Below are 72,089 nucleotides of genomic sequence, written 5' to 3' on the forward strand. Positions count from 1 at the left end.
GAGTAACATCAACCTCATTAAGTTGAAAACATTGTACATAAAACAGCGCTACCGTGCTGCTCTTTTTACAGTTGTATAAACTCATAGAAGAACGTTCTCTCTCTCCATTAAACTCCACTTTAACATTGAGGGGCGGTTCTTTACAAGGTGCATCCAATCCCCTTGATCCAATTCAAAGTAGGACCAATCATATGCTTCAATGTGCCACGGTTCACAGTGCTGTGGCGAGACAGGACAATAATAGAGGTTCCGTGCGTGATGTTGAATTGCGGTCGCAGATGCTCCGATTTTCCAAAAGGATTTGGAGCTTAGAAAAATAAAAGCTGTACTTTCCAATGCGTGAGATATAAGAGGTGTGGCATGTGAGCGTGAGAAGAGGGTCACGTGCATGTGTCTCACGGCCAATGCATGAGAGTTGGCAGCTCTGAACACACAACACCAGTGTAAACTCACGTAAACTCGTACATCGCCTTGGTCCGTACAATTGCCCTTATTTTAGCGCCCCAAAAACGTAATACTTCCAGATCAAACTGTAATGTCAAGCAAAACGAATGCGTGATAGTGAGAAGGAGAGATGTTGTGTGGGAAAATTGCTTTTTTCCCCCACTCGATCTGTCCAACTTATCACCTTATCGCCTCTAAAATGTAAATAAAACACTATAAAGAGTTTATATAATGTGTCATTACATACCTATTTGAAGGTCTGTGTCGAATTTGAATCGGGTTTTTGGGGCGGTGCTAAAGTGAACTTAGAAGTAAACAGCGGCTTTGAGAATGATGATCGCATACAATGATGACGGAAAAAATGACTAGGTATCCCCCTTTACCCCCGTCACTATCTACTACTTGTTTTTAAAGGATGAGAGAAGTGCTACACCTGGTGGAGAGAGACTAAGATAGAAATAGTTGCTTTATGCGTGCTGTACGTTACGACATGACACATCGAGATGTAACGGAGGGTCCGTTTTTTAAACTTTCCTCCAATACTATAGAGCCATTACCATGTCGATCAACGCTGAAATAGAAACCTAGTTCACACCCCCTGATTTTGACGTCAACACAGTCGCTACAGTCCCATGAGTTTTCTTTGTAGCCTCGTTTGAATGTTGCGGTTGTGCCCATTTGTACGGAATGGGGTGAGTTTACATTACTATACAGCATGAGATTTTAAAAATACATTCCCCAGCTGATATCCCCATATAGCAGTTGAATGGCATTGAGACGCTACAGATTTTAAATGACCAGTCCTCATGACTGGAGATGCACTCGTCAGTAAAGCATTAGCTAGCTATAGCCTACCATTAGCTAGCTACCTATAGACTACCTGAAACTAGCTAGACATAGCCTACCATTAGCTAGCTAGCTATAGCCTACTATTAAGGAAAAAAGTATTAAAATGTATACACTCACTACTGTAAGTCACTCTGGATAAGAGCATCAGCTAAATTATTAAAACTAGCTAGCTATAGCCTACCATTAGGAAGCTAGCTATAGCCTACCATTAGGAAGCTAGCATAACTGGGTCTGAGTCGCACTTAAAAGGAACATGGTTAGAACCAATACTGACTGAAGCCCCAAATGAGCAAGCCATGCAGCCTTCACAGCTGGCTGAATGGCTGACTATAGCCTGGCTGGATTCTCTTCCTCTTGAGACTCTTGTACTAATAAGATGGTGTTAACGTCCCTTTTTCTTTTTTCTTCTATGAACGATTGGTTCCGCCTAATGTCTGAGCTGTGGTGATAAAACCCCACAGTGCCGTTATTGTAATATGTAACATATAGGGGAGGATGAGAGGAGCCATAAGGTGGTGCAAAGGGCAGACACAGTAAGATGAAGCAGCATCATGTTTTACTTGGGATAAATTCACCATCCTGATAGATTCAGGCAGTCGGCAATGTATCGGTCGCACCAATGGCTGTGTCCGACAAGTACTTAGTTCTCTCCCTTGACCTGGGCATGTTTCGGAGAGCAGGAGAGTCAGACATCTCACATAATAACAACTTATAATGGAGCCCAAGTGTCAAATAAAAACATCCTTTGCATTCATAAAATGAAGGCGGTGGGTGGACATGGCAAGGAAGGGGGCGGGTCGGGCTTCATGACAAAGTTAGCCTTCATGAGTCGCTGGCCTGAGGTGGCACTGTCTTAGCCTCTCGTAAATCTGGCTGTCCCAGACTGAGATGGGGAAAGAAGGAAAAGGGGCCACAGCATCACTGTACTTAGGAGACATTCATTTAAGGTTAATGGTTGGGGTTATTCATCGATGGATGCATAGATTACCAAAAGGTTGCATGGTCACCTGTGTACATCCAAAACTGGGACTCCTGAGAATTAATTAAAAAAACACACACACACACACACACACACACACACACACACACACACACACACACACACACACACACACACACACACACACACACACAGGATGCATCTCGTCAGAATGGGTGACCTTGCATGATTTACCTCAGTTTCACAAATGTTCTCTGATATCAGCAGTCTCTCAAACATCAGTGTTTGACCATCTAAACAGTCCCACAGCAAAGGCCTAAAGAGATCCATACACCTACAGTATAACGGGGGGGGGGGGTTATCTGACACGTCAGGGTGTTACCACTTGAACACGGCTCTGAACATCATACAAATACTAGTATAAACATATGGGTGAGTGTGCCACAGTCATTCCATATTCATGTGACCTTGACACCCTCTAACTCACGTGTCAAACTCGTTCCAAGGTTTCTGCTCCACCCTTGATTAAGGTCATTAATTAGTAAGGAACTCCCCTCACCTGGTTGTCTGGGTCTTAATTGAAAGGAAACACCAAAAACCCGCAGACACGCTGCCCTCCGTGGAATGACTGACACCGCAGCTCTATCTAGTCTCGATTTTCCTGGCTCTCCTTCCCAGGGATCTCCCTGTCGGTGGGAGTTAATTCATTGGGAGTTAGTTCATTGGGAGTTAGTTCATTGGGAGTTAGTTCATCGGGAGTTAATTCATTGGGAGTTAATTCATTGGGAGTTAGTTCATCGGGAGTTAGTTCATTCAGCAGTGAGGCCCTGGCCAGTTTAAAGCCCCTATGTAGTCATTTTAATTGTATTTTTTAATCATCCCTGTATGTCTTATAAATCACTGTGTTTATTTCATTAAAATTACATGTATTTCCCTGAGCCTCCTTTTGACATTGAAATATTCAGTCTGATCACGTTTGACTGCACTGTCCCTTTAAGGTTCTGCCACTCACCACTCACCTAGGAGGTTAAATAATGAGATGTCCCAAAAAGAGGAGCAAGGAGAAGCGAGAGCATCCCTGGGGCTTTCTTGTTATCCAATCACACTTAAGCATGATGATGTCCATTAGAGTAGCCCCGTGGTTTGCTGACTTCAGCAGAAGACGGCCAGGAGGGAGAGGAGCTGAACCTCAGAGATACCCTTGGGCGGCTCAAACAGGAGACAGTGGAGATGACACACTGCTGCTTCTGCACCGCAGGCACGTTCTGCTCAGCCCACTACATTGGAACCTATGTAGAATATGTTAAAGAGACTCATTAGTCAGATAGTGTGTGCACAGTACAGTGGTCTACCGGGTGATCAGACACATGCATCAACCCCTACAGGAACATTAGCATAACGAATAAGCCCCGGTTCAAATAGCTTCACTGTAAGCACTTCACTGGAGTACTGCACTTAAAGCACCTCCAAACCTCCCTTAGGCCATATCTTATCCTGTGAGAATGACATATCTGAGAGCACGTATCCACTTTTGTCTGATTGCTTGTATTGTATTTTGTTGCCGATCCGCGGGGGCTGCGAGCGATTGGGCCACATCGTAATTACAGAGAGGACGTTGTCGTGAGATGGCACTGCAGCAAAGCATCATAGGCAGCATTAGGATGCTTCTCCACCGAAGGCGGGGTAAAGTTATTAATGTTGTCTCCGGCCCGTGGCAGAGTTAATTCCACTAATACAGCTGAGTGGTAGCAGAGTGATCCAGCCTCGGTCACATTACTGATGATCAGACGACACATTCAGGAGGGAGTGACCGCAGCCACCAACAGCAAGACGACACGGTCCTTTCTGGGATGGTTGTGTGACTGAGTGAGCAATAAAGGACCTGCCCTCTCGCCAAAGCTGAGCATAGCACAGTCCTGAATGTGCAAGACAGAGGCAGCATTGAGTGCCAACAGTCGCGCATGTGTAAATCCACACGGTAGGAGGATGGCCTTTAAAAATGTGGGTCAGAGACCCCCCACCCCCACCACAGCTGAAACAAAATCCTAGGGGAAACACTGGATGTCATCTGTATAGGAGAACCAGGCTGCAAGCACATGGATCATAACTGGTATGTATCTGTTGCTGTATTGTTTTGTGTGGTACGTCACCCTCGTCTATGTCTGTCTAGCGGCAGTACGCCTTACACTGTGGTTTTACTGTGGGAGCCCCAACGCGAATACCCCTGTTTTCATGTGATAGGTACTAGTGTACTGAACGCTATACTGCACAGGACCTCTCTGGCCTAAAATAGATGGTTTCCCTCTGAGAAACAAAGAGAGAAAACAGTGCAAATTCCATTTACCAGAAGTAGAGTTCTGCTTCGGCGAGACAGGAATTGAATCACACATTTTCTGCACCGCCACCCCGCTACATACACTTCCTCCGACTCTCCCCCTCTCCCTCCCTCTCTCTCTCTCTCTCTCTCCTCCATTTCCAGGAGAGATCTATGTCTCCAGATTCCCACTAAGACCATGGCTGGTGCTCCCCCTCTATTCCGAGTCTCTGACGGCCAGACATCGATGATCACACCATCACGACAGGATGTTGCTAAGGTACCAGGCTAAACACCAAGCTGATAGGTTAAGCTCTTAGCCAATATTTATGCCCCACTTTTTCTTTATGGTGTCTGGGGCCTTGCCAAATAATCGCTGTTTGAACTCTTCCTGAGCCGATCACCGCCATGACAGAGCAGAGTCGATCCCAGAGGAGAGGAATGGAGGGCTGTGAACATTACCATTAACACGAGCAGTAGAGGAGACCTCACCTGCCAACCAATGACCCTGGTAAGCCAATGTCTGCGTGTATAGACACATAAAAGCAGGAACGCTCCTGTTTATGTCTGTTCATGTGAATTGACCTATCAAATACACACTCTGTCACTACACCAATCAGCAGGCATGTTCAAAGGGCAGCCATGGGCAGTCAAACAAACAATGTCAAGCTAATAGGGGCCACTGGGGGACAGAGCACTTCAGCGACTGACTTCTCATGTCATAACATGTGTCAACCCGCCATGTGCCTTTTAAAAAGGACAGCATATGTATTTTGATTGTGTACATTACCAGTCAAAAGTTTGGACACACCTACTCATTCAAGGGTTTTTCTTTATTTTAACTATTTTCTACATTGTAGAATAATAGTGAAGACATCAAAACTATGAATTAACACATATGGAATCATGTAGTGACCAAAAAAAGTGTTAAACAAATTCAAATATATTTTTTATTTGATGAGATTCTTCCAAGTAGCCACCCTTTGCCTTGATGACAGCTTTGCACACTCTTGGCATTCTCTCAACCAGCTTCATAAGGAATACTTTTCCAACAGTCTTGAAGGAGTTCCCACATATGCTGAGCACTTGTTGGTTGCTTTTCCTTCACTCTGTGGTCCAACTCATCCCAAACCATCTCAATTGGGTTGAGGTCGGGTGATTGTGGAGGCCAGGTCATCTGATGCAGCACTCCATCACTCTCCTTGGTCAAATACATACCCCTTACACAGCCTGGGGTGTGTTTGGGGTCATTGTCCTGTTGAAAAACAAATAATAGTCCCACTAAGTCTAAAACAGATGGGATGGCGTATCGCTGCAGAATGCTGTGGTAGCCATGCTGGTAAAGTGTGCCTTGAATTCTGAATAAATCACAGACCGTGTCACCAGCAAAGCACCCCCACAACATCATACCTCCTCCATGCTTCACGGTGGGAACCACACATGCAGAGATAATCCGTTCACCTACTCTGTGTCTCACAAAGACACGGCATTTGGAACCAAAAATCTCAAATTTGGACTCAGACTACAGGACAGATTCCTACATGTTCATTGCTCATGTTTCTTGACCCAAGCAAGTCTCTTATTATTATTGGTGTCCTTTAGTAGTGGTTTCTTTGCAGCAATTCAACAACAATGGCCTGATTCATGCAATCTCCTCTGAACAGTTGATGTTGAGATGTGTCACTTTTATTTGGGCTGCAATCTGAGGTGCAGTTATCTCTAATGAACTTATCCTCTGCAGCAGAGGTAACGCTGAGTCTTCCTTTACTATGGCAATCCTCATGAGAGCCAGTTTCATCATAGCGCTTGATGGTTCTTGCAACTGCACCAATTTGTAAGTCGCTCTGGATAAGAGCGTCTGCTAAATGACTTAAATGTAAATGTAAATGTAATAAACTTTCAGTTCATTCAATTTTCGGGATTGACTGACCTTCATGTCTTAAAGTAATGATAGACTGTCATTTCTCTTTACTTATTTGAGGTGTTCTTGCCGTAATATGGACTTAGCGGTATTTGGTAAAAGACCATCTTCTGTATACCACCCGTACCTTGTCACAACACAACTGATTGGCTTAAACGCATTAAGAAGGACAGAAATTCCACAAATGAACTTTTAACATGCACACCTGTTAATTGAAATGCATTCCAGGTGACTACCTCATGAAGCTGGTTGAGAGAATGCCAAGAGTGTGCAAAGCTGTCATCAAGGTAAAGGGTGGCTACTTTGAATAATCTCAAATATAAAATACATTTTGATTTGTTTAACACTTTTTTGGTTACTACATGATTTATGTGTGTTATTTCCTAGTTTTGATGTCTTCACTATTATTCTGCAACGTAGAAAATAGTCAAAAATAAACAAAAACCCTGGAATGAGTAGGCGTGTCCAAACTTTTGACTGGTACTATATATGTGTGTGGTGTGTGTGTGTGTGTGTGTGTGTGTCTGAGGCAAATGGATGGGGTCCCTAAATAGCTTCAGTGATGAATGACAATAAAGGAATTCTCTGGTGACTGTCGAGACAATCAGAGAGAGAAGGAGGGAAAGAGCAAGAGTGTGAGTGTGTGTGTGCGTGCGTGTGCGTGTGTAATTTATGTGTGTTTGAGTGCTTGCAACCCCCCGTTTCACCAAGCCACTTTGTCACTGCAGGTTTGATGGATTGGACTGGACGTTCCCCACCTCTCTCGGTCAACTGTCACAGTGGGCCCACTAAAGACTGCCATAATGTGATGTTTCTCCCACTGTTCGACTGGCTGCAGTTTGCCCTGGGAAATGATCCAGGACAGATGAGAAATGTCTGTCTCTTCAGATGACAACCCCTGTGGGATTAGGATTGTCGACCACAGTCCACCGTGACAGATGCCGACTTCAGATCGTGGCTGTTTAGCTTTTTTTTGCGACCGCTTTGAATTCTCCTCTGATCGCTGGATGATTTCCCGTAAGCATTGTCTGGTTCACCGAACTGTTTCGTTCCCCCAACACATGCCGACTCCACAAAACGTACCCTCTAGATGGACAACTATGAAACAAACGTGAAGTGAGATGCTTTTCCCTTGAAAAATGTACTGTATAGATACTCCCTAAAATACCAAAAACACTGTCCGAAATTGCAATGGATGAGTTCAGACTATGCTGCCCGCATCTTATCTGATTTATATGGACTGTGGAGATTGTTTGCTCTCGTTTTACAGTTACAAATGATATTACACCAACAGGATCTATATTTTATATTCTGTTGGCCGGTGACAAGATTGTCAGCCTGTGCCAAAGCTAAACCCAGTAGGTCAGAGGAGACTGTAGTATCTTAAAAATGGTCACATATACCAGAAAGGTGCAGTGAAAGGTGTTGTTTTACAGGGTCACCCATTGTAGTACTGTGACCCTGGAGCAAATTAAGATTAAAGTGCCTTGCTCAAGGGGACAGTAACAGATTTTTTATTTTGTCAGCATGGGTATTCACGCCAGCAACCTTCAGTCACTGGCCCAACGCTCTAACCGCTAGGCTACCTACCACCCTGATATCTTATACAAAAACTCCAAAGGCAATTTGGAAAAAGAATATGCTAACATCTCAGATAACTGTGGTGTTCACTACATTACCAGGTTCATGGGTGAAATATAGTTCCTTCGGAAAGTATTCAGACCCATTGACTTTTGTTACATGACAGCCTTGTTCTAAAATGGATGAAATAAATACATCTCAGTAATCTGGGGTGGCAGGTAGCCTCGTGGTTAGAGCGTTGGACTATTAACCGAACACAAACACCTCAGATTATGTCAAATATGGTCTAAACTACAACATATGTGAAAATAAATAAATCAGTCTCCACGCGTTTTTAGATAATTGATGTGAAGGTTAAAAATGGAGACATTTTTGGACAAATTGTTTTATGAAGAAATTCTAAAATACTTTGACAACCGTGTTTGTAAGCTTTTAAAACATATCAAACTCAACCGTTTATCTCTTCCAGCGATGAATACATGAATGTCTCATGGTAGGGGTATGCAAAAATGGGTCAACTTTGAGCACCTCTATCTACTAAATATGTTAGCAAAATGTTACTTTCTGACCACTTCCACCACGGGCAAATATCTCTGGAAAGTTCCGTTCAAATCAAAAGGAGTGCAGTCAAAAAGTGATTGACATCAGACTACCCTATAGAATGGCAGCGTATTACTTGAAATGTGCCTATTATCTTGCATAACTAACCCCCTTTAGAGTCACATTTCGAACGGCAAATCATAGTATGTACATTTGGAAGTGAATAATATGGAGTTATAAAAGGGCACATACTTTTATAATTAATGTGATATGATTGTGCTTTACCTCCAACATAGCAATCAGCTTCATATTTGACCAGTTCAGAATAAAAGCATGGAGAGGAGCCACTTCAATCTGCAGTGTCCTGCCAACCTGTGTGATCTACTGTGAAAAAAACTAATATGCCCGTCCCTCCGCCGGCATCACGACAAGGTTGGTTTGAACCGCCGCGACGGGAAAGGTGAGGCTGACATTTCAACAAGAGCCATGGCTTGTCGGAGAAATACTTCATCCCAAATTTGCATATCAGAGCTGACAGGGAGCTCGGCTCAGATTATTGGCACAGCAGCAAGCAGTCTGCAGCAAGGGGCAGTTAATTGATCCAGTCGCAGATTTATGTGAAATATGTCCATATAAGCAGCATGTATTGGGCTTGGACACATCTCCAATTTTAGGGTTCAATCCCTGGTCGTGTTCGTGGAAAACTAAGAGGGAAAAGAAGATGTGACCGGAGATATAGGCACGGTGACATTTCAATCACTACAGATTTAGAACCACTGTCAGGATTCATATAAAAAAATGCCCAGCGAAAGAGAACATTCACCCCCCCCCGCTCACAGACTAATTCACGACAGGTAAAATATGTGCTTTCCATTTATATCCTCACACACTGCTGAGAACAAATCATAGCCCAGACTTTTTTTTTCCTTTTCGCAAACACTTGGTAACTGATTCGCAGGTCTGAGGCAAACAGCGTTGTGGTCTAATTCTTTTTCAGAGCTTTCTGGGAAAAAGGTTACTCTATAGATAAATGTACTATCTCCACCACTGCACAGTGAAGACAAAAGAGTGTGCTTCAAATAGTTTTCTGTGAAGAGGGATAAACATCAACAGAGAGAAAATAAACTTCAGTCCTTTTTATCGATTACTAGGCTCCAATCATTGAGGTATTTCCAGTGGGTGGTGGTCCATACCGGGTCTATTTATCCATCATGTCACAGCTGCCCATCTTAGAAATTAGAGGTTGCACAGAGAGAGAGAGAGAGAGAGAGAGAGAGAGAGAGAACGAGAGAAAAAGAGAGAGCGGGAGAGCGAGAGAGAGAGAGCGGGAGAGCGAGAAAGAGAGAGCGAGAGAGCGAGAGAAGGAGAAAAGGAGAACGAGAGAGAGAGAGAGAGAGAGAGAGGGTTGTAATTATAGGGACCTGTCAGCAACAGGTTAATCCCGGTAAACACAGTCATCTATCTACCCAACACTTTCCTCACTGCAACCAGTCTATAGCAGAGTGGATAACCCACCAGCAGATTTAAGTGGTCCCAGTCTCCGCACTCAAAGCTTGGCTTGAGGTCCGTACTGTTTATATGTTTGTGGTATCGATGAAGGTCATTGATTGGGGAAAGGGGATACATTTTTATGATGGGAAATTATAATACACACCATAATTACATACACATGCACACAAACACATGTATTCATTATCTTTCGCTGGTTAAACGTTTGTGGTTAGCATGTTTCAGTAATGATTAACATGGTTAAATAGCTGTTCATCCCTGCTCGATTTGGCTTTTAGTATATTTGGCATTTTTATACATATCTGTATTTCTACTGAAGAAAGCAATAATTAATCAACACACTACTGTAAATAAATGGACACTACCGGTCATAAAACTCTCCGTAAATCAATGGTGAGAAATGCTCAGTCTGAAGCCATTCGGCTATGGGTTTCACAGCCCTATATCACCTTAAAAACAGGTTTATTTACAACCTATGGGGTATAAGATGTTGAGAATAGCGGCAAAGGAGAGTCTGAAATTAATTAAATACCCTAACCCTAAACTATGTTCAATGTCAGCAGCAATTTCCAGTCAGAAATGCTCAGTCTGAAGCCATTCGGCTACACGTTTCACAACCCTATAATAATGATACAAGTAATGTCACCTTGAAGAGAGTTTATTTACAACCTCTGGGGTATAACATGTAGGGAAAAGTGGTATAGGAAAGTCTGACATATAACCCCTAACTTGAGATCTGTCTTCGCCAATGAGAACCAAGAGGGGCCTAGTTTCGTACTTCATGACTGGGAAAGGCCTCGATTCTAGGCCGTAGAAAATCCTACATCCATGTCATTAGATCTGAACAGGACGGCTCAACAGTGATTCATATTAGTGGATTGCATCCCAAAAAAGGACAGTTGTGTTGTGCTGCGTAACACACTTACATTATGTGTCTATCATTATGATGTGAATCATTGTCAGGTTATTAGACATATAAACTTCAGTAACAAAAGAACACCATGGCTACAATAACACTCTAAAACAGGTGGTTTGTAATTGCGTAGAACGTGTTTGTTTTGGGTCCCCACTGGTAAATGAACAGACGGCCACAGAGGATTTTGTTCTGAATAACTGGTCAGGGCACAGCACTTTCCATTCAGCTTCAGGCAACTTTGACGTGAGGCTTGATCCCACCTGTGAAGACCACTTCTATCCATCACGCCCATTGTTGCTTATCCATTGTTCACTAGATACATCTACTTCATTACACCCAACGCAAATGTTGAAGAAAAAAAAAAACAGAACGCTTCCCACCACTAGAGCACATAACTAGACGTGAGCTGGACATGGATTCCCAACGGGGCCACCAATGTAGAGGAAGAAAGTGAATGCTGCAACAGGGACTCTTACCAGGGTTCATACGTGGCAAAGTGAGCTCCAGCAGCCGTTGTTGTCATGAAAGCCTATGTAGTCCTCTGGGCAGAGGCAGTAGGCCTACAATGTTGGCACATGCCTTGTTACAATAGCCTAAGTATATAACATGATTGTCACGACTGTAAATAATCATCATGAAAACAGCCTTGGAAGTGCCATAAGTGCAAGCTAACGTGATTCATTATTTTGCATGAACCTGTTTAACTGCATTGACATGGCTTAATTGATCATAGTCCAGACTCGTTATTGTTGCAAATACCATGCAGTTGCACCAGGGGAATGTAAACCAAACAGTTGTTTTTTGCAGGTCTTCCGTTTCCTCACATGTATTGATGAATTAATTTCCCGTAATGAAAATGTATCCCCATTCCCCAATCAAATACATTCATCGATACCACCAAAAAAAGACAAGTATAGCTTTTTACTCCAATCTGGCAACCCTCATAAAATCCAACATAGCACCAGTATCCCAAAGTATAAGCGAAAAAAAACAAGCATAGAAAACAGCATTAGCATGAATACAAATTTGTAAAAAGGCTACTATTACTATTATAAGTATTTCTGTGACAACCTGGTTGATTAACAATATTGAGTTGTTAAAACGTTTGTTTTTGTATATAAATAAATGTGGGACATAAAAAAATGTGTAGAACACCATTGCCCAAAATGCATTGCTCCAATAACTTTCAACAGATTGTCCCCCGAAAAATATTTTTCTATTAACTTATTATGGCTGGGGGCAGTATTGAGTAGCTTGGATGAATAAGGTGCCCAGAGGTGCCCAGAGTAAACTGCCTGCTACTCAGTCCCAGAAGCTAAGATATGCATATTATTCATATATTTGGATAGAAAACACTGAAGTTTCTAAAACTGTTTGAATGATGTCTGAGTATAGCAGAACTCATATGGCAGGCAAAAACCTGAGAAAAAATCCAACCCGGAAGTGGGAAATCTGAGGTTTGTAGTTTTTCAACTCTTGGCCTATCGAATACACAGTGGGATATTCCTGAGCAAGCTCTGTACTGGTGGTGCCCCGATCCCGCAGCTGAATCCACTTTAGGAGACGGCCCTGGCGCTTGCTGGACTTTCTTGGGCGCCCTGAAGCCTTCTTCACAACAATTGAACCGCTCTCCTTGAAGTTCTTCATGATCCGATAAATGGTTGATTTAGGTGCAATCTTACTGGAAGCAATATCCTTGCCTGTGAAGCCCTTTTTGTGCAAAGCAATGATGATGGCACGTGTTTCCTTGCAGGTAACCGTGATTGACAGGGGAAGAACAATGATTCCAAGCACCACCCTCCTTTTGAAGCTTCCAGTCTGTTATTTGAACTCAATCAGCATGACAGAGTGATCTCCAGCCTTGTCCTCATCAACACTCACACCTGTGTTAACAAGTGAATCACTGACATGATGTCAGCTGGTCCTTTTTTGGCAGGGCTGAAATGCAGTGGAAATGTTTTTGGGGGATTCAGTTCAATTGCATGGCAAATAGGGACTTTGAAATTAATTGCAATTCATCTGATCACTCTTCTCAACATTCTGGAGTATATGCAAATTGCCATCATACAAACTGAGGCCGCAGAATTTGTGAAAAATAATATTTGTGTCATTCTCAAAACTTTTGGCCACGACTGTACACAGGTAGCTTGGTGACGTCTGGGCAATTTACACACACACACACTGAACAACACACAGGCGTCTGAAGCAGGGGAGCTGGGAGGCTGGGATTGCATGGAAACGACTCCCTTATTCACATCACGGCAAAATTGGCTCCACTCTTGTCTTTGAACGATAAAATATTGTCACAATAGTTACTGCGATTTAAATGCAATTTGATGTTCCAAACATTCACTACCGGTCAAAAGTTTTAGAACACGTACTCATTCAAGGGTTTTTCTTTATTTTCTACATTGTAGAATAATAGTGAAGACATCAAAACTATTAAATAAAACATATGGAATCATGTAGCAACCAAAAAAATGGGTAAACAAATCAAAATGTATTTTAAATTTGAGATTCTTCAAAGTAGCCACCCTTTGCCTTGATGACAGCTTTGCACACTCTTGGCAGTACCTGCCCCAGTCCAGGACATTCAGAGACGTGTCCTGAAACCACTCCTGAGCTGTATTGGCTGTGTGCTTAGGGTCGTTGTCCTGTTGGAAGGTGAACAGTCGCACCAGTCTGAGGTCTTGAGTGCTCTGGAGCAGGTTTTCATCAAGGATCTCTCTGTACTTTGCTCCATTCATTTTTCCCCTCGATCCTGACTAGTCTCCCGGTCCCTGCTACTGAAAAACATCTCCACAGCATGATGCTGCCACCACCATGCTTCACTGTTGGGATGGTGCCAGGTTTCCTCCAGACATGATGCGTGCCATTCAGGCCAAAGAGTTCAATCTTGGTTTCATCAGACCAGAGAATCTTGATTCTCATGGTCTGCGAGTCCTTTGTGTGCCTTTTGGCAAACTCCAAGCAGGCTGTCATGTGTCTTTTACTGAGGAGTGGCTTCCGTCTGGCCACTCTACCATAAAGGCCTGATTGGTGGCGTGCTGCAGAGATGGTTGTCCTTCCGGAAGGTTCTCCCATCTCCACACAGGAACTTTGGAGCTCATCGAGTTCTTGGTCACCTCCCTGACCAAGACCCTTCTCCCCCAATTGCTGAGTTTGGCCAGGCGGCCAGCTCTAGGAAGAGTCTTGGTGGTTCCAAACTTCTTCCAATTAATAATGATGGGGGTCACTGTGTTCTTGGGGACCTTGAATGCTGTAAAAATGTTTTGGTAACCTTCCCCAGATTTGCGCCTCGACACAATCCTGTCTTGGAGCTCTACGGACAATTCTTTCGACCTCATGGCTTGGTTTTTGCTCTGACATGCACTGTCAACTGTGGGACCTTATATAGACAGGTATGTGCCTGTCCAAATCATGTCCAATATATTGAATTTACCACAGGTGTACTCCAATCAAGTTGTAGAAACAACTCAAGGATGATCAATGGAAACAGGATGCACATGTGAATGTATTCCGTTTTAAAACTGTCCTCTCACTGTCAACTTTGTTTCTTTTCAGCAAACTTAACATGTGTAAATATTTGTATGAACATAACAAGATTCAACAACTGAGACATAAACTGAACAAGTTCTACAGACATGGAATAATGTGTCCCTGAACAAAGGGGAGGTCAAGATCAAAAGCTGGTGTGGCCACCAGCTCAGTCCGATGATGCTGTGACACACCGTCCCAGACCATGACGGACCCTCCACCTCCAAATCGATCCCGCTCCAGAGTACAGGCCTCGGTGTAACGCTCATTCTTTTGACGATAAACGTGAATCCGACCATCATCCTTGGTGAGAAAAAAAAACGACTCGTCAGTGAAGAGCACTTTTTTGCCAGTCTTGTCTGGTCCAGCAAGGGTGGGTTTGTGCCCATAGGCAACGTTGTTACCGGTGATGTCTGGTGAGGACCTGCCTTACAACAGGCCTACAAGCCCTCAGTATAGCCTCTCTCAGCCTATTGCTGATAGTCTGAGCACTGATGGAGGGATTGTGCGTTCCTGATGTAACTCGGGCAGTTGTTGCCATCCTGTACCTGTCCCACAGGTGTGATGTTCGGATATACCGATCCTGTGCAGGTGTTGTTACACATGGTCTGCCACTGCAAGGACGATCAGCTGTCCGTCCTGTCTCCCTGTAGTGCTGTCTTAGGCGTCTCCCAGTACGGACATTGCAATTTATTGCCCTGGCCACATCTGCAGTCCTAATGCCTCCTTGCAGCATGACTAAGGCACGTTCACGCAGATGAGCAGAGACCCTGGGCATTTTTCTTTTGGTGTTTTTCAGAGTCAGTAGAAAGGCCTCTTTAGTGTCCTAAGTTTTCATAACTATGACCTTAATTGCCTACCGTCTGTAAGCTGATAGTGCCTTAATGACCGTTCTACAGGTGCATGTTCACTAATTGTTTATGGTGCATTGAACAAGCATGGGGAACAGTGTGTAAACCCTTTACAATGAAGATCTGTGAAGTTATTTGGATTTTTACAAATGATCTTTGAAAGACAGGGTCCTGAAAAAGGGACGTTTCCTTTTTTGCTGAGTTTATAAATTAGCAAAAAAAATCTAAAACCTGTTTTCTCTTTTTCATTAGGGTGTATTGTGTATAGATTGGTGATGGTACATTTTTTAAAATCAATTTTAGAATAAGGCTGTAACGTAACAAAATGTGGTAAAAGGAAAGGGGTCTGAATACTTTCCGAAAGCAATATATTGAGTTTGCTCTAACTTCCTCATAATTCCTTGTATTGCTGCAGGCCCGGTGCCTTTTTAATGAGCCCAGCTGTATTCATCAACATATTTGCATGGGATGCTGAGTCCATTAGTTAGTCTGTTAGATTTCCACTGCATATTATTACCGGCAGGGATTTGCCTGCCAGAGGCCCACCATCACCACACCACTCCAGCTACGGCTACAGATAGATGTGTCGATGAGCTGCCAGACTGCATAAGGAATCTCCTCGGCGTGCGTGCCTGTGTACATGCGTGCATGTAAGCCTGTGACAGTTCTCAAGCCAAGATGAATTGCATCAACACCAGGGTAAAAAGAATAACCTGGTCATTCTGGGTCATTAATGTAAGCAAGCCTTTGAAAGGAAACACATGAAGCATTTCCCAATGCCAGGTCAAATAGGGTGATATTCCTGTGTTGGAGCTTTGTAGCTGTGTTGTTGTATACAGAATGCGTAGAGCCATGTTACTGGGTGGTTGCTTACATATCCAGGCCTCATTAATGTTGCAACAGCAGAGTTACCCCCCCAGGCGTGGTGAGAAACTTCCGGCTCCTTCTATCGATCTGAGAAGATCCTGCTAACTAAGTCAATGAGGCTCACAGTGGGGAGGGGTTAAGCCATGTCACATGCCCTCCATACACACACAGGCACTGTGCATATGCATGGATGTGCGCACACACACACACGTATGCCATCACACACACACACACACACACACATTCTGATACTGTATCATCAAGTCACTTCACTCCTACCTACAAATTACCTCAACCAACCTGTACCCCCGCACACTGATTCGGTACCGGTACCCCCTGTATATAGCCTCGTTATTGTTATTTTATTGTGTTACTTTTTCTTATTATTTTTTACTTTAGTTTATTTGGTAAATATTTTCTTCACTCTTCTTGAACCGCACTGTTGGATAAGGTCTTGTAAGTAAGCATTTCAAGGTAAGGTCTACACTTGTTGTATTTGGCGCGTGTGACAAATCAAGTTTGATTTGATTTGATCAAGCTGAGCCAGGAAGGCCAAACACTGCTGGCCCCGACCGTGAACGCCTCACCTGTGCTCATCACAGAGGTCCACCACAAATAGCGATGGCCACAGCACAGTATCAAACCACAAAGATGGAGGACACACAAACAAATGATTCTGGATCATGGGAAACAACAGCTGTGGTGTTTAGTTAGATGAGTAGATGGATGAGTTATGCAGTTAGGCTAGTTATCCATAGTCTCCTTTCACATCCTACTGTATAATACTAGCCAATAGTAGAATACTGTGGAATACTAGCCTAAAGGGTACAGGGCCAGTATTTATAAAGCATCTCAGAGCAGGATTGTTGATTGAGGGCACTCAAACTCTACTCTGGACCTCGAAGCGAGATCCACCGCGTTCTCATTGTTCCCCTCTAATCAGGGATCTGATTTCTTCCTGGGACACCAGGTGGGTGCAATTAATAGAACAGAAAACCAGCAGGTTCCAGACCACGTAGGGTAGGGGTGTCAAACTCAGATGTGAGGGAGCAGGACTCACGCCTGACATCACCCAACCACAGATGGACAGGGCAGAGGGAGGGAGGGGAAGGGAGGGAGGGGAAGGGAGGGAGGAGGAATGTCTCCCCCGACAAATATCCCCACCCGATAGCAGGCCAGCCGACACCAAAGGCTTGCACTCGTTCAAGTGGGCCTAGTCGATAGGGTGACGTTACGGAGTAATGCACTAATGAAGGCATCCAGGGGTAGAATGGAGAGTTGGACAAAGCACAGTGTACTATACAGACAGTGTAATAAGATTTCCTGTGGTGGTGTTAAAGAATTCACTGTGCATCCAGAATGGCACTTTTGACCATAGCCCTATACACTGAGTGTACCAAACATTAGGAACACCTGCTCTTTCCATGACAGACTGGACCAGGTGAATCCAGTTGAAGCTATGATTCCTTCTTGATGTCACCTGTTAAATCCAGTTCAATCAGTGTAGATGAAGATCAGGAGACAGGTTTAAGAAGCATTTTTAAACATTGAGACATAGATTGTGTATGTCTGCCATTCAGAGGGTGAATGGGCAAGACAAAAGATTTAAGTGCCTTTGAACAGGGTATGGTAGTAGGTGCCAGGTGTACCTGTTTGAGTGTGTCAAGAACTGCAACGCTGCTGGGGTTTTCAAGCGCATCAGGTTCTCCATGTTTATCAAGAATAGTCCACCACCCGGAAGGACATCCAGCCAACTTGACACAACTGTGGGAAGCATTGGAGTCAACATGAGCCAGCATCCCTGTCGAACGCCTTCGAGACCTTGTAGAGTCCATGCTATGAAGAAATGGAGGCTTTTCTGAGGGCAAAATGGGGTGGAACTCAATATTAGGAAGGTGTTCCTAATGTTTTTTACACTTAGTGTAAAGGTAATAGATGGCCATTTGGGACCCAATCTGTGCTAATTCAGGACACTGGCAGAACTGCTCGTGTCATGGTAGGTCCTTGGAAGGAGGCAACAAAGAAAGCTGCTGCACTAATCAATCTTGGACTAGAGGCTATCTCACTCAGATAATGTAGCCATCTAAGTGATGAAATAACCTTTAAGCACTCGCCGTTTTCTGCCAGATTAAGTCTGTGCGCTCACTACCTTACATTAATTCAAGGAGAATTTGAACCCTCAACAACAAAATTACACACGCAAGGAACATCGATCCAAATCACCTCTGCCTTTGCCTAAGTGGGAAGAAGACTGAGTTGTGTCTGTGAGGGGCTCATAAATTCTCTTCCCTTAAAGGTTTTGTATAAGAATCTAGGAAAGGAAAATAATATGCTAATTTTCCCCAGACTCCAAAGAGAGATCTATCTAGGTTGTAATGTAAATGTTGTTATGTGTATACACATACTTATCCCACCCCCCCTGCATCTGTGCAAGTGGCCAAGGGTCATGAAAAATGGCTGTTTCGCATCCGCCCACACAAGCAGCTTTCACTCTCAGTGTGTATGCATGAGGACAGAATAGGAGAGCGGGAATTGTGATGAGGAAGTAGTGCGGTAGAAGAGCAGGAGATGGAGATCAGGACCACAGAGCTGTAACGGTTCAGCCCAAGTTAAGAGCAGGAGATGGAGATCAGGACCACAGAGCTGTAACGGTTCAGCCCAAGTTAAGAGCAGGAGATGCAGGAGAAGAAGAGGAAGGTGAAAGAGGAGAGACCGATGAACCACAGGGAGAGGAAGATAAAGGACGAGAGTGAGTGAGCGTGCGAGAGAGAGAGACAGAGAGAGAAACTACAGAGAAGGAGTAGGTGGTGGGTTTTTTTTTCTCCAGGAGAAGAGCAAGAAATAGAAATCACCGCCATCATGTACAGAACAGTGAATAATACGGGGGGGGACTGCTTATCAAGAGGGTTAAATTGACAGAGAAGACGGTCAATCACTCACTTACTGTACAAAGCCAGTGACGGCCGTACAAGCCTAGCGTAATAAACTGTGTTGACTGACACAGCCAAGTAGCGAGTAGCCATTCACAGGATGTCAAGGCCATTAAGCGACAGGGCAACCGTCTTTTAATACGGCACAGGCATATTTCACTTTTACTGGACATCTAACGCGTGCCGCAGAAATACAGCCTGTCCCTCTTTGTTCCCTCCATTCCCTTCCCCGTACCTCCATCCACCCTCTCCGTCTAATGAATCTGTCTGAGCATGCTTGTCTAAGGCTCGCCACACTTCAATCAGTAGCATGCTGGAGCGCATTGCAGCAGCCGCCCAGGTAAATGCAGGAGCACCCAGGGGAGAACGAGACCCAGCCTAAACAAACCTGTCATATGCAAATGAGATCTGCCAACACGGGAGAAGACGCATTATAGGAGACTACAGTACAGACTGACTGGCCAATATCTGTACAGCCCACAGGCATGGAGGACGGAAGGAGGATTCCCCAGACTCCTCATCATAATTACGACCCTCTGGATTGGACTAGTGCTACATAATGGATTGCTTTGGAATATGTTGGGTTGGGTGTGAGATGTGTCGCCGTACTGAAATTCTTATTGTTATGGCTATTGTTGTCACACTTCCAAGTTTTTGTTGCGGTTATTGTCTGTTATAGCAGGTTTCTGTTATGTTTAGGGATGAGCACGCTCATTTGAATATTTGAATATCCGAACGAACGTTAGTATTCGAATACTTAATAGAGTATTTATTTTTGAGGAAAATAAATCAATCATCGGCCTATTTTAATTAAAAGGCTTTGTCTCAATTAAATACAATGACCTGTGTGACATTTCTACACACAAGGATATACCATGACATTTGAAATTCTTAATTTAATAAAAACAAACTTTTGAATGTACTTTTTACTTGCGTGTGCTCCTAAAAAAGACCTACCGAATAGCCTACACAGGTTTCACGCATGTAGCTTGTTGTTGTTGGCACTATAGTCTGAGGCTCCATGTGTAGCAATGTGAAGTGGGAGATCTTAAATCAATGCAAACTGGAATTAAAATCACGGAAGTAATTTAACCAAATGAGAAGGAGTAGGCGACAATGAGCAACCAACAGGTACAGTAGGTTTAATCTGAATAGAGTTGTTCTAGGCAAGGACGGAGAGCGCAGGAAAATAGACGTAGCTAGCCTAGCCTAGCTACTCAGCTGGCTAGCCAACGTCTGGCTGTCTTAGCTTGCTTCTTTACATCTATTTGATGCAGTAAAAAACAGGCGCTGCCAGGTGGATGATAGATAACCTATGGCATTTACACATTTGTCTAACTAGAGCGAGTCTCTTTCTCCCATTGTCCAATGTCCCAGTGTCCAAGTTTAAACAACGTACCAAATAAACACGTTTTTTTTGACTATCCGGATAAAATTTCATAAATATTATTTGAATCGTGAACTTATTACTTATGCCCATCCCTAGATATGTTTATTGTTGTTTAACTATAGCTTTGGATCAATATGTAGTTAGGGTTTTATAAAAAAAAATATATATATCATGTTTTTACAGAGATAGCGGACACTAATGGTGCCATTCGTGTGAGTACAGAGTGAGCGTTGATGGGCATGTCATAGTGATTCTTCTGCCCTCACGTATACAGTATATTCACACTGTGGACCGTATATCTCACGGCACTAAGAGTGCAGACGACACGCAGGGCGTGGAAAGCCACAGGCAAATGTAATGTTTATGCATCTTCATCCATCGTTAGAGGTTGTTTGGCCATGCTTGAGAGGTAATGGACGTGCCAACAAAACACAGTGAAGTAGATGACTTTATCCTCCGGGCTCACACAGGGATTTCCTACAGAAACCATTTACAGTACTTATAGGGAAGTAAATAGAGCTGACTGGCATGGCTAAGGGAAATGGAGAGTATGGAAGTGTTTCAAATGGCACCCTATTCCCTACATAGTATACAACTTTAGACCAGGTCCCGTATGACTCTGGTCAAAGTAGTACACTACATAGGGAATAGGGCGCAGTTTGTGACAGATCCCAAACCCTCCATGACACTGAACTCCGCTCTAAAACTACAACCCTCCTTGTTCATCTTCAGGCACTGTATGATGACACTGTATAACATTTACCGTTTTTCTGCTCTGTCCCCTTGTAGTGCCTGAGCTATCCTACTCACAGTACAGTATGCTGTCCATTGGCACTCAACGCCTCTCTAGAACACAATCCTCCCTGTCCTTCATTACATACATATCTATGCAATACCTTCATCCCTCCTCTGAGATGAAAAAGAGAGAGAGAGAGAGAGAGAGAGAGAGAGAGAGAGAGAGAGAGAGAGAGAGAGAGAGAGAGAGAGAGAGAGAGAGAGAGAGAGAGAGAGAGAGAGAGAGAGAGAGAGCATAGTGCCAGGTTTGTAGCGTGGTTTGAATATCTTCAGTGCTACAAAGCAGGTTGCAGATTCGAAAGGCTTACATGTGATTACAGTCCCTTGGATCACTGAGACAGACTAGAGGACAGAACTCATCCGTCATCCAGTCACACTAGAGGGGATCATATACACATCCTATAGAATTATGGCTCCGGAGATGTTCAAAACACAAACACCGGTAAACACACACACACACACACACACACACACACACAACGTGTACAACGCTCTCACGATAATAATTTCACTGTTTTACACCTTTTGTATCCTGTGCATGTGGCAAATAAACATTGAAACCTATATGCACACACACCAGCCCACACACACAGGCCCACACACACACACACGTCTACAGGGGGGGGGGGGGCGGAAGAGAATGACATAAGGAATAATGGATAAACAGATGTGGAGAGGTACACAGTAGTACACATAGAACACCAGGCATTTTAACATCTGTAATGACAATCTACAGCCATGTGGTAGTAATAAACAACTTCTGGCTTTACGTCATGCTACATAAACCCTACTGACTAATGAGCAGGGGAGCGAGGAGATGATAGATGTACATGCACTGTGGTGTCTGTATGACAGCAGTGACGCAGATTTAGTGGGAATAGGAAAGCAGTTGGTGAAGATAATTAAGAAAACAGACGGTTAAAGGAGCTTTTTGATTAAATCATAAACATATGAGTGGAGTGAGCCCACCTGAACATCAAACAAACCCCATGATGATGGACGATCCCTGTGATCTCTCTCTCCCTCTCTCTCTCCTCGCTTACCTTTTGAGAAAAGGTCGAATGTAATTGAGGGGGTGAGGAGAGGAAATGTGGAAGCAAATATGCACTTTCTGTATATGAAAGTACACTACTTCTCCACAAGCACATCATCGGGCAAATTAAGTTTACAGAGGAGGAATCCCCCCCAAAAAACATGTGTAAAGTGGTTAAAAATAATTTAGCTAGTTGTGCTGAAAATGTTAAAGATAAAAGATGAAGTAGTGTCTATATGCTTTTCTCTGAGAAAACCACAGCTGACTCAACCGGGGTGGGGCGGATTTTGGCAAAGGATACTCAGATGATCCATTTAAGTATCCTCTGTCTAAGGAGGCAATCGACAAGAAGAGCAAACTCCTCCCTTCAACTATTGACACATTTTATACTCTCCTACGCATACCACTTATCGGTTTCCGGGTGACAGAGGAGACGACGGCCTTTGCCGTTTCCCTGTGTCACTCTCCCTCGCTCACTCTTCCCACCATCGCTCTCTCCTCCTCTCTTTCCTCTGATTGTTCGTCCACAGCGTAGCTACGCTAACAGCCGGCTAATGAGACAGTGAGGGAGAACAACGGGTGTTGTTGTTGAGTACAGTCAAGGCACCAGGCTGGCTAAGAACCAGACCAAGGAGAGGCTGTGAATCAGTGGCCCAAACAGGCAAGACAAAGGCACCGGGGCCCATCCCTTCACCTTTAAGATAACCCAATTACGCCCATATAAGTTTACCTCACATAGTCTCACAGGGACCCAACATTGGAGCGAGGAACAACAACATTTGTTTTTGTCTCCAACAGGGACAATTAGTTCCGCTTGTTGGCTTGAGATGGAGAGATGGTTTCCGGTGAGATGGAGAGAGGGGAGAGGGGGAAAGTGAGGGGACACATCTGCGATTCAGCCACTGCCCATAGCGATTCCCTCCCCACTGCGTTGGGACAGAGGCGAGGGACCCGAAAACAGAGGCACGCAACCAAAACTATTGAAACAGAGCTAATACCACAGGGCAATGGAAGAAAAAAAAACATGACAAAAAAAACAGAGTGAGTCAGATAGCGAAGTGAGGGCTAACGGGGAAGGGGGTTCATATTAGAGTAAAACAATATGTCAATCAGGGGTAACATTTGAATGTTTAACACCCTCAAAGACGTTGACCGTATAAGATATCACAAGAAAGACACTTCTGAGTAAACAATCTCATCCACTATGCCAAGAATTGGCATAATTATACACAAACTCCAAATCACCTGGGTAAGGAGCTGATCGTGGACTACAGGATAAGGAGGGCCGAGCACGGCCCCATGCACAACGACAGGGGTGTAGTTTGAGCAGGTCGAGAGCTTCAAGTTCCTTTGTGTCCACATCACCAACAAACTAACACGGTCCAAACACACCAAGCCAGTTGGGAAGAGGGGTTTTTCTTTAATGGAAGCTTCTCTAATGTCAAACATGTACAGTATGGTGTACCGCGGGGCAGCTCTCTAGGCCCTCTACTCTTTTCTATTGTTATCAATAACCTGCCACTGACATTAAACAAAGCACGTGTGTCCATGTATGCTGATGATTCAACCATATACGCATCAGCAACCAAAGCTAATGAAGTCACTGAAACCCTTAACAAAGAGTTTGTCTGTTTTGGAATGGGTGGTCAGTAATAAACTGGTCCTAAACATCTGTAAATCTAAGAGCATTGTATTTGATACAGATCATTCCCTAAATGCTAGACCTCAGCTGAATCTGATAATGAATGGTGTGGCTGTTGAAGAAGTTGAGGAGACTACGTGATTTGGTGTCACCTTGGATCGTAAACTGTCATGGTCAAAACATATAGATTCAATGGTTGTAAAGATGGGGAGAGGTCTGTCCGTAATAAAGAGATGCTCTGCTTGTTTGACACTACACTCCACAAAGTAAGTCCTGCCGGCTCTAGTTTTGTCTTATCTTGAATATTGTCAAAGAAAAGTACAGTATTATTCAGAGCCATGAGTGCATGGAACTCCCTTCCATCTTACATAGCGAACAGCAAACCTGGTTTAGAAAAACAAATAAAGCAATGCCTCTCCCCCATGTGAACTACTTGTTATGTGTATGTACTGACATGTATGTGTAACTGATAGATGCACACACACACACTACATGTTTTTAAATGTACAGTACCAGTCCAAAGTTTGTACACACCTACTCATTCAAGGGTTTTTCTTTATTTTTTATCATTTTCTACATTGTACAATAATAGTGAAGACATCAAACCTATGAAATAACACATATGGAAACATGTCATACCCCAAAAAGTGTTTACAAATATTTGAGATTCTTCAAAGTAGCCACCCTTTTGCCTTGATGACAGATTTGCACACTCTTGGCATTCTCTCAACCAGCTTCATGAGGTAATGTAATGCATTTCAATTAACAGGAGTGCCTTGTTAAAATAACATTTATGGAATTTCTTTCCTTCTTAATGCGTTTGAGCCAATCAGTTGTGTAAAAGACCAAGTCAGTATTATGGCAAGAACATGACAGTCCATACGGACAATTTGAACATTTCTGTAAGTGTAATCACAAAAACCATCAGGGGCTATAATGAAACTGGCTCTCGCCACAGGAAAGGAAGTCCCAGAGTTACCTCTGCTGCAGATGATAAGTTCATTAGAGTTAACTGCATCTCAGATTCCAGCCCAAATAAATGCTTCACAGAGTTCAAGTAACAGACACATCTCAACATCAACAGTTCAGAGAAGACTGCGTGAATCAGGCCTTCATGGTCAAATTGCTGCAAAGAAACCACTACAAAAGGACACCAATAATAAGAAGAGACTTACTTGGGCCAAGAAACACGAGCAATGGACATCAGACTGGTGGAAATCTGTCCTTTGGTCTGATGAGTCCAAATTTGACATTTTTGTTTCCAACCCACCGTGTCTTTGTGAGATGCAGAATAGGTGAACGGATGATCTCTGCATGTGTGGTTCCCACCGTGAAGCATGGAGGAGGAGGTGTGATAGTGTGGGGTGTTGGGCTGGTGGCACACTTAACCAGCATGGCTAGCACAGCATTCTGCAGCAATATGCCATGCCATCTAAATTTGTTTTCAACAGGACAATGACCCAACACACCTCCAGGCTGTGTAAGGGCTATTTTACCAAGAAGGAGAGTGATGGCGTGCTGCATCAGATGACCTGGCCTCCACAATCCCCCGACTTTAACCCAATTGAGATGGTTTGGGATGAGTTGGACTGCAGAGTGAAGGAAAAGCAGCCAACAAGTGCTCAGCATATGTGGGAACTCCTTCAAGACTGTTGGAAAAGCATTCCAGGTGATTCAGGTTGAGAGAATGCCTCGAGTGTGCAAAGCTGTCATCAAGGCAAAGAGTGGCTACTTTAAAGAATCTTAAATCTAAAATATAATTTGATTTGTTTAACACTTTTTTAGTTACGACAGTTTTGATGTCTACACTATTATTCCATAATGTAGAAAAAAGTAAAAAAATAAAGATAAACCCTTGAATGAATGCATGTCCAAACGTTTGACTGGTACTGTATTTCAATTGTCTTTTTTATCTCTAATGTCTTTTTTGTTGTATGTCGGAACCCAGTAAGACTAGCTGTCGCCATTGGGTAGCCTAGTGGTTAGAGCATTGGACTAGTAACCGAAAGGTTGCAAGTTCAAATCCCTGAGCTGACCAGGTACAAAATCTGTTGTTCTGCCCTTGAACAGGCAGTTAACCCACTGTTCCTAGGCCGTCATTGAAAATAAGAATTTGTTCTTAACTGACTTGCCTAGTAAAATAAAGGTAAAATAAAATAAAAAAATTGGAGTCGGCTAATGGAGATACTAATAAATCAAATTCTATACTAGGCAATTACCTCGACTAACCTGTACCCCCGCACATTGACTCTGTACCCCCTGTGTATAGCCTTGTTATTGTTATTTTATTGTGTTAATAATAAAACATGTTTTTACTTTAGTTTATTTAGCAAATGTTTGTATTACTCTGCATTGTTGGTAAGTAAGCATTTCACGGTAAGGTCTACCTACACCTGTTGTATTCGGCGCATGTGACAAATACCATTTTATTTGATTTGAATAGCAATTCACATTTAGAAAACAAAAACACCACCTCTCCCCTCCGTCTCCCCCCCCTTTCTACCTCCTTCTGCATCTTCGGCATCCCAGCTCCAGGGGGAGCGGGAGCGCGTTTCCCTTCCTCCCGCCAGCCATTGTGCTGAACGAGGCATACCCCTGTCTCTTTGATTATTCCAGCTTTTCGAATCATTGGGAAATCAGGATCCCGCTGGGAAGATAATTGGCAGTAAATTAGATGATTTGCCATTCCAATGGAGCAACCGACCAAATTCTTCCAAAACCACTGATTACTCCCAATCAGGGCAATCTCAGGACTATTCCTATAATTTAAAGATGTGCCAGCCACATTCACACCACAGACAAAAAAAATAAAACAGCTAACTCTGGAAGTGCAACACAGTTTGTTAGCAAGCCAATTACTTCCTAGCAGAGATCTCTTTACTCGTGTTGGTTAGGGATCACAACAGTTCTGTTCAGTGTGGTTTTGAAGTGTTCTTTCGCTAAAAACAGTGCATTGGAAAACTTCAAAAGCATCACAGCTGACGAGATGCAGGCAAGATCAGCGTGTCTCTGAGCTGTCACGGGTCTTCTGGTTGAAAAGCACACGTTGCATCCCACACAGTGCGTACTGCTGGGGTGTGTGGGGGTGTGTGTGGGGGGAGCATGAGAAAAGCATGCATGAAATGTGGCACATCAAATGTTCTTGAATGTGAGGAAAGGATGAAATCTAACCACATAGCCCACTGTGAGTGGATGCAAGTTATATGGAGGATGCTTATAAGGCATTTTAAAGTTCAATAACTTCAGTATAGATAAGTGTGTGTGTGTGTGTGTGTGTGTGTGTGTGTGTGTGTGTGTGTGTGTGTGTGTGAGTGTGAGTGTGAGTGTGAGTGTGAGAGAGATGGGTGCTTCTAACAACCTTACAACCAAATGCCTGTGGCTGTGTATAATATGTCCTAGTCACAGCGTCCATGTTGTCATAGTGTATTGGGGTTAATCCTGATGGCTAGATGGGAGACAAGAGGCCTTACCTGGCTTTTCTCATTCTCTCTGACCTTCTGTCACCCTCTGCCACAGCATCATGGCCACCTATTTAATTTGCTTACACTACGCTAAGTTCCTACTGTAGTACTCATGCAGCTTCTGCAGAGTTGTGACGGCCATTGGAGCGACGATCTCTGGAATCTGGAATGTTACACAATAGAGGACTCTATTGTATGCACGCATGACTTGTAAGTCACCGCGTATAAAAGCAGTGTTTCCCCTAGGATTTTTTTCAGCAGTGGTGGCAAGGACATGCTGTTCCCATAGACATCCAGTCATTGAGCCAACGCTATCCACTTACAACCGCGTCTGGGCAAAAATATATTCAGTGCCTTGCAAAAGTATTCAGACCTCTTGGATTTCTTTACATTTTGTTGTGCTACAGTAGGATTAAAATATCCACACAAAATTCTCAAATGTCAAAGTGGAATCATTTTTATTTTTTTTATTTAAAAAAATCACAACTAAAGTAGTTGTTGCATAAGTATTCAGACCCTTTTTTTAAGCAAGCCAAAATTAGATCAAGAGTAAAATGTGGCTTAACGAATTGCAAAATATGTTACATGAGCTCACTGTGTGAAATAATAACGATTTGACATGATTTTTTAATGACTAAACCTTCCTCTGTACCCTATACATACAACATCTGTAAGGTCCCAGGGTCAATTATGGAATTTCAAGCACAGATTCAACTACAAAGGCCAAGGCGCTTTGTGAAAGACTCATAAAGAATGTAGATGGGTAACAATTAACAAATCAGACATTGAATATCTCTTTAAGCATGGTCAAGTTAATAATTATGCTGTGGATGATGTATTAAACCAGCCAGACACATCAAAGATACAATCATCCCCCTGAACAGAGCTGCAGGACAGGAATGAGACTGCTCAGGGACGTTACCATGAGGCCAGTGGTGATTTTAAAACAGCTACAGAGTTCAATGGATCTGATGGGAGAAAACTGAGGATGAATGAACAACATTGTAATGACTCAACAATTAATGACCTAAATGACAGAGTGAAAAGAAGAATAAAAATATGTATAGTGTATGCCACAGTGCACTAAAGTAATACTGAAAAAAAAAAAACTCTAATAATAATACACTTTTTGACCTAAATGCAAAGCTTTATGTTTGGGGCAAATCCAACGCAACACATCACTGAGTAACTGCCTCCTTATTTTCAAGCATAGTGGTTGCAGCATCATGGTATGGGTATGCTTGACATTGGCAAATACTGGGGAGTGTTCAGAATAAAAAGAAATGGGGTGGAGCTAAGCACAGGCAAAATCATATAGGAGAAACGTGCTCGAGTCTGCTTAAGACTGTGAGAGGAATTCACCCTCCAGCAGGACAATAACCTACAACACAAGGCCAAATCTACACTGGAGTTGCTTACCAAGAAGAGAGTGACCAAGTGAATGTTTTTTTTTTTTTTTACTTAAAACCTGCTTGAAAATCTAGGGCAAGACTTGAAAATGGCTGTTTAGCCATGATTCCCAACATCTTGACAGAGCTTGAAGAATTTAAAAAAATGAATAAATTAGCAAATAACACACAATTCAGGTGTGCAAAGCTCATATAAACACAAAGGGGTTTCTAAATGTATTGGCTCTGGGAGCTGCAACAACTATATTTTAGTTATAAAAAAAGTATTAATCAAAACAACAACAAAAATGATTCTTACACTTTCACATTAGAGTATTTTGTGTAGATTGTTGACAAAAAAATGGCAACTAAATCAATTGTTATCCCACTTTGTAACACAATGGGCCACCACTGCTAAATTAATAAGGGGAAAACTGTTAAAAGTATCTGCTAAATGGCAAATATTATTATATTATGGTGAAACACTGGATACCACCCTTAACAACTCATTTCATTAGCGCCCAATATAGAATTGAGGACCACTACACTCTTAGAAAAGATGCCATCTAGAACCTAAAATGGTTCTTTGGCTGTCCCCATAGGATAACCCTTTAAATAACTATTTTTGTTTCAGGTAGAACTCTTTTGGATTTCATGTAGAACCAAACTTAAAAGGATTCTACATGGAACCAAAAAGGGTAATCCTATGGGAACAGCCGAAGAACTCTTTTGGACCCCTTTTCTCTAAGAGTGTGGGGGATGCAATCAAAGACAGGACTTGTGGACAGTGAGATGTATTAGGATCATAAAAATGCTCATTACAACTCTTTCAAGTCCCACCAGCCATATTTGAGCCCACTATAAAGTGTGGCAACACTCCTCGTAGAAGTACAGTACAACAGAGCCTTGCTAATTAGAGACTGAGTCTGAAGGAAGAACCTTTCTCTACTTAAGACAAAGGAATGAAATGGTCACTCAGTTGCTTGTTATCTCACTTCTCTTTGCATTATAAGAGATAATAACTGGGCACCGAGGCTCCATTTTGGATCTAAAGAGACTGGGAGGCTGTAATAGTCCCAGACTACCGCTGGAAATTAAAATAACTTCCTGATTGGGGGGAGTCAATGTTTAGTGGTGAAAGAAATATAATCAAATAGTGGTCACAATGAAACATGAGGCAAGAGGGGAAATGGGTTAAAATGGTTTCGGTCCAACCGGGGTGATCAATTTCACTTTCCCAAAAAAATAAGACAGTCAGGGAGCCTTGAAACCTCTTCAGTTATCATCTAATAATGCCCATTTATTTTGTCTTTAAAAACAACTTGAATTTCTCCTTCACTGATCGAGGTGAAATAAATCCTACCTTCTTCACGGCAACAACAAGATTATAGCCCAAATGCAATTGAACAGATCGAGGTATTAATTCCACACCTCTGTACATTTGTGAAAAACAAAAAGGTGTTATAGTTAAGCTCAATGGATTTACAAAGGCAGACCTGCCCCTCTCTTAATGGCTGCCATTCTAGGCTATTTGAATATAATGAGTGTTCTTCTATAGGGGCTGCACAGCAGGGGTATCTGCAATCATTTGTTATTAGTTTTTGTATTCAATTACTTCACAATGAGTTCATCATAATCTCAGGTGGCTGACTCAGACTGGGAAAGTCAAATCATCCACTGACTGACAATCCAATAAGTGTCTCCTCATAACCTCAACAAGAACATTCTCTTTCCTATACTCCCCTGCTTAATGTATACCAGTGGCGGCTGGTGGGAGGAGCTATGGGAGGACGGGCTCATTGTAATGGCTGGAGTGGAATTCATAGAATGGAGTCAAACATGTGGTTTCCATATGTTTGAGGTGATTGATACAGTTCCATTATTCCATTCCAGCCAATACAATGAGCCCGTCCTCCTATAGCTGCTCACTGCTCGTTGTTTGTCTGTATTGTTATTAGAATTGTTTTTAATAACCTGCCTAGGGACTGCGGTTGAAAATTAGCCGGCTGGCTAAAAACTGTCACTTTTACTGAAATGTTGATTAATGTGCACTGTCCCTGTAAAAATAAACTCAAAACCAGCTGCTTCTGACGTAAACAACCTTTACAAACTCTGCTTCATTCCACTCTTCGACACACCATTATAGCATCTCTCCCTCTCTTCCTCCCTCACTCCCTCTCTCAAGCCCTGCCAGTCTAAAACACACAGATTGTAAAACACGCTGAGCAGAATTGACGCAACAGGTGGAAACCACACTGATCCATCACAGCAGGAACCGTTGCCATGTCAACCGCCCATAGACCCAGAATAAAGCAACCGGGGTGTGTGTGTAGAGCGAGAAGGGTTGTATTGGAGTTTGTGGATATACATCAGAATTAATTATGCTGTACATGAATAATAAGAATTAGTGAGACCAGGGTGCATCATTCCACTTACTTTTTGTGGACAAATATTTGCCTTAGCGTTCTAAGGGTAAATGGGAACAAAACGTCCCATTCAAGATTCATTTTCTTGATATGAAAATGGATCTTCTTTGATATCATTTGACTCTTGCAAGAGCAGCACAATTTAGGAGTCATTACCATATAAGCATTATATAGGCATTACCGTATGAGGTAGTGATTCAACTCACACTTTCAAAAAACAAATGAGAGCAAATCCTGTGGCTGTGACCTGTAAAGAAACCGATAATGGCAACTCATTACAGCACAAGAAACCAACCACAACGGACTTCAGAAGATGACTTAAGTGGAAGGCATACTGTTTTCTTACGGCTCTTTATTCTATCTCTGTGTTATTTCTGTTCTTTAACCGCGTTCTTCAAACTGCATCCGAGCAGGACAGAAGGAAGTTTAACAGAGTGAAAGGGGAGTTCTCTTCTTTCTTTATTGGGCATTTGAGCAGTTATAAGGCTATGTCTGGACATGAATCAGTTAAATGCCAAATGGCACCCTATCCCTATATAGCGCCCTACATTTGGGACGCACATTTATTTTTGCATGATGTGTTGCCTAGAATCAGTCTTCCTCCTTATACACTCCATTCTCTCTTTCCCCAGGTCACCCGCCTACTCTCAGACAATGAGTCCTCGGGCCCTACCTTGTCCTGTTGACTTATTCATGAAGATGTTTAATAATTTGTCGGTTTATATCACAATGCAAGCATTTTCTCCTCTTTTGGCTTTTTCACCAGAGGTATGCAACAACATAGATAATAGAGCATTGACACCAATGTCACCACAGGTTTTCACCTGGCTATTCCAACACTGTGCATTCATGAACACCCAGCTGTCTAAGCAACTTTCTGGGGATATCTTCAGAGAGACACCACATTTTTTTACAACCTTCGCCTGTCCCTAAGAGTTAAACTATCAAGCGGTACAATTCCCTACTCTGAACCCCCCTCCCCAGTCGAGCTTTAGCCAGGCTAGCTTTGCTACCAGCACTTCCCATGCTAAGCTAAAAGAATCACAGACAAATTAACAAATAACGGACATGAAAAGCGCTATTGGAAAAGTCTGGTGATGTTACAGATTCCTTCCATTCAGCCGCAAGAGCGTTAGTGATGTCGGGCACTGATGTTGGGCGATTAGGCCTGGCTCGCAGTCGGCGTTCCAATTCATCCCAAACGTGTTTGATGGGGTTGAATCAGGGCTATGTGCAGGTCAGTCAAGTTCTTCCACACCGATCTCGACAAACCATTTCTGTATGGACCTCGCTTTGTGTAGGGGGGGCATTGTCATGCTGAAACAGGAAAGGTCCTTCCACAAACTGTTGTCACAAAGTTGAAAGCACAGAATCATCATTGTATGCTGTAGCATTAAGATTTCCCTTCACTGGAAGTAAGGGGCCTAACCCGAACCATGAAAAACAGCACCCGACCATTATTCCTCCTCCACCAAACGTTACAGTTGGCACTAGGCATTGGGGCCGGTAGCGTTCTCCAGGCATCCGCCAAACCCAGAATTTGTCTGTCGTGATTCATCACTCTAGTGCAGGCTTGGGCAACTCCAGTCTTCGGGGGCCTGATTGGTGTCACACTTTTGCCCCAACCCCAGCTAATACGGCTGACTCCAATAATCAACTCGTCATGATGCATTAAAAATGCAATTAGTTTAAATCAGCTGTGTTTGCTGGGGATGGAGAATTGTGTGACTCCAATCAGGACCCCCGAGGACTGGAGTTCCCAAGCCTGCTGTAGAGAATGCATTTACTGCTCCAGAGTCCAACGGCAGTGAGCTTTACACCACTCCAGCAGACGCTTGGCATTGTGCGTGGTGATCTTAGGCTTGTGTGCGGCTACTCTCCCGTGAAAACCCATTTCATTAGCTCTCGACGAACAGTTCTTGTGCTGACGTTGCTAGATGCGGTTTGGAACTCGGTAGTGAGTGTTGCAGACGTTTTCTACGCGCTTCCAGCTGCAGCACTCGCTTGTCTGGCCTACCACTTCGCGACTGAGCCATTTTTGCTCCTAGACGTTATCAATTCAAAATAACAGCACTGCGGGGCAGTTGACGGGGCAGCTCTAGCAGGGCAGAAGTTTTACGAGCTGACTTGTTGGAAAGGTGGCATCTTATGACGGTGCCACGTTGAAAGTCATTCTACTGCCAACGTTTGTCTATGGAGATTGCATGGTTGTGTGCTCGACTTTATACACCTGCCAGCAACGGGTGTGGCTGAAATAGCTGAATCCGCTCGTTTGAAGGTGGTGTCCACATACTTTTACATATTTGTTCACGACCAATCATTTTCTTTTCTTTAATCTATCATACCACCATCAAAGTCCGTCTTTAAGCCTCTGAGGTACACAGTATAATACTCCATCCATATAGGTTATATCCTGACGAGGTCGGCTATATTTGAATACCTTTCAAACAAGCCACCTTGGCAGTATGAATAGTCCCCCCAGAGGCAGTGAGGGGAAATTGGCATTATATCAGTCAGTGGGTGATCCTATGGACTCACCCTACTAACATCCACCCTGCGTACAGTGCTATAGATACTTGATGAGAGTTACACGGGCTAATCTTTTACAGTCACTCCCTTCATCTTCATAATTGATGTATTTTCTTGTAATGGGTTAGGTAGGTAGGTAGGTAGGTAGGTAGGTAGGTAGGTAGGTAGGTAGGTAGGTAGCAGCGGATACTGCTGAGGGGAGGGCGGATCATAATAATGGCTGGAACAGCGCTAATGGAATAGGTTCAAACCCATAGAAACCATGTGTTGGATACCACTCCAGTCATTCCGCTCCAGTCATTACCGCGAGCCCGTCCTCCCCAATTAAGGTACCACCAACCTCCTGTGGTAGCTAGGTTGGTAGGTCGGTAGGCGTGTGAAGTGCGGTGGTAGTGTAAGTGCGACGATTCTCTCATGGCTCAATAAGAGGCATGGGAGACAGCCGTAATAGCTACCCTCTGATGTAATGAGACAATCTCGCCTTAATTGCACAGTTTAATAGTTGAGCCATGTACTTGCTAATTTGAGGCATTTGTCTGCTAAACAGTAGTCATTTTTAGATGATATTTCCCGTGCCGTAATCACTCCAACTTGTTGTTGTGAAACTGTTTTTCCCCCAAGGTTTGTTCACATTCTCTCTTAACAATGCAAATGGCTTCTTGAGATAATTACAGGTCATTGCATCTCTGTTTGTTTCTTTCTTTCTGCGTGCGTCTCTCTCTGCCTCTCTTTCTATCATCTCCCTCGGTAGTACACGGTTCTCCCGAAGGCACAACGGTGACTCACTCTGATTGAATATTGTCATATTATATTGCAGCAGCGAGGTGTATTTGACTGAGCAAAAAGTCTGACATGTCAAATGAGGGATGCGATTGCAGAGCGTGGCGTTCCAGTACATCACCATGGAGGGTGCTGCTGCTGTTCTCCCTCCGTGGCCCTGCAGAGGGAAAGCTGCCACAAAGACAGTCACTAATAACTAAGACCAGGAGTTTTTAATTTACCATGTGACATGACCAGGATAAACTCTAGGCCTTAGTTAGTTAGGCTATAACTACATCTACAGGAAGAGACGGGATATCTTTCCTCTCAATCCAAATCTCTTTATCACTGCGAGTCAAACGAACCAGAACCCAATAGAGATAGGGAAAATAATATCATAAAAAGAGCCAGAAAACATTTCCATTGGGCAGAGTTTAAAGCCCCAGAATGTATCTGTGATCTGTACTGAGATGGATTGCAGAGATCAGAGATTGTAATGGCATTTGCCAGAATGCTCTTTCTCCCTTTGAAAACGAGCCAGAATGAAATCACTGCAACCTTGGAAACTCTTTGAAACTCATTAGCCACTTAAACTGCCAGGCCAAATTTGGCAGATTTATGTGGGGCTTGGATCCGGAAAATGATCCTGCTTAAAGACACGCTCTCGAATTTCGGTATAATTTCATCCAGTAGTTTTGAAAGTGGTGCTCACGAGCCAAAAGTGGTCCCAGTTTATTGTGTACTACAATTTCCTAGTGTGTACTGTCATCCATTTTGCGTGGTACAGTATGTTAAAAACATTGCAATTTTTATGATATCATACATATTTGCCAATTTGTTTGATATGCTACGACTCCAATTGTTGCAATATGTTACGAATTTGTGGTGCTTAAGATCTTGGACATCTTTAAGATCGCAATGCTCATCGTTGATGAACTCAGGGCCTGGTGCAAAAGGCGGTCCCATGAAAAAGGCCCAACCAAGACTAAACCCCACCAAGACTTGAGTATAAGCCTATTTACTGATTGGCTTCATTGACCTCAATAATGTCAATTGGTGAGTTGATAATGTCAAAGGTTATAGAAAAGCCGTAGGCCACATAAGCTGTGGGAAAGGTCAACTTGTGGAGGCCATACACTGCAACTGTCTACATCCACATATTATCCTTCTCTGACCTACCCTCTGGATAACATGAAAACAGTCTAACCAGTCTAACCTGCTAGGGCGAGTAAAATGGTCAGAATGAGGTGTTCTCTCATTTGTGTCTGAAAGTAGATAGCAAGCTAGCCAACGTTAGCCAGTTAGCATAGGTTGTGAGGTCAGAACGCTCGGATCAGCCCTGGGATGCGTTCATAAATGGAGAGCAAGAGAGCGCTCAGAGTGTGCTCTGGGCGCTCGTAAATTCAGAGCGCTGTCAGATTGTTCATTCGGAAATTCAGAGCGTTTTAATACCGAACCGTTCAGAGTGCACACTGAACGCTCTGGTCGAGGAGTAGGGTTGATCCGACTCACAACGGCACTCAAGCACCCAAGCTAACTGCCTAAAGTTAGCTAGCTGGCTAGCTACTTCCAGACGTAAACGAGAGAACACCTCACTCTGACCATTTCTCACCCTAGCAGAGCTGGTTAGGCTGCTTTCATATTATCCAGAGCGTTGGTGACTGTTACTCTGCTGCTGGAAACAATTTAATTTGGCCTTTCTTGCTGACGTTTACTGACACCAGCCGTATTCAATGGGTGTTGAGCGTTCGTAAATCCATCAGTTATTCTGCACTTTAGCACAGTCAGACAAGAGTGCTCTGAAATCAGAGAAGATAGCCAGGGGGAATTTACAAACGCACCCCTATTCCTCGGCCAGTGTGTCCAGTGTGCGCTCTGAATTTACAAACAGACAATCGGACAATGCTCTGATTTGACAAAACGCCCCAGAGTGCACTCTGATCACACACTGGCACTCCAGATTGATTTACGAATTCAATCTGGAGAATTGAAGAATCAGAAGAATACTCAGGGATGTCATCATGATTCATTTCATCTCCACCATCGGAGTCGTTTACATTCATTGGGTCTTCTTGCCATGGTAAATGACGCACGCTCTCACTGTGTACCCCAAATAGGCCAGAGTAGATTGATTAGATGTTGAGATTAGAATATATCAACACAATAGAATGGCCTGCCCTTTTCTTCATTCACAATTGGTGACATAATTACGCATTGTTCTCTTCCCCTCGCTCATCAACTCATCCATTCTCCCCCATCATACTTTAGCCTACTTCATTTATATAATCTCTTATTATAGGCATTGTGTGAAATTAGTTTTGGTATAGTTTAGGTTCCAGTGTAGACTGCTGAGGGGAGGACGGACCATAATAATGGCTGGAACGGTACAAATGGAATGATTTCAAACACATGGTTTCCATGGTTTGATGTGTTTAATTCCATTCCACTAATTCCGCTCCAGCCATAACCACGAGCCCGTTCTCCCCAATTAAGATGCCACCAAGCTCCTGTGTTACGTTCCTTTTCAAGGCAAATATCAGGGTGATTTTCAACTGGGCACGGCATCTTCAACTTGCCCATTAACGCAAACCCTGGGATTTTGGCTGTGCTGTAAGCTCTTAGATTCCATATTCATACATATAAATGCAAGGCATAGAGTATATTTATGTCCCAGTATTAGGTGACAGGCTAATCTATGGTATGGCTTAAGATCTTAACAGTGCACCCACTTGATCAGTTACGAGCAATGAAGGAAAAATATGGGTACATTACACAGGCGTGTTTACATGGGTAAGTGTGATTTTTTAACTGTAACAGTGACTTTTGCAATTCTCCCTACCAGCTATGATGGACATTACCATCTACAGCAGTTGATGTAAATACAGTCGTATTGCCACTAGTCTCCAGTGGTTAAAACGAACCAGCGAGAGCTGCCGTAACACATATATATTATACTACCTGACCCATCAATCATCCCTCACTGCTTCCTTCCGACAGTTAGCGCTGCTTCCGTGTTCCCTTTCATTGCTGGTGGCCGGATAGTAGTTATGTTCCACAGCCACTAGAAATATCGAATAAAACATGTTATTAAGAGTCTTGTTTTAGATGCTGAATTAACGAGGGTCGATTTGGAGGGCTTAATTATGGAATCTGTGAGAATAAGGCAGGACAGTAAAAAAAGGCTGCTCTGACTCCACTTGTCCAATTACAGCAGGGGGGTTATAGGCGCTACTATTGAGTGGTGGTAATGTATCTCTGTTAAATTGATTTGGATATACTGCGAGAATATTTGTGCTCGCTGGAAGGAAAAAATAATAACACTGCAAATCTCCCCTGAAGAATCAGATCAGCTACCTTAAGTGCTGAGATACTTTCCTAACATGGCCTATGCTGTATCCATGTAACATAGGCACCCTGGCAAGAGTGAGCTCCAGTTATCCTCTACAGTCACCTTGACATTTCCACTCTCTGCTCTACTCAGTGGCTAAGAGTAGAGCAGAGCAGCGAGGGTGCCTTGGTGAAGTGCACTCAATAAGAGGCATTTCCCCTCTCGGAGAGTGGTGGCCCATGGCCAGGTCCACAGCCTCCCCTGGCTCCTAAATCAATGTTGCTCCCCCGACTCCATGCTTCAAAAACCATCTCCTCCCACGGTCCCTCCGCAGTCACTGCCCCACTCAGAACAAACACCTAGGGATGGCGCAGAGCTGTGTGGTGGCCAGTATGACAGCTCCACCCACCAGACCACTACTAGCTACATGGAGCTGAAAGGAAAAAAAACTCAAGATACATTGGCTCAGTTCCATTTTCTAATTTTAGAGTATTTTTGGGAAGCCGCCTCTTCCCTGCTTAATACACTTGACCATCCTCCCATAAGAAGTGGCAAGTTACTCCTACGAGTCTGACTCAACTCCTTAACAGGAAGCGCAATAGCACTGAATGGCAAATATCAGATCATCTCTGCTGTACTAAAACATGAGAGATTGCCAACGGTTGACAGCGTGTGCTATATAATGGCGTAGTCGGCAGGATCCAATAGACATGCAGTCAGTGGGTGCCTATCATGTAAGCAGATCAGTACAGAGAAAGAGAGACTGAGGGAGCGAGTCAGAGAGACGAGTTAAGTGAATAAACAAAGCGTGTCGGCAGGCACATTCGTGGGACAGAGGATGGTCATTTGTCCGCGTAGTGGGAGCCATTCCTCACACCGGAGCTCCCCCTCATTTGATTCCCAGGTGTCCTGAAGTTGCCTTTTTCTTAAGCAACACAGAAACATGCACACAACCATCCTCAAACTGCAGGCCTCCACTACTCTGAGCCCGAGCTGCTTGCCAGGCAGCCAGAATACATTTTAAATCAGTGTTTGCATCAGATGCCGGGATGAGTCCGGAAAAGTCCGCAAATTAATTATCCAGGACTGATTCATTTTAAAGCGCGGCACACAGCTAATGGGTGATGCTGCAGAGACAACCACGGCTGTTTATCTTGTGGAGATAAAACTGGGCTTGCACTTTTGGATGTTTATCCACGCTCCAGCTATGCATCTTCTTTCTAAATAGCACCAGTCTGGGAGAATAAGTCAGGGCGGCAACATGATTAATTCTGCCCAATTGTCATAAAATGGTGTCTTTCAGGCCAGCACTGACTGAAGCAGGCTCAGGGTTGGAGCTGGCTGCCAGCTGGGTATGAGTGATTCTCAGCTCTCTGTAGAATCACCACAGAAGAGAGAGCGGGGGAGAGGGCGGGAGGAGGAGAGAAGGAGATCAATCTCATCACTCTGGGTTCCTGGTGTCACACCATCTCTGGTCCTATTTGAGAAGTTGCACAGGGGTGACGGCACATCGAAGGTGTGCGAGTCTCTACCTTCTCATGGAACATAAGAGTAGGCTTGAGTCTTCTGTGCTCTAGTCTTACCATTCTTTTCCATTGCATTGTACTCATCCATTGCACTCCAGCAGACTATGTCACCACCAGGAAACAGGGGAATGTTCTCAATAAACACTCATCTTATCTGCATGGCCACTAAAAAAGGTCATATCAATTAAACGCTTTTCACCGTCAGCACAATGGTGCACTTAAAGCCTGGAGAGAAAAGGTTTTCTGTTTAGTTTTCTAGTGAGATCAATATTGATGCGGTAATCATGGAATTCAACCAGAGAATGCTGCTCCTCTGACAATGAGGAGACAAAAAGCGTTGATTTGTTTTAGACGCAGGACATTGGGGATTGTCTGTGTCAAGAAAGGACAGTGGAAATCTCTCAACGAAATAAAACAATCAGTCATTCAGCGGAGGACGCCAGGGTAAAATGATTGTTTTTTACACTAATGCAGTGGTAATGGAGCTGCTGGTCATGATTAAAAAAATGGTAATTAGCCTAATTTGCTTGGCTTTTAAAAAGCCATTTAAGAATTTGTACAGATGAGAAGAAAAAGTTCAAATCAAAAAGTCTAATCAAATCTTATTGGTCACATACACGTATTTAGCTGATGTTATTGTGGGTGTAGCGAAATGCTTGTGTTTCTAGCTCCAACAGTTCAGTAGTATCAAAAAAGATCTAAGTATCTTCACAACTATACACACAAATCTAAAAGTAAAAGAATAGAATTAAGAAATATCTAAATAGTCGATGTCATATATATATATATATATATATATATATATATATATATTATTTTACCCCCATTTTCGTGGTATCCAAAATCATCGCTAAACTCCCGTACGGGCTCGGGAGAGACGAAGGTCGTGCGTCCTCCAAAACACAACCCAACCAACCTTCTTAACACAGCGCGTATCCAACCCGGAATTCAGCTGCACCAATGTGTCAGAGGAAACACCATGCACCTGGCAACCTGGTTAGCGTTTGCCCTGGTTACCTGGTTAGCCTGGCCTGCCACAGACAAGGATAACCCTACCGGCCAAACCCTCCCTAACCCGGACGACGCTAGGCCAATTGTGCGTCACCCCACGGACCATGGCTGGCTGCGACAGGGTCTGGGCGCGAACCCAGAGTCTCTGGTGGCACACTGCGATGCAGTGCCCTAGACCACTGCGCCACCCGGGAGGCCCTGTGAGCAATGTCATATTTATATATTTCTTAATTCCATTATTTTACTTTTAGAGTTGGATATATTGTTGTAAATCGTTTTGAGATACTCCTGCACTGTTAGCAAATATCCAATAATGACACTTCAGTGTCAGAGTCAATAAAGAAATCCTACCATTATAAAAACTATTCTTTGAGTGGAGATGCTGAGTGTGAGCTTCCAATTCCAATCGTTTTTGCTGAAGCATTTTATAGCTAATGAAAAAGGTAATTTGACAGAAACTTTCAGACATGGTTCTTGATGTTTGAGAACAATAGTTTTATATAGAATCAAATCAAAGGCTTACTGTAAAATAATTGCTTGTTCCAAAGATGAAAAACGACTCCCTAAACGCACAATCTCCATTATTAATGAGCTCCCACTGTCATAAGAAACACTAATGCTTTGTCTTGTATGTGATGCGTTTTCAAACAAGCTAAATCAACTTTACTACAATGAGCAAATGTGTGTGTGTGTGTGTGTGTGTGTGTCACGTTTATTTGCTCTCTTACGAAATGCCTTCTTCGTTGGTGTTGTGAGTTATTCTGTATCCGTGAGCAACCGAAGCAAGAGAGCTATGGTAATGCATGCTTTCCTTGTCCTCAAGCAACACAATATGGACACCCACATTCAGAATGAAACACTGCCCAACACTTACCATAAACAACACAGGCCTGCCTATATGTGCATCCAGTATCTTCACTTTGTATTGGTTATTCACTCCTACAAGATTCTACCAAATCATGTCACTCTCAAATGTAAAATGCCACAAAGCAACGGTGTTCTGTTCTAAGTCAGCCTCCTCCCTCACCACAGGAAGAGAATCATATTAGCAGCCGCACGGCCCCCTGGGAGCCTATCGGTTCGATTGGTCACTGAGAGAGAGAGGAGCGGGCGCTGAGCGCAGGGGTTACTGGACAGCAGGACACATCACAAGGTGTGAATCCCTCCCTTACCCATAATCCTCCACACCCCGAGCTGTCAGCGGTGGTCTCAGAGGGCTGACTATCTGGCGTGGAGGAAAAGGTCAGCGATGAGTGGGAAGTCATCGAGCCACTCCCTGGCTGTGCCGTATTGATCTCCTCTGCCCCTCAATGTCATTAATTGAAAAAGCCCAGGGACTCAACTGTGACCAATTACCGAGCAGCCTCCAATGGTATTAGATGCCATTGTTTGTGTACTTGTGTGCAAAGGCCACATATACTTACATGCAGTTAACATAGATTTTGCTGAAAGAGATTTATGCAAATAATGAGCAGCAAGCCCTTGGCTGCTATTATTGACCTCCTCCGGAAGGTCGTGAAAGGCAAACTGACTTGGTGAGTTTCCGTTTCAATTCAACATCTTCTAATGTGCTGTATGTAATGTATACGGACCCCTGGCAAGTAATGACGACATGGTTAACGAGCAATTGACCAATTGAACTTTGAATTCCACTGCTTCTGCCCCGCTTACCCCTTCAAAGTAGCAGGTAACATTGCAAATAAAAAAATGACTGGTCATTGGTCAGAATAATCAGATCAGATTGTGAAGGTGTTTTTGCTGTGGGCTGAAAACACCATCCCACCCGAACAGGCTGAAGTTTTTTAATATATTTTTTAAGCTCTTACACTTGTAAGGGATTTCCTCTTCTTCTGAAGAGGAGAGAGAAGGATCGGAGGACCAATATGTGGCGTGGTAAGTGTCCATGGTTCTTTTACTAAGAAATACTCAACATGAACAACTGAATACAAAAACAATAAACGTGGACCGAACGAAAACCAAAACAGTAGTGAAAAACAGACATGGAAACAAACACCCACAAACACACAGTGAAACCCAGACTACCTAAGTATGATTCTCAATCAGAGACAACTAATGACACCTGCCTCTGATTGAGAACCATACTAGGCCGAAACATAGAAATCCCCAAATCATAGAAAAACAAACATAGACTGCCCATACTAAATAATGACAAAACAACGGAAATAAAGGTCAGAACGTGACAACACTAAAAGGGCATCCTTGTAATTTTCACAATTTCAGATGTTATTTATACCTTAGTGTGGAAATATATATTTAAAAAAAAAGGCAAATGCGGTTTTTGACTGTACTGCTCCTTTAAGCAGCAGTTGTGCTTTTTCAATTCAGAAAAAAAGGTACAGGCCGATTCCAGCGTATGGATGTTACAATTGTACACAAAAATCTAAACTTGAATGTCTCACAGAATGGACAAAATAAATAAATGAAACTTTTGATGTGTACGTCTTGGGGGGAGTGTATACCAAAGAAGAGTGGACTTCTAAATATTGGCATGTTGGGCAAATAAGAGGTTGTATGTATGTTACACGACATGGACCAACTTTTTGGGGTGACTGAACTCATTAGCAAAAGTCTGTGAGTTTGTAAGTGCCAGGTCAAAACATGGATAGACCATTTGGGAAGAAAAGGCTTGGCTGAACACACAAAAAAAAACATTGAAAAGACTGTCATTAACAATGTTACTTTAGAGAGGAAAAACAACTTATATATTTTACACCCTTCGTTATGTTACAGTCTGAAACAGAGGCTAATTTCTTGATCAACATCTACCATCATCACCAATACAACTCACTATGAAACGAGCAAATTAGGCTACCTGTTTTGAAAGCAACATGTCTTTAAAGGCTGCCTCACACTGGATAGCAATGATGTGTGGAAAATGGAGTCGAGTCCTGCTCGACTCAATACTTCCACCTAGCTTTCTATTCACAGAAGATACTGCTGCTCAACTATTTTGGGGAGCCTTAAGCCTTTTTCACTCTAATCAAATTTTTGAGCATATTCAATTTTAATAATTTTTTCTACCTGCAGTCTGAACAGCCAAACACCAAGTTGAATTGGAAATTGTAAGTGGTTTGAAATCAGATACAAATCTGATTCCTGGCCATGCGACTTGTGTCTGAATAGTCAACTATGATTGAATTGCTTTCAAGTGGGTTTTAGGCTGTTATTTGGCAAATGTTGTTGCTTGCTAGCTACTCTGTTGACAGTTTGACAAGAACATGTGGTAACTAACTAGCTTGTTAATTGTTTACATACAAATTAATGGCCAGTGGTGTAGTGCTATCTTTTTAGGTGAGGGAGCGCCAAAATAATATGTAAATTACGTCACAATTTCCTCAAAGTTTGTACCTACAGGTGTAACAATTGAATAGCCAATCATTATAGAGTATGCATAAAATAAATCCGGCAATTGTAAAGTCTGCCTATTCAGCTGTTTTTAAAATGTTTATTCCTGTTTCGTGAGTGTGCAAATCTGTCATCAAGGCAAAGGGTGGCTACTTTGTAGAATCACCCAAAGGACATCCACCACCCAAAGGACATCCAGCCAACTTGACAAAACTGTGGGAAGCATTGGGGTCAACATGGGCCAGCATCCCTGTGGAACGCTTTCGACACCTTGTCGAGTCCACGCCCCGGCGAATTGAGGCTGTTCTGAGGGCAAAAGTGGTGCAACTCAATATTAGGAGGGTGTTCCTAATGTTTTGTACACACAGTGTACATATTTATTTGGTTTGTCATTCTATAATTTTTTATGGAATTGTTGTGGTAATTCAAATATGACTTATTTAGAATTGATCAGAATTCAATTGTTTTGCCAACTCCGTGTAGCTTGGAAACTCCCATGGCAGGCATTGTTGTCACCTGAGCTTGCTACATAACTTCTGAGCGATAGGCAGCACAAGAGAACCACCACCAATCAGCCTACACCACTGCACACACACCCTTTGTTACGATGACAACTAGCATAGACACGTCAGCAAATGACTGCTTTCTGAAAACACACAAATCTGACTTGGTCACTTGTTCTGACTTGGTCACTTGCTGCTTGGACAGTCAGTATTCCAAAATGGGCCTGCAGTGTAATTAAGGCTTAAGAGCTTCAAATAGGAATAGGTGTTTCACTTTAAATTATCCTCTTCTCCTCTTAAAAAAGAACTAGCCTACAAACTGCACTTGAGGTATAGTTATGCTACTAAGTAGCCTACTAACCAAATATGGCGAAAGGGGGAGAAAAATGCTTTTAAAAATAATTCAATTGCATCCCTTACCTTCCTGGACCGCCTGGAAAGGGTTGTTCGCCTCGACAAGTTTTATGGAGTGTGTGATTTTCTCGCTCTGCAAAATGTCGTCGTTGAGACTGAGGTCTGAGATCGCCAGCTGGAAAACCTCGTCATCCCTCACTGCGTTCTCCTCGAATATGGCACCTGTTGAAAAGATGCAATTGTCAACATTGCAATTATGTGTAGAGATGCATTGCAAAAACTAGGAGTGTATTGATAATGCAAAATCTTTTGCAAAATGTTTCGTTTTTTAAATTTATTTTTTAAGAACAAAACGGGGAGAGACCTTCTTTAAATGTGTGTTGGCGGATCGCAACCAACTGAAAGGTGAATACACCACCACCTACTCTACTGGATTGTGAGGCAGGTCATGGTTTCCCTATTCATCAATTTCTCTTATCTATCCCTGTGTTTCCGCCTACTGTTCTGGATTGTGAATTCATTATACTTTGTGACACAAAAAAGGGAAGCAAAAAAGAACGGGGAAATAGGAAGAAAAATGACCCTTCCAACTAACCCTACACCCATTAAAAACCTCAACATTATTCCACTACTTGGCCCTATCTGATCATACACCAGGCTGGCAGCCTGGGAGGACGGGACACTATCGTTCAACACAACTTGTAACTCTTCTGCAGTAAAATCCTGTATACCCAAGTACTTCTCTGCAGCTGCCACCACAACGTCTATTTCTGTGATTTACGTTCAATTTATGTGGTACAGTTGATAACCATGAATATGAACGCTACGAAACCAACCTTACTGAAGCACCTATCACTCTCTATTGGCCTCAGCTTACACACAAGGAATCTCTTAGCATCCCTCGCCATGGACTCATCTTCTTCTACTATTCACTTCACTGCATCAGCATACAAAACCTTCTGTACTACTCAAATCCTGGCAACCTCAACCTGCCTTTCTCTCACCGGACACTTCTGATCTCCAGCACAATGGGTATCCTTACAATTTACACACAAAACCGATACTACACATTCATTTGTCTCATGCCATCCTGCACACTTCTCACATCTAAGAATCTCCCTCCTGCCCACTGCTGCAACATGACCATAAACTTGGCACCTAAAACACCGTGATGTGTTCGGGACAAAAGCTCTCACTGGATAACTGACACATCCTAACTTGACTTTGTAGGATAAAGACTGCATTAAATTCAGCAGGAAAACAGTGTCTTCACTGTTTCACCACGCTCTCCACCAGGTCTGTGTCACACCAAACAGCGAGCGTCACAGACACCGGGAATCTTCTATTTCAGTTGATTCTCCTCACCACTTAGGGATAGCCCCCCTTTTTTCAATTTTCGCCTAAATCACATACCCAAATCTAACTGCCTGTAGCTCAGGCCCTGAAGCAAAGATATGCATATTCTTTCATTTGAAAGGAAACATTTGTGGAAATGTGAATTGAATGTAGGAGAATATAACAGATCTGGTAGAAGAAAATACAAAGAAAAAACAACCAGTCTTTTTCTACCACCATCTTTGAAATGTAACAGAAAGGTCATAGTTCTAGCCATCACTCTGGTTGTATTTCTGATAGTGTCCACAAGATGGCAGCAGTGTGTGTGCAAAGTTTCAGATGGATAACTTGAAGTATGAATGAACAACAAGACTTTTAGTGTGAAGTTCCCAGGTACATTTGGGCAAATCGTGAGGGACATATTCGCATTCATATTCAATTTTTCTGCCAGAATATGGTCAAATCTGTATACTTTGCCTTTGATTTAGCTTTCCCAATATTAGTCGCCATATTATGAGTTCAACAATTCGTTAACAACCAGTTTTCACAACTCTGAATATCCTTATAATTTTTGTCCAAAATGAAAAGGCAGGCTGTCGTATAAGGTTAGTAGCTACATTTTACAACATATACATGGTTTCCAGCTCACTAGCTATCTAGCTAGCTTTGTTTGACCCCGATTGGTGCTTATTTGACAAATATACAGTCATTCAAGTGATGGCCACCCGCGTCATCGGCGTGCCATGAAGGCGTCGCTCTCTGACCAAATATGGTGTCCTATAGGATATAATACACCCCTAATGAAATAGTGACGTCTTGTTACCTTCTAGGATCTCTGGGGAATAGATACGAATGTGATTTGACTGGTTGAAACAACATTTACAGTGAGATTTTCACAGATTACTTTCTTTGCAAATTTAACGAGTGGAAATACAAAATCGATAGTGCATGCTATATGGACCTTTCCAGGATATGAAAAGGGATTTTATCTAACAAAACGACACATTGTGTTATCTATGGGACCCTTTGGATGATAAATCAGAGCAAGATTTCAGAATGTAAGTACACATTTGACCTTCAGAGGTGAATTTATCAAACCTACCGCAAAGAAAAAAGTGTTTTGTTGTTAGGAGTTCTCCTCAAACAATAGTATGGCATTTTTTTGCAGTAATAGCTACTGTAAAGTGGACAGTGTAGTTATATTAACAATAATGTAAGCTTTCAGTTGATATAAGACACTTATATGTACCGACATTTGTTGTTTCTCTAAAATCTGTGATCTTGACATAATGCCCTGCATGATTGACAACTGTCCTGTTGACGGGACGCCGATCCTTACTAACGCCTCCCCAGTTATCACTCCTTTCAACTGTGTCCAGCTCCGGAGAACAAAGCAAGTCACAGTTCTTGTCCCTAGAAGTGTGGTGGATGGAAGAAATGCAAAAAAATCATTACGATTCCACTTTGAGTTACTTTCACCGAGTCAACAGTCCCCAACCTCCACATATGGATCAGCCAGAAGGCACAGATCTTTCCTCACTTCAGAATCATGTTTGTCATCATTGGGACAAGGCTCATTCTCGGCGGTCTTCAGCCCACCTGCCGCTACAGGTAATTCATTCTCACTCTTGTCATGTTACATTTCTGAGCTACCAGAGTATGTTTTTTAAAATTGTTGTACATGATGCCAATCTTGCTCACCACACCACTTCCCTCTACACTCAACTCCATTACTTCTTCCTCGTTTTCCAAAAATGTCCACATCTCCATGCTCTTTCTGCTCCTTCATCCACTGTAGTAGCAAACTGTTCTTGGTTCTTGTATCTTGAATTTGCCACCATGTCGCGTCGACTAAAAAAGCTCTACCAGCCGCCAGTACTCCCCTTCCCAGGGAGGGACCTACCTGAACGTGTCCAATAGAAACTCTCGTTTTCGTTGCAAAACAGGACAGGATGTTTTACAACTGTTTGGACAAATGATTACACCTGAGACCAACACAGGCAGTTGCATTTCAGTTTCAGAGAAATCTCATTCACCTGATACTTCCACCTATGTGCAATTCCCCTGGGTAAGAGGTTAGTTTCAGAGCAACTATTACAAAAGTAGGCCCTAATGTTTAGGATACAATTTTTCAAGAAATGGATGACATGACACTATTTTCTCTTAAGATGTAGGTTTTCACTGATCCTTATTAGCATTATAAGGAAAGGTTAGTGGATTTACAGTGAGTGGGTGGATGCCAGATCAAGACTTTTCACTTTCCCTCCCTGTCAATCTGGCATATGGTGGTTGGTTACACGCAATACATATATTTTCCCCCATGCACATTGATTTCAGCACCATGGAGAGCAAGGTTGTAGGCCTATATCGACTACCTCAGCTCCAGCTACTGGGCCCAGTTTTTCAAAAGTTATCTGATCGGATTTCGGCAATTGGATAGGATAAAATGCATGAAATAGAACGAATAGAACATGGCATCATTGGCTTTAATGGGGACGCCCATTATATTCATTCTATTCTACACATTTAATCCTATCCAACTGCCAAAATCCGATCAGAAAACTTTTGAAAAACTGGGCCCTGATTGAAGATGTGCTTTAGCTACTTATCTAGGACCAGATTATCCAAACCCTGTCCATTATTTTACCATTGGGAGATGGGGGGGGGGCTTCTTGTTCATGTATCTGTGGTTAGGGGCAACTTCTACCCACTCCTCAGCTTCAGTTACACTGTAAAAACAATTCTCCTGTTGTTTTGATTGTAATTTACTGGCGGTGTAAGTTACTGTAAAAAAAGGTACAATATGTTACGGTAACATATTGTAGACCTCCCTTTTTAACAGTAATTTACAGGTAACTGGCTGCCAATAGCCAATAGCAAATTACAGTTCACTGTAGATATGGGCCAGGCTTCACAAGAGCTCTGGATAAGAGCGTCTGCTAAATGACTAAAATGTAGAATATGCTCGCTGACTTTATGGTAGAACTGCCTAGCCTTTAAAATCCATTCAAGTTTCCTTGAGTTGTTTGTTGATCGGCTACATTATCAATCGTCTGAAGTAAATGATTGTAAACAGCGAAAAGCCTTCCTTGATGTATAACTGGTGTGTTCATCTTAATTAGCATGGGATCAGAATAGCGCGTCTGCCCTCTATTTTATCGGTGAGAATGGATTCGATTCCTGTGTTTCGAGCTCGCCTTCCATTGCAGGGCTGGATAGCCAGCGCCTCTATATCGTCCCATCACCCCGTAAATCAGTCCACGTCAGGTGTCCAACTCATTGGACATACCTATTTCTCCTTTGCATAAGGAACAGCTTCAGCTTTTGGCCAGAAGGATAACTTGAAGAGGAGAGGAAATGAGAGGAGGGTGAAAATATATAGCAATAAGGTAGAGGCAAACGTAATATTCTCTAGGCTTTTTTTGTGCACAATCACAAAATAGTCCTTACCCGTTTGATATCAGGAGTTGGACCATACCCATTAGGCCTAACATTCAGATGTTGAACATCTAATATATTCACTCCTAGGAGGAACCAAGCAAAACAAATGCCACAGAGAAGGCAAAACCAACGATTGGACGAGACACATACTTGCGAAAGGGTTTAGACCGGAATGGAACTCTGCCACATTCAAAAGTGGTCCGTCTTTTGGTTTCCAAATCAGACCACCATTGATTTGAGGGCTCTCCGGAGTTGTTGTGCATGTAGCAGCAGACTGGCTATGAGCAACGAATATTTGAACCGCATGCGTCAAGCAAGCCTTAAAATGAGAATCCATTGTATTCGAACGTAATGGTGCACCACTCTTCGACCTCACTCATTAAGACAATTTCATATGAAGTTAATCAGAAAGATACTTGATTGTTTAAAACATGTTTTGTATATAGCCTACGCAGCATACTCAAGGGTAATGTTTGGTAATGACTTTGCACTCCAAGCCTTTTCTATCAAGATCCCGACAAAATCACATTGGATTCCGAGAGAACAACATGTTCCAAAACACATCAAAACCTTGACGGACATGGAATTAATGTTTAAAAAACATTAGAATAACCAAATACAGAGAAAAGCCCTGGTTTCGACATTAATGATGATGGGGGTGACAAAGTTGCAACGTAACCAACAAGTCCTAATGGCTACATCCGAATGATTCCAACTTGCTTCACGCCTGGTTTGTTAGTCATGTTTTATATCATGGTAAAGCCGACAAAGTGCAAATGCCATCGATGATAATGCATCCAATAGACTTTACGTGTTTTAATTATAAACCCCCGCAACAGCCTAAATGCCTAAACTACTGTCTCAAATGTAAGATGCTTCAGCTGTTATCGTGCTGGATAGCTTTATTTCAACATATTAACTGTTGATCACTGCAGCACTATTGGATACTTAACATGCAAAGGTTTCGATGTCAAATTAAACAAAAATTGATTGTTTTTCTGCTACGGTCTGTGTGTGTGTGTGCGCGTGTGTGTGTGTGTTTGTACGTGCATGCTTGCATGTATACATGCGTGTTTGCATTAGTTGTCTTTGATCCAACAAATGGCATTAAACACATGCCAGTGACATTATTTAGAAATACATTATTCTAGTTATTCGTATTGACCCCCTCCATCTCCCCCGCCGCGAAAATAAGTAGTTTTAGCTTAAATGTAAATTAATGTCAGATAAAATACATTTGACAAATCTGACATGTTACACACCCAAATTCACCAAACAGAGTACACTGGCATCTATTCTAATGTTGGATTCGGACATAAGGGTTTAGTATTTGTCCCTTTGTCATTTATTTCCTTCACAGGCGTTTAACATTTCGCTCACGTTCAATTCAAAGTTCATGCTTATAGATGGGGAGGGGGAGGGGGGGCAATCCTCTAAAAACACACGTTGGTTTAGTTCGTCTGATCCAAGCAAATTAGTTCCATCTTGCTTTGGTTTTGTGGTGTGAATTGCAATATATTTACAATATTGGCTTGCGGAAAAGACACATTGGGTGGTGCACTTTCCCAGAGACTTTCAGTCAAGCATTTGCAAAGACATTCATAAGATATTGTATAATAGGCAACGCAAATTTGACAATTTACTTAGATTTCAAATGATGCTGTAAAATTGCCACAGCTCCCGGGATGGAGCAACGCTATTCACCAGAACTACATATCATTATTGTTTATAAGGTATTTAGTTGTAACTCGCTCTTTATACTAACACATTCATCCTTATGCTTTCCTAAATGTATCCTATATTTAAACAACAACGGAGGACTGTTTTATTCTAAGCACCGAGGGGGTTTATATCACACCTCCGCGTTTGCACCCCGTGTCCCCTGCACAAGCTCCTTACCGATGTGAATGATGGAGTCCGCGCTCGCCACTGAATTGCATTGCAACATCCATAAGGAAAGGCATATTATCAGCAATTCCATCTCCGGTTTTGGCGAAAGCAGCTCATCCACCGTCCCTCGTATGTCGGACAAATCCAAATAAGCAACAGTGCATGAACCAGTTGTTCAGTCTGTGAATAAAAGCCGAAAACAAAACTATAAGGAAGGAGGAAAAACGTCAAGGGGTTTCCTGGGGATAGAATAAGTAAGTGCAAGGGAGGTGGCGGTTGGGCAGAAAAGGCAGGGAAATACTCGGCTTTTCGGTAACGAAGGCTGAGTATCCAGCGCGCTCTGCGGCTCTCGCTCTATCCAGCGCTCGTGGAGTCTGAGACATATCAAACTGCAAACTGCGGAGGAGGGACACCCCCCACGCGCTCTCTCGATAGCTCTCTCTCTCTCTCTCTCGATTTTCTCGACCCACGTGACTGCAGAGACTCTATCTACAACGCTAAGCTGCCCGGAGAAGACAGGGAGAGATGGCATCCGAGCAAGCCGGAGACGGCGACGGCGATCAAGACATGCCCCTGAGGCTCCGTCTATCAGCGAACGCACATTGCCGTGGACGGGAACCTGGAAAACCCAAGAAAATCCGACATTAAAAACACATGGATGGCGCGCAAAGCAGACTTGCATTGCAGTGTAAGTAATCGCACCGGGCGCATGAGTTCCGATGTATAGTTAACTCTCATAATATAACTAACTATCCATTGCTATTATCGAATGACATAACTAGATTGGTGCATGATAACCTGTAAGCAGTGGTGATGCCACAGGTAGGATATAGCGTGCGGAAGGGTCTGTGGATGTGTGCGTAAAACCTGTCCACACCTACAGGTTTATGGGGACCACTTAAAGCGCTGAAACGCCCCAGTTACATGTGGAAATGGACTAATGGCATGAATCGGGAAGAACTGACGTGGAGAGGACTGTTTCGACTAAGCTGTCTGCTTGGAGAGAAGGCGCGAGTGCATGTGCTTCTGGGGATGGGATACCTGCGAGGTAGTTTGGACATAGAGGTTAGACGGGTGGGTCGAGAGCACATCTATCATGGTTTGATACAGGAGCTCTTACTAGCTCGGTTAGCCCACTGTCTTTGTGATTTTTTTTCGTAAGAATGATCTTCTCTGTATTGTATGCTATTTTCTGACAACTAATTCCAGTTTCTCTGCTACTGATCGTGGGCAGTGTTGTAACAATAGCCAACAATTCATATCAATTATATTTGGAGACATTCATGATCAAATATTAAATGTCATTTCCAATAGGTGTACTAATGCCTTGTAACCAACTGTTCATGCATGGTGGTAAATTACCTATCGAACCTCTCATAATTTATGGAGAGACTGCATACATGGACATGGAGCCAAGTGACATCATTGTGTTCTTCTATTTGCTGGACTAACAGGTTCATAGTACATGTTGATAATGGTGAGGACCGAAGAAGGAAGACCACATCTCGAAACTCCAAAAATCGAATGAACTTTCTGGGTTGTTGTTTTTTTTATCTCCCGATGACAGTGGTACGTTTCAGATAAGAAATCTTCATTACAAGAGATTCAACTGTAATATTCTTAGTCTTACAATTAAAGGATATTTCTTGCGATTGAATATGAGACGGAAATTCCCCTTAATTGTTTGGCTAAGTCTGTTTTTATCACGGAGAGATTTCAGCACGAAGAATCCATGGACAGCTCCGGACTACTCCCCGTCCTATGATGCGCTCAATGTCAGATCATTCATGTAGCCAGCCGCGCTTAGACCTACACCTACGGTATGGTATAATAATACGAATGATAATAGTAATAGTAATAATAGTAATAATATTTTTCTTTGCCACTTTAACTGTATGAACGTACGATTTAATTATGTCTTGTAATGAATATATAATGTGTTTTTGGTAAAAACAAATAAAATGTAAAAGGCTATTCAATATCCGTATGAAAACATATTTGACTGCTTATTGCAGGATTGGGCCAGAGGCACATGCAGTGAATTGGGATTTAATGTCGGTTGGCGTTCACGGAAAGGAAAGGGCGCCCGCAGCTAGACTCTGGTAACAAGTGGTTGCTGCAGCTTGAGCGTTCCCTCTCCCAAGATGAAAAAGGTGTGAGGACGAGAGAAAACACGGATTTTCTTAGAAATTATATGAGGCTGATAGAGCACCGTGTCGTAGCCTATAGATAGTTCAAAATCATTTACACAATTGCACACTATTAATCCAACCTCAGTGTGGATATATACACTGAGTGTACAAAACATGAAGAACACCTGCTCTTTCCATGACATAGATTGACAATGTGAATCCAGATGAAAGCTATGAACCCTTATTGATCTCACTTGTTCAATTCACTTAAAATCAGTGTAGATGAAGGGGAGGAGACAGGTGAAAGAAGGATTTTGTAAGGCTCGAGTCAATTGAGACATGGATTGTGTATGTGTGCCATTCAGAGGTTGAATGGGTAAGGAGGGGGTGCATCTCAATATTAGGAAGGTGTTCCTAATGTTTGGTATACTCGGTGTATATAAAACACAGGGAAATCACATTTTTACTGCAATGGGCCTTTAAAGAAACCTCCAGCAGTCGAGCCAGTAATTGAGGTTGCAAATTGCCCATCTGTGAAGTCCCATATGTGCAACCAACAAATTGCATTTCCTTATACATTGTCAAGAACTGTCAATATTTCCGATGCTAAGAAGCAATGAAACCAGTAATGAAGTATTAATCCATTCTGACAGCACATTAACGCCTTGAGCGATTATATTGTCAAATGAACAGGAATATATTTCCGCTTGCAGTATGTTGGGATGTTGGGAAGAGATGAGTAGGTATGAATCTCTTTCTAGGGTAGGAGAAGTTGATGTTGTCATATTTTGATATGGGACTGTTTGGCTGTTGTTCCTAATATAGACCAAATCAGGCAAGTTGTCAAAGTGAATTTAGCATGCTGTTCAATGCTTTTCTGTAGCTCTGAATGTTTGCTGAACAAAAATAGAAACGCAACATACAACAATTGCAAAGATTTTACTGAGTTACAATTCATATAAGGAAATCAGTTGAAATAAATTCATTAGGCCCTAATCTATGGATATCACATGACTGGGAATACAGATATGTATCTGTTGGTCACTTTTTTTTAAAAGTAGGGTTGTGGATCAGAAAACCAGTCAGTATCTGGTGTGACCACCATTTGCCTCATGCAGCACAACACCTCTCCTTCACAGGCTGTTGATTATGGCATGTGAAATGTTGTCCCACTCCTCTTCAATGGCTGTGCGAAGTGTCTGGATATTAACGGGAGCTGGGACACAGTCATACACGTCGATCCAGAGCATCCCAAACATGCTCAATGGGTGGCATGTCTGGTGAGTATGCAGGCCATGGAAGATTAGAGACATTTTAAAATTCCAGGAGTTGTGTACCCTTGCGACATGGGGCCATGCATTATCATGCTCAAACATGAGGTAATGGCGGCGAATGGCACGGCAATGTGCCTCAGGATCTTGCCACGGTATCTGTGCATTCAGATTGCCATCAATAAAATGCAATTGTGTTCGTTGTCTGTAGCTTCTGCGTGCCCATACCATAACCCCACCGCCACCATTGGGCACTCTGTTCACAATGTTGACATCAGCAAACCGCTTGCCCACACAACCATACATGTGGTCTGCGGTAGTGAGACCGGTTGGACGTATTACCAAAATTACGTTGGAGGCGGCTTATGGTGAGAAATTAAGATTCAATTCTCTGGCAACAACTCTGGTGGACATTCCTGCACTCAGCATGCCAATTGCATGCTCCCACATAACTTGATACCTGCATATCTTCATATCTGTGGCATTGTGTTGTGTGACAAAACTGCACGTTTTAGAGTGACCTTTTATTGTCCCTAGCACAAGGTGCACCTGTTTAATGACCATGCTGTTTAATCAGCTTCTTGATATGTCACACCTGCCAGGTGGATGGATTATCTTGGCAAACAAGAAATGCTCACTAACAGGAATGTACTCTAATTTGCGCATAACATTTGAGAGAAATGTGCTTTATGTGCATATGGAACATTTCTGGGATCTTTTATTTCAGCTCATGAAACATGGGACCATCACATTACATCCTGCGATTATATTTTTGTTTAGTATTGGTTAGTATTGTGGAGTAAGAACAATGTTGTTGAGCCATCCTGAGTTTTCTCCTAACACAGATATCAAACTCTTAACTGTTTTAAAGTCACCATTGGCCTCATGGTGAAATACTTGAGCAGTTTCCTTCCTCCCCGGCAACTGAGTTAGGAAGGATGCCTATATCTTTGTCATGACTTGGTGTATTGATACACCTTCCAAAGTGTAATAAATAACTTCCCCATGCTCAAAGGCATATTCAATGTCTGCTTTTTATTTTTGTACCCATCTACCAATATATGCCCTTCTTTATGAGGCATTGGAAAATCTCCCTGGTCTTTGTGGTTAAATCTGTGTTTGAAATTCACTGCTCGACTGATGGACCTTACAGATAATTGTATGTGTGGTGTACAGAGATGAGGTAGTCATTCAAAAAAAATAATGTTTAACACTTTTATTGCGCACAGAGTGAGTCCATGCAACTTATTATGCGACTAGTTAGGCACATTTTTACGCCTGAACTTATTTAGGCTTGTCATAACAAAGGGGTTGAACACTTATTGAAGCAAGATATTTCCGCCTTTGTAATTAACTGGTAAAAAAAAAAATCTAATATTATTCTGCTTTGACATTATGGAGTATTGTGTGTAGGCCAGTGACAAAACTCAATTTAATGTAAATGTAAATACTTCGGATACCTCTAACCTCACAAACTACTGTCCTTGTATCCTGCATGACAATACAAATTATGTAAATGCTTCACACTGTAATGATGTATTTAACATGCTTTATTGGGTCAATAAAGAATAACTTAAACTACATCTGGGGGTTTTATCATCAGTAATAAATTGCCATTTGGGCTTTGAAATAATAATTTGATTCAATTGCATGACTTTGTTATGTACAGTAGCTAGTGAATATCTACACACCCCTTGCACAGTATTTACGTTTTGCTGCCTTCAAATTCAATCTAAAATAGAGATTAAGTTAGATTTGTTTTCCTGCTGATCTACACAATGTGCTCACATTTTCAAAGACACATTTTTGAAAATGTTTCAGATTAGTTTAAAAAAAACACAAAAAAAAGATGCCTTGATTGTGTATGTCTTCACACTCCAGAGTTAATACTTGGTGGAAGCACCTTTGGCAGCCATTACAGCTGTGATATTTGTAACAATATTCCACCAACTTTGCACAAATCTTTGGGTAACATATATCCATTGTTTTTGTCAAATTTGCTCAAGCTCAGTAAATTTGATTGGGAATCATTAAATGGACAGCGATTTGCAAGCAAACTTAATTCAGGACTGAGATTGGACCACTCAGGAATACTCAACACCTCTTGGAAAGCCATTCTGTGGTGTCTTTGGTATTAAAATGTGTGTAATTGTCCCTCTGAAAAATACAACTCTATCCCAGGGTTAGGTTTTCAGAAGGCTGAGGCGGGTTTTCCTCTAACTTTTTACCTGGGCTTTGCTCCTTTCATATTTAATTGGATCCTGACAAACTCTCAGTCCCTGCCGGTGACAAATATACCCCATAACATGATGCTGCCACCACATTACATGAACATTTTTATATTTTTTAATGAAATTGTAAGGCAGCAAAACATGAAGACTGTGCAAGGGGTGTGTAGATTTTCACTATGCACTGTATATCCTGCATGGCAGAAATGTGTTGAGGTCTACAGTATATAGTCTACATACATTACAAATTGATGAGTGATAGTTGGTGCCCTGTAGTCTTTTACAGATGAGCCAGCTGCTTGAGGGGTTTAATATCTCAATAGCTCATCAAATTGAACTCTAACAGAATATAGGTCAGAAATCTGAGCATGTAAATGAAGAGAAATCTTAAAACAAATCTGAAATTCTGCAAGAAAAAAAGGGAGTTAATTCCCTCAAGCAGTCAATCCCCTGGGTACCTTTTTAAATCTCAGACAAACAGAGGCAGTCTAAGATTTGTGGCCGGTTGGGATGGAATCTGAAGTGTAGAACTTATTCCAAGCTAACAAATTGATATGGTAATCATTCAAAAAACTTTAAGGACGCCAATTCAACATCCAGTCTCGAGGGTCTATGTTGTTCCACAGGTCGATGCAGCCTTCAGACTCATCTTCTTCTTTTTTTAAGTACATAATGTCGACGAGGGCTATAATACAGGTAGCTTCATTCATTCAGTCCCTATAACCTTACTTAGAGAGTGAAATCTCTAAAATTACAAGTCGAGATACCAACCCTCAATATCAATCACCGGATCCTTTTAGTGGGAGAACCAGAAATGTCATTAGCTATTAGGAAACCACATTACAAAGGCCTTCATTTTAATAGAAAAAGCATGCATTAGATATACCTGACACTGCAATGGAGAATAAGGAACACTTCCAGGATATGTCCCAAATCACACCCTATTCCCTAGTGTGGTACTTTGGTCAAAAGTAGTGTGCACTATTTAGGTCATCGGGTGCCATATGGGACACCTTAGTCTTACACCTAATATGTCAAAGCATTATTTGATTTGCCAGTGCAAGCTTTGTTCCTGACTCTTAGCTACATCCATCTCTGGGAGAAAACATAACATCCTCAAAATCCAAACCCATTACTGGAAACAGGCCCACCAATATACAGAGACAGATACCCATTCAGTTCTCCCTGCCAAATCACTTTGTCTTCTGAGAGAATATGAGCAGAACCCTAACCTTAAAAGGGCATAACAGCTTGTGTGTGACTTCCTGGTAATTGAGGGGCACAAGTTTGTCATCTTAATTTGTTGGCCCAGATAGAGTTTTTTTATAGTTCTGTTTAATGAAAATCAACAATTGCAGAGGACCTCTCTCTGTTGGTGCCTAAAGCCAATTAGGATTGGCCCACAGTGAACCCATGTCTTTAACCTCTGGTCCTCTGCGACTGCAATGTATGACCGACCACACAGCCCGTTATCAGCCTCAAAACGTCAACCTGTCATGTTTTTGCAAAAAGTTAGATTCAACCGATTGATGCTTATGTCAACTTGCCATGCTCCAATTAAACATTGCGCTACCAATGGAAAAAAATATAATCATGAACCAATTGAGGCTTATGTCAATACATTGCAGTCAATGGGAAAAGATAAGTGTCACAGGGTTGATGCTTATGTCAATTAAAAACAAAAAAAAAACGACTGTTTTAAGTGAGAATAGGCATTGGTCTGAAGCCAAAAAAGAAAGGAAATTGACCAGCATCACAATGCCTATTCCACCCATGCTCTACCAAGGTTTTCCAGCACACTGCTTTGACATACTACAGTAGTTATGTTGGTATTGTACTGACTTAGAATGCAAACCTTCCAAACAAGCCTAATTCATACTCTTAGAGGAGGTGCTTCCAAAATAATGTGATTTGTACTGGATTTGTATTGAATTCTTCACACTCCACAGTAAGACATTATCTCACTACACTACCTTTTCATGCTTTGCTTTTATACTTACAAGACCATCAGGCCTGGTTGAGCTGTTTTGTCTTGTAGTAATGTGGTGTATGCCTGTATTTCCTGAAACCTTTAGTTTAGCAAAACATGTAATTGAAATGTTAAAAATCCTAATAACATCATTTTTTGGTAAGTAGGTGCTCAACATAAAATCAGGAGGTGGTGTATTGGACCCAGTAGCTTAGATAGATAGAGCCTATGTGCATTCCTGATGTCTGTAACTGTTACCTGTGTAATGTTAAGTGTGCAATTGGCATGCTGACTGAAGGAATGTCCAACAGAGCTGTTGCCAGATAATTTAATGTTAATTTCTCTACCATAAGCCGCCCCAACATCGTTTAGATAATTTGTCAGTACATCCAACAGGCCTCACAACCGCAGAGCAGATGTAACCCGCCAACCCAGGACATCCACATCCGGTTTCTTCACCTGCGGGATCGACTGAGGAGGGTAAAGGGGAGGTGCTGAGAAGTATTTATGTCTGTAATAATGCTATTTTGTGGGGGGGGGGTATTCTGATTGGCTGGGCCTGGCACACCAGTTAGTGGACCTGGTTCCCCAACTGGGTGGGCCTATACCCTCCCAGGCCCGCCCTTGGCTACGCCCCTGCCCAGTCATGTGAAATCGATAGATCAGGGCCTAATTTATTTATTTGAGTTCTATGATCTGCAACTCAGTACAATCTTTGAAATTGTTGCATGTTGCATTTATATTCTTCTTCAGTGTATTCGGAAAGTATTCAGACCCCTTGACTTTTTCCCAAATTTAGTTACGTTACAGCCTTATTCTAAAATTGATTAAATGAACTGTTTTCCTCATCAATCTACACACAATACCACATAATGACAAAGCGAAAACAGGTTTTTAGAAATGTTTGCAAATGTATAAATAAAAAACAGAAATACTTTATTTACATAAGTATTCAGACCCTTTGCTGGGAGACTCGAAATTGAGCTTAGGTGTATCCTGTTTCTATTGATCATCCTTGAGATGATTCTACAACTTGATTGGAGGCCACCTGTGGTACATTCTATTGATTGGACATGATTTGGAAAGGCACAAATCAAATCAAATTGTATTTTTCACATGCGCCGAATACAAGTGAAATGCTTACTTACAAGCCCTTAACCAACAATGCAGTTTTAAGAAAATACCTAAAAAAAAAGATAAGAGATAAGAATAACAAATTATTAAAGAGCAGCAGTAAATAACAATAGTGGGGCTATATACAGGGGTTAATGGTAAAGAGTCAATGTGCGGGGGCTTCAGTGTTTAGGTAATTGAGGTAAATATGGACATGTACAGTGCCTTGCGAAAGTATTCGGCCCCCTTGAACTTTGCGACCTTTTGCCACATTTCAGGCTTCAAACATAAAGATATAAAACTGTATTTTTTTTTGTGAAGAATCAACAACAAGTGGGACACAATCGTGAAGTGGAACGACATTTATTGGATATTTCAAACTTTTTTAACAAGTCAAAAACTGAAAAATTGGGCGTGCAAATCGAACATATCTGGAGAGACCTGAAAATAACTGTGCAGCGACACTCCCCATCCAACCTGACATAGCTTGAGAGGATCTGCAGAGAGGAATGGGAGAAACTGCCCAAATACTGTTGAGCCAAGCTTGTAGCGTCATACCCAATAAGACTCGAGGCTGTAATCGCTGCAAAAGGTGCTTCAACAAAGTACAGAGTAAAAGGTCTGAATACTTATGTAAAAACATTTTTTTTTTTTTTTAAATCACCTTGATTTAACCAGGTAGGCAAGTTGAGAACAAGTTTTCATTTACAATTGCGACCTGGCCAAGATAAAGCAAAGCAGTTCGACACGAACAACAACACAGAGTTACACATGGAGTAAAACAAACATACAGTCAATAAATAATACAGTAGAAAAATGAGTCTATATACAATGTGAGCAAATGAGGTGAGATAAGGGAGGTAAAGGCAAAAAAGGCCATGGTGGCGAAGTAAATACAATATAGCAAGTAAAAAATAAATAAATCCTAAGCAACCTGCCTAAACATAGTTTCCTGCCTAAACATGTACAATACCAACATAGCTACTGTAGTAGGTCAATGCTGTATGCTGGAAAACCTTGGTAGAGCATGGGTGGAATAGGCAGGTTGCTTAGGATTTTTTGTTTTTATTTTCCATGGTTTTTACACCGGAAGTTGATTATGCAACATTATTATACAACATTATAATACAGTTTAACACACGCTCTCCTTGTGAACCCTCACAATGTTGTGAGAGTCCAGCTCCATAATCCTACTAATCATTGCTCAAAGCAAATTGGCGAGAGCAAGGAAAACAAACACAGAAGAAAATATTTACTATGCGATTGCACAAGGTAGCTGCTTGATGACTAGAGGAGCTCAAAATATGGATGAGCTGTTCACAATGGAAGAGTTTTTCCACTGAGAACAAGGCGAGGTGTGATCCGGAATACCTCACAGTCATCCACCTCGGGGGAAATGACTTGGGACACACAAAAGGGACAGCGCTGGTGCGTCAGATGCGAGCTGATTCGGAGGTAGTCCATACAAACTGTCCCAGGGACAAAGGAGGTCTACACTGACATCACACAATGGAGGAGTTGGGACGTTCCAGTGGGAGTACCGTATCAAGAAGAGCATAGAGATAGCCCAGCTGGTGTTTGCATTTCTCTGTGACAGGACCGAGTTTGGGGAACCCTGCCGTAGGGATGGCATGCATCTCACGGATGAGGGACCTCTTCCTTGAGAGTCTTACAGTAGTACACACCAACACACTCGTTAGCACTTACCTGCCTCTCCACAAACCCAAAGGCTCTTTTAAATTAAACCTAATAGATTAAAATGAGTATGTGTGTCGAGAGGGGGCTGTCAAAACTATGAATGAAAGAATGGTCAAAATAACTCTAACCATTACACTATGAATCCTGTTTTTATGGGTGTGTTCGTAAATTCAGCCTGGAGTACCCGCTCTGGATGCTCTGGCCGAGGAATAGGGTTGATCTAAGCGTTCTGACTTCACAGCAGCAGTCAAGCACCCTAGCTAACTGGCTAACGTTGGCTAGATTGCTAGCTACTTCCAGACACCTCACACCAATTTACTTTCCCAAGCTGAGCTGGTTAGGCTGTTTTCATGTTATCTAGAACATTGGTGACTGTAACTGGGCTGCAGGCAACAATTTAAAACATTTGTTTTGCAAATGTTGACTGACACCGGTCATATTCAACGGGTGTTACACGTTCGTAAATTCCTCAGTTATTCTGCACTCTGTCACTCTGACGAGAGTGCTCTGAAAGAGTCGATAGCCAGAGTGGAATTATGAATGCTCCCTAACACTTTGACTTGAACAGACCATTAAAATGTCTGGAAGCGTTTGTCCCAAAAATTCCTTTGTTCATTCATTCAGTAGTGATTTCACAATTATTTATCTTGCTTGGTTAATATACAATAGTCTAAAACAGTCAATTTGTGGAAAACAGACTCATTTAATCAAGATGTTAAAAAGCGTTTCCTTTTATTTTGACTACACTCTGTTTCAGGTAGAACCCTGATCTCATAGCATTTTGTATTATTCTGTACGTAAATCCGAAATAAATCATTTATATGTACACTACATGACCAAAAGGATTTGGACACCTGCTTGTCGAACATCTCTTTCCAAAATCATGGGCATTAATATGAAGTGTAAATATGTGCCATGTAAAAAAGCTAACGTTTAAGTTCCTTCCTCAGAACATGAGAACATATGAAAGCTGGTGGTTCAATATTCCCAGTTCTTCAATATTCCCAGTTAAGAAGTTTTAGGTTGTAGTTATTATAGGAATTATGACAATTTATATCTTTACCATTTGTATTTCATATGCCTTTGACTATTGGATGTTCTAATAGGTACTTTAGTATTGCCAGCCTAATCTAGGGAGTTGATAGGCTTGAAGTCATAAACAGAAGAGCTGCTGGCAAACGTAGTAAAGTGCTGTTTGAATGAATGCTTACGAGTCTGCTGCTGCCTACCACCGCTCAGTCAGACTGTTCTATCAAATCATAGACTTAATTATAACATAATAACACACAGAAATACGAGCCGTAGGTCATTAATATGGTCAAATCCGGAAACTATCATTTAGAAAACAAAACGTTTATTATTTCAGTGAAGTACGGAACCGTTCCGTATTTTATCTAACGGGTGGCATCCATAAGTTTAAATATTGCTGTTACATTGCATAACCTTCAATGTTATGTCATAATTATGTAAAATTCTGGCAAATTAGTTCGCAATGAGCCATGCGGCCCAAACTGTTGCATATACCCTGACTCTGCATGGAAGGAACGCAAGAGAAGTGACACAATTTCCCTAGTTTAATATTGCCTGCTAACATGAATTTCATTCAACTAAATATGCAGGTTTATAAAAAATATACTTCTGTTTATTGATTTTAAGAAAGGCATTGATGTTTATGATTAGGTACATTTGTGCAACGATTGTGCTTTTGTTAAATCATCCCCCGTTTGGTGAAGTTGGCTGTCTAAGGAAGAAATAGTCTTCACACAGTTCACAACGAGCCAGGCGTCCCAAACTGCTGCATATACCCTGACTCTGTTGCACAGAACGCAATAGAAGTGACACAATTTCCCTAGTTAAAAGAAAATCATGTTAGCAGGCAATATTAACTAAATATGCAGGTTTAAAAATATATACTTGTGTATTGATTTTAAGAAAGGTGTTGATGTTTATGGTTAGGTTCACATTGGTGCAACGACAGTGCTTTTTTCGCGGCTATAATTTGTGTGGTCTTGGTTGTTCTTTGAGGAAATGTAGCGTAGCTAACTGCAGTAAACGTGAGTAGAGTGGCAGTTTCCCAGAGTTTGGTGGTTTTAAACTTAAGGTTACTAAATAGTTGTGCTTTGTGTAAGAAAGTATGATCTATTGTGGTGCATAAACTGGCCATACACATTAGCTAACGTTAAAATCGTATAATGTTGGCTAAGGTTACTTGGCTATGATAGCAGCCATACGTAGAATGTATGCACACATGACTGTAAGTCGCTTTGGATAAAAGCGTCTGCTAAATGGCATATATTATTATTATTATTATTTATGTGTGATATTTGTTTGTGCTGCGATTACACAGAAGTGTCTAGATCAGCTGTTTACAATTTTTTTTAATGTTTATTTAACCTTTATATAACTAGGCAAGTCAGTTAAGAACAAATCCTTATTTACAGTGACGGCCTACACCGCATGATGACTTAAGTGAAAAACCTTAACGTTACTTGGCAAGATATAGCTAGCTTGCTAGCTTTCTTCGCTTGTTGGTTAGCTACCGAGCCAACGTTAGCTCTCATCTAACTGGTATAACGTTACATTAGCTAACTAGCTACATAGCTAATCAAAATAAAGCCATATTCATTGGCTAACTACCTTCATTTACCTGTTTATTAGCTAGAGTAGCTGGCTTTCAATTGACTGGTGTTAGCTAGCTACAGATCGAGGATAGCTGCTAGACTTTGTACAAGCAAGCGAACATTAGCTATGTAACGTTAGCTACCTAGCTAATCAAAATATATGTTTGTATTTATTGATTAACCTCAGCTTTAATAGCACCATATAACTAACTACATACAGTGGCCTAGATTAATTCGCATACACTTCTTATGAATGGCAGTGGCATCATGGTGCAAACAGCTGTGTTGTTGCCGAGCAACCAAACCTGTGTTAGAACTCTGTGGTTTCAGATTAAAAAATATGTTAGCACTGTCGAAAATGCGACAAAAAGGTAGCACATCATTGGTTCTTAACGGACAGAAATGAGCACATGAGAGCGATAAATTCTGCATTTTATAAAAAGTATTTCACCTACCAATTTACTCAACCCGGCCTATTTTTAAATCCAATGGTTGGTCGCTTTATGGATGCTAAAGTCTCTTTTTAATCATCTGACAACTAGAATTTGTGCTAGGTCGGCGCATAAAATACTCTTAGCCACAGAGGACAACAAAGAGTTTCTGGTTCCCCTTTTTCAACAAGGACTCCAGCTGCTGGTCCCACTGGACATCCTGGATGCAGGGTCCCAAATATCAGATGTTTTTGCAGAGTGTGTCCATTTAGGTACAGTGGTTCCAAAGTGGGTGGGTTGATTGTAAAGCAAACATGCAGAACTTTGCACTTATTCGGGTTGAACTGTATCGAGTGCTCATTGACCTCGGAGCACATTGGTTCTAGAACATTGCATTCAGCAATGCCATCAATGTACAGTGCATTCGGAAAGTATTCAGACGTAACATTTTGTTACGTTACAGCCTCATTCTAAAATTGATTAAATATTTTTTTCCCCTCTAATCAATCTACACAGCAATACCCAAAGCAAAAACTGTTTTTTAGAAATTTTTGCAAATGTATTAAAAATAAAAACTGAAATATTACATTTACATAAGTATTCAGACCCTTTACTCAGTACTTTGTTGAAGCGCCTTTGGCAGCGATTACAGCCTCGAATCTTCTTGGGAATGATGCTGCAAGCTTGGCATAACTGTATTCAGGGGAGTTTTTGCCATTCTTCTCTGCAGATCCTCTCAAGCTCTGTCAGGTTGGATGGAGAGCGTCGCTGCACAGCTATTTTCAGGTCTCTCCAGAGATGTTCGATCGGGTTTATGTCCGGGCTCTGGCTGGGCCACTCAAGGACATTCAGAGACTTGTCCCGAAGCCACTCCTGCGTTGTCTTGGCTGTGTACTTAGGGTTGCTGTACTGTTGGAAGGTGAACCTTAGCCCCAGTCTGAGGTCCTGAGTGCTCTGGAGCAAGTTTTCTTCAAGGATCTCTCTGTAATTTTTTCTGTTCATCTTTCCCTCAATCCTGACCAGTCTCCCAGTCCCTGCCACTGAAAAACATCCTCACAGCAATGTGGAGCATGGTGGTTCAGGTTTCGTCCAAATGTGACGCTTGGCATTCAGACCAGAGAAACTTGTTTCCAACACCCTTATCCCAGAAACCATAGCCCAATCAAATTTGCACCCACGCAGCCCTTTGTGAGAATGCTATTCATTGACTACAGCTCAGCGTTCAACACCATAGTTCCCTCAAGGCTCATCAATAAGCTAAGGATCCTGGGACTAAACACCTCCCACTGCAACTGGATCCTGGACTTCCTGACATGCCGCCCCCAGGTGGTAAAGGTAGGTAACAACACATCCGCCACGCTGATCCTCAACACAGGGGCCCCTCAGGGGTGCGTGCTCATTCTCATCCTGTACTCCCTGTTCACTCATAACTGCACGGCCAGCTACGACTCCAACACCATCATTACATTTGCCGATGACACAACAATGCCTGATCACCGACAACAACGAGAAAGCCTATAGGGAGGAGGTCAGAGACCTGGCCATGTGGTGCAGGACAACAACCTCTCCCTCGGTGTGATCAAGACAGGAGATGATTGTGGACTACAGGAAAAAGAGGAGCACACCCCCATTCTCATCAACGGGGCTGCAGTGGAGCAGGTTGAGAGCTTTAAGTTCCTTGGTGTCCATATCACCAACAAACTAAAATGGTCCAAGCACATCAAGACAGTCGTGAAGAGGGCACAACAAAACATTTTCCCCCTCAGGAGACTGAAAAGGTTTGACATAGGTCCTCAGATCTTCAAATCTTTTACAGCTGTACCATCGAGAGCATCCTGACGGGTTGCATCACTGCCTGGTATAGCAACTGCTCGGCGTCCGACCGCAAGGCACTACAGAGGGTAGTGCGTACGGCCCAGTACATCACTGGGACCAAGCTTCCTGCCACCCAGGACCTCTATACCAGGCGGTGTCAGAGGAAGGCCCTAAAAATTGTCAGACTCCAGACACCCTAGTCATAGACTGTTCTCTCTGCTACCGCACGGCAAGCAGTACCGGAGCGCCAAGTCTTGGTCCAAGAGGCTTGTAAACAGCTTCTACCCCCAAGCCATAAGACTCCTGAACATCTAGTCAAATGGCTACCCAGACTATTTGCATTGCCCCCCCCCCCTCTCCCCCTCTTTACACCACTGCTAAAGTAACAAGTAATTAAAGGGCAGCAGTAAAATAACAACAGCGAGACAATATACAGGGGTGTACCGATACAGAGTCAATGTGCGGGGGCAGTTATCAAAGTGACTATGCATAGATAAGAACAAAGTGCATAGTCACTTTGATAACTATACCTACATGTACATACTACCTCAACGAACTGCCCCCGCACATTGACTCTGTATCGGTACACCCCTGTATATTGTCTCGCTATTGTTATATTACTGCTGCCCTTTAATTACTTGTTACTTTTATCTCTTATTCTTATCTGCATTTTTTTGAAACTGCATTGCTTGTTATGGGTTCGTAGGTAAGCATTTCACTGTAAGGTGTAACCTGTTGTGTTCGGCGCATGTGACTAATACAATTTGATTTGGGCAAAAGAAGAACACTGGACAGAGAAACTCTGCCAGAAGGCCAGCATTCCGGAGTCACCTCTTCACTGTTGATGTTGAGACTGGTGTTTTGCGGGTACTATTTAATGAAGCTGCCAGTTGAGGACTTGTGGTGCGTCTGTTTCTCAAAGTAGACACTCGAATGTACTTGTCCTCTTGCTCAGTTGTGCACCGGGGCCTCCCACTCCTCTTTCTATTCTATTCTGCACCGGGCCTCCCACTCCTCTTTCTATTCTATTCTGTGAAGGGAGTAGTACAAAGTGTTGTACGAGGTCTTCAGTTTCTTGGCAATTTCTCACTGACGAGTTTCAGAGGAAAGGTCTTTGTTTCTGTCCTTTTTGAGCCTGTAATTTAACCCACAAATGCTGATGCTCCAGAAACACAACTGGTCTAAAGAAAGCCTAATCTATTGCTTCTTTAATTAGTGCAAGTTTTCAAGAGTGCTAACATAATTGCAAAAAGGTTTTCTAATGATCAATTAGCCTTTTAAAATGATAAACTTGGATTATCTAACACAATTGCCATTGGATGACAGTTGCTGATAATGGGCCTCTGTACACCTTTTTTATTTTACTAGTCAAGTCAGTTAAGAACAAATTCTTATTTTCAATGATGGCCTAGGAACAGTGGGTTAACTGCCTGTACAGGGGCAGAACGACAGATTTGTACCTTGTCAGCTCGGGGATTCAAACTTGCAACCTTTCGGTTACTAGTCCAACACTCTAACCACTAGGCTACCCTGCCGCCTTTATAGATATTCCATAAAAAATCTGCCATATCCAGCTACAATAGTCATTTACAACATTAACAATGTCTACACTATTTCTGATCAATTTGATGCTATTTTAATGGACAAAAAACATGCTTTTCTTTCAAAAACAAGGACCTTTCTAAGTGGCCCCAAACTTTTGAACGTTAGTGTATATATATATATATATATATATATATATATATATATGCACATTGATTATTGAAGAAAATATATTTTGACTGCCGTATGAGTTTACTTCAACTGTCACACTCCATGAGAACCCAAAATATCATTTTGTTATTCTCCAATGTTTGTAAAGAACATAAACAAACACTGTATTGCCTCATAGCATGGTTAAAACAATCATGTTGATATCATGGATGGTCAGTCCTTGCATCCATAGCTCTGTCTATTAATCTGAGAATGGTTACATTTCTCCAGACCCATCCCTCAGCTTTTTACCAAAACAGAGGCGGGGTGTCCATTGTGTTATTGTTTCATCTGTGGATTTGCCCTTTAAACAGCTCCATATCATCAACATATCTAAGTGTCACCAACAGAAGTAAACAATAGGCCTATAGCAAATGCAGCATATGGCATTCATTTTTCACATGTAAATAGCACTTTTCAGTAGTGCTCAAAGCTAGTCATTCCATGAGCGTCAATGGGCCGAATCAGTCCTCCATGACAACAAAATCATGAACAACAGAGTAGGGCTGGCTAATAAGTCCTTAGTTTTAGGGTTATGCTCAGGTAAAACAATTTGGCTAATCTATACTTCCATATTTCCAAGTTCTATTCTTGAAGATCAAGGGGTATAACATTTATTGGAATTACTGTAATTCTGATAGTTTTTTAATGAAAGTATATTATTTTATCATATTAGTATATGTAGTGGAAAGCGATGGGTTAGAAGAAGCCTACATAACCAACCCCTAACGTAACATTTTACATCCATATATGGCCAGCTATGTAAACTTTAACATTAATTTATCCTGTAATAGATGTGGTTCAATTGGTAACATACATTTTTATCTTCTTCTAATGCCTCTTTAGGGGAAAGTAATCTAAAAGTAACGGAATGTAATCAGATTACGCTACTGAGTTTGGTTAATCCCACAATTTTGGACAAATAACTAGTAACTGTAACAGATTACATTTAGAAAGTAACCTACCCAACCCTGCTCAGAAGTTATGTAGCAAGCTAAGGTGAAAACAATGCCAGCCATGGTCATTTCCCAGTTGCTTTGAGTGTTAAAAATGTAACCGTAAGAACACTTTTAAAGCTTTAAATGATAAGATGAGCAACTTTCAATACGAATCCTTTTTGGCTAGCCAAGGCAGTCAATTAGGTAGCTGTTTATCTTTCTAGCATATTCACTAATTTGTTTGTAAACAATTAACAAGCTAGTTAGCTACCACATGTTGTCAACAGACTGTCAAACTGTCAACAGAGTTGCTAGCGAGCAACAAGATATGCCAAATAAGTCTGAAAACCACTTGAAGGCAAATAAATCAGATTTGACCATTCATACCCAAGTCACATGGCCAGGAATCAGATTTGTATCTCTTAAAACCACCTATGAAGGCTTGAAATCTGGCTTGAAATATCAGATTCCATGTGCTTTTTGGATGTTCAGACTGCATGAAAAATAACAGATGGAATTGGATATGCAAATTGTTTTTGATTTGAGTCACTTCAAACTGCCAATGTGAAAATGGCTTCAGAAGCAACTCTACAGGTCAGCTGTTGCAATTTGCCACGATGAGGAGGTGCCTTAATACTTCACCCTCTGCCTCCTGTTGGAGATGAAGCTACAGTCCCAGGGGATAAGGAACTCTCTGACTCCTAGCTGAATCAGGCACTTTGCTACCACTGTATGGTGAACTTTGTTGAAGGCTTTGTCAAAATCTGTCGTTATTATAGTGCAGATGGTCTTGCTTGCATCAGTTGATTTTACATCATGTCTAGGAGGCTGACCACGGCATCTGTCATCGACCTGCCCTTTCTGCATCCAAATTGTCTTGGGTCAAGCTTGTGTCTGATGTCTTCCAGCATCCAATTGGTGGCATGGGTTCATTCACATTGCTGATAAAATGGGGTAAGGAGACAAACTGATTAAGGCTTAAGTCGTGTTGATGTATGATCCGGTCTGTAGCAGCTAAGTGTATAAATGCTTTTGAAAACATAATTAGATTTGAAGACACAAATGATGATGACATGACATAATTGGAAAAGTCGGATCCGCAGCCAATCTTTTTTTTTACATTGCATGCTTTTATTTCACATCATCCTTTCAATAATCTCACCAGAAAAAAAACCATAAATAACCAACACTAACACTTTAATGAAATCAACTTCAAGCTGTCACTTTAAGCTGTCACTATATACAGTGGGGCAAAAAAGTATTTAGTCAGCCACCAAAAAATAAGAAAAATAAGGAAAATAAGTATTTGGTCACCTACAAACAAGCAAGATTTCTGGCTCTCACAGACATGAAACTTCTTCTTTAAGAGGCTCCTCTGTCCTCCACTCATTACCTGTATTAATGGCACCTGTTTGAACTTATCATTATAAAAGACACCTGTCCACAACCTCAAACAGTCACACTCCAAACTCCACTATGGCCACGACCAAAGAGCTGTCAAAGGACACCAGAAACAAAATTGTAGACCTGCACCAGGCTGGGAAGACTGAATCTGCAATAGGTAAGCAGCTTGGTTTGAAGAAATCAACTGTGGGAGCAATTTTTAGGAAATTGAAGACATACAAGACCACTGATAATCTCCCTTGATCTGGGGCTCCACGCAAGATCTCACCCCGTGGGGTCAAAATGATCACAAGAACGGTGAGCAAAAATCCCAGAACCACATGGGGGGACCTAGTGAATGACCTGCAGGGCGCTGGGACCAAAAGTAACAAGGCCTACCATCAGTAGTGCCTACAATCCTGCAGTGCCAGATGTGTCCCCCTGCTTAAGCCAGTACATGTCCAGGCCCGTCTGAAGTTTGCTAGAGAGCATTTGGATGATCCAGAAGAAGATTGGGAGAATGTCATATGGTCAGATGAAACCAAAATATAACTTTTTGGTAAAAACTCAACTCGTCGTGTTAGGAGGACAAAGAATGCTGAGTTGCATCCAAAGAACACCATACCTACTGTGAAGCATGGGGGTGGAAACATCATGCTTTGGGGCTGTTTTTCTGCAAAGGGACCAGGACGACTGATCCGTGTAAAGGAAAGAATGAATGGGGCCATGTATCGTGAGATTTTGAGTGAAAACCTCCTTCCATCAGCAAGGGCATTGAAGATGAAACGTGGCTGGGTCTTTCAGCATGACATTGATCCCAAACACACCGCCCGGGCAACGAAGGAGTGGCTTCGTAAGAAGCATTTCAAGGTCCTGGAGTGGCCTAGCCAGTCTCCAGATCTCAACCCCATAGAAAATCTTTGGAGGGAGTTAAAAGTCTGTGTTGCCCAGCAACAGCCTCAAAACATCACTGCTCTAGAGGAGATCTGCATGGAGGAATGGGCCAAAATAACAGCAACAGTGTGTGAAAACCTTGTGAAGACTTACAGAAAACGTTTGACCTCTGTCACTTGCCAACAAAGGGTATATAACAAAGTATTGCGATAAACTTTTGTTATTGACCAAATACTTATTTTCCACCATAATTTGCAAATAAATTCATTAAAAATGTAAAAAAATAATGATTTTCTGGATTTTTCCCCCTCATTTTGTGTCATAGTTGAAGTGTACATATGATGAAAAATACAGGCCTCTCTCATATTTTTAAGTGGGAGAACTTGCACAATTGGTGGCTGACTAAATACTTTTTTGCCCCACTGTATATATATAATTATTTTTTTACCGCTAGAGCATAACTTGAAT

At 42.1% G+C, this 72,089-nt stretch overlaps 1 protein-coding gene across 1 annotated transcript; it reads right to left on the reverse strand.

Annotated features, from left to right (window-relative positions):
• Positions 1-3,260: 3,260 nt before the first annotated feature.
• Positions 3,261-51,754, reverse strand: LOC118357507 (glutamate receptor ionotropic, delta-1-like). The gene is made up of 3 exons (XM_035734661.1): positions 51,386-51,754; positions 44,777-44,932; positions 3,261-3,522 (listed from the first exon to the last, which is right to left on the reverse strand). The coding sequence occupies exons 1-3, from the start codon at positions 51,465-51,467 to the stop codon at positions 3,503-3,505; spliced, it is 258 nt and encodes an 85-aa protein (XP_035590554.1). The 5' UTR covers positions 51,468-51,754; the 3' UTR covers positions 3,261-3,502.
• Positions 51,755-72,089: the final 20,335 nt, after the last annotated feature.

This window comes from Oncorhynchus keta, chromosome 24 (assembly GCF_023373465.1).
Source record: "Oncorhynchus keta strain PuntledgeMale-10-30-2019 chromosome 24, Oket_V2, whole genome shotgun sequence".
In the NCBI taxonomy this organism is placed as follows: Eukaryota; Metazoa; Chordata; class Actinopteri; order Salmoniformes; family Salmonidae; genus Oncorhynchus; species Oncorhynchus keta.

Bases quoted from the DNA above. Each gene is read 5' to 3' on its own strand.
- LOC118357507 (XM_035734661.1), bottom strand. From the start codon at position 51,467: ATGGAATTGCTGATAATATGCCTTTCCTTATGGATGTTGCAATGCAAT. The intron at 44,933-51,385 runs GTAAGGAGCTTG...TCTTTTCAACAG, and splicing joins GGACTCCATCATTCACATCG to GTGCCATATTCGAGGAGAAC. The intron at 3,523-44,776 runs GTAAGGGATGCA...TATTCTACATAG, and splicing joins TTTCCAGGCGGTCCAGGAAG to GTTCCAATGTAGTGGGCTGA.